Source organism: Vulpes vulpes, chromosome 8 (assembly GCF_048418805.1).
Source record: "Vulpes vulpes isolate BD-2025 chromosome 8, VulVul3, whole genome shotgun sequence".
In the NCBI taxonomy this organism is placed as follows: Eukaryota; Metazoa; Chordata; class Mammalia; order Carnivora; family Canidae; genus Vulpes; species Vulpes vulpes.
Genome location: NC_132787.1, coordinates 87,826,367 through 87,891,760, shown reverse-complemented (window position 1 = coordinate 87,891,760; position 65,394 = coordinate 87,826,367). Strand labels below are relative to the sequence as shown.

Genomic DNA, 65,394 nt, shown 5'->3' with positions numbered 1-65,394 from the left:
TCTGGCTGGGAGCAGAAAAATCAGCTTGATAAAGAAGTTTTGCTTTTTTAGAAGAGATTGGGCTTTGTGGGTATCAGATGGAGGAGGCTCAGCTAGGGAACAGAGAAAGTACTTGGAGCACCAGCCAAAAATATCTTGGATTAAGATACCAGACTAAGCTCAGAGGATTCTCTGGAGGCCTCCAGATTGAGAGATCTCAGTTAAAATCATGTGTCTCCTACTGGGGCAAAACTGGATTCTGCATCTGCCCTCACAAACTTGGACTTGCCGACCCGGGCAGTGTATTGTTTATATAAATTCCTAATATAGTGGTGCCTGGGTGGCTAGGTGGTTGAGCATCTGCCTTTGGCTCAGGGCGTGATCCTGGAGTCCTGGGATTGAGTCCCACATTGGGGTCCCCTCAGGGAGCCTGCTTCTCCCACTGCCTGCCTCTGCCTCTTTCTCTCTGTGTCTCTCATGAATAAATAAATATAATCTTTTTTAAAAATTCCTAATACAGCCTCAATGCTCCAAGTAAACACACTGAGCTATACTCAAGAAGTGAACCAGAATAAGCTGTTTCATTGAGCACCTGGGAATCTTCCAGTTAGCCAGCGGATCCCAGGGCTGTTAAGCATCAAATGTTTGTATCTCACTAGGATTCAAATGTGGGAGACCAAATCCCCAGTGTGCTGGTATTTGGAGGTGAGGCCTTTAGGAAGTGATTAGGTTTCGATGAGGTCATGAAGATGAAGCCCCTTAATGGGACTAGTGCCCTTATAAGAAGAGGAAGAGGCCGGTGCTCACTCATGTGTTCTCTCTCTCTCTCTCTCTCTCTCTGTCTCTCTGTCTCTCTGTCTCTCCCATGTAAGGACACAGCAAGGAGGCAGGGGTCTGCAAGCTAGGACAAGGCTCTCCACAAAACTTAACCATGCTGACATCCTGATCTCAATCTTCTCAGCCTCCAGAACCGTGAAAAATAAATGTCTGTAATTTAAGCCACCCAACCTACAGTCTTTTGTTATAGCAGTCCTAGCTGATGAAGACAGAAGTCAATTGAGGCTAAAATGACAGCTCTGCCATCTACCAGCTGTGTGACATTGAACAGGTGACTTAACTTTCTAAAGTTCCTTTTCCTCAGTGGACTCTTGGGCACATTGGATGAAGATTGCATAGAAAGTACTCCTAACCCGGTCCTAGCAATTGGCTAGGATCACATAAACCCAGTGTATTGTTGACCAGGCAAGCCAGAGCCACTTCCTAGCCTTGAAGCCAGAGTCTTGGGGCTTCTTCCCTTTCTTGGAGCAGATGGTAGATTGAACCTATTTTCCTTTCTATTTAATGTTGTCCACCTAGTACTTATGGCCCACCTCTCCCAACCAAGACTAACTGCAGAGTAGAGATAGTATAGGTATTGTGTTAAGTAAATGAGCTAATTCACGTAAAGAGCCTAGAGCAGAGCCCGACATAAGGTCCACTCCTGTTGTTATTACTGTTACCCTGCCTTCCTCTTCCTAGGCATAGGCCCTGTTCATCTCAACAATTGCCAGTCAAAGAAATAAAGTTCAAGAGGTCACCCATATATCACCCTAATAGCTAAGCAATGCTGAAAAGTTTCAAAGGCCTTTCTGGTTTATTTGTTCATCTATTCAACAAAGATTTGTAGCCCCAGTGCCCGACATTGGGCGAGGCAGGAAGGCCACCATGTGAACCAGTCAATATAGCCCCTGCCCTCCGGGAGGCTGGGCATTATCAGTGAATTACGATGTGGTCCAGGAGACCAGGGCCCTGGAGGGCTATGGGAATGGACTAGAAGAGCCTGTGGCCCAGGCAGGACCTCTGCAGGCAGTCATGTTTGGCCAGACACACAAGGGACAAGGATAGGAATGAGTTCATTCACCAACAAAAGGAACAAAAGGAAAGATGGAGAGAATTCCCTGCCATGGAAGAGAGATTGGGATGGTCAATACCAGAGACTAAGAGAAGTGAAAGGACAGAGAGAGAGAGAAACAGAATGGTGTGAGGTGAGGCTGTGAGGGGGGGTAAGAACTAGAATTTATGGGACCTTAAAAGTCTTTGTAAGGACATCGAACTTCCTTCCGGGGGTAATGGGGAGCCCCAGCAGAGCTAGGAGTAAATGATCAGTTTTAGATTTGGAAAGTTTACTCTTTCGTTCCTGAGGTTGAAACTGAGCAAACATCATCTACCCCTTTCTTTACTAAACTCTTCGAAGAAGGTATAGTTGGGATGGAGACATAGGTGTGAAACATGAACTGTTCAGGTAGGTAAATCTCATTCCTAAAAGACTTCCAGAGTAGAAGGCCTGACTTCCAAAGGACCTGTCAGTCAAGATGGCACATTTCTTCCCAGCAAGGCACCCACCCATGAGTGAGGAAGAGGATTGGAGAGTGGGGCTCTCCCCACAGGCCCGGGATGGTGAGGACTGTTGGGAGCTAGCTGCAAGCCAGCTGTAATGCCTACACAGGCCTCCTTTTTTTTATATAGTTAATTTTATTGCTAGTTTTTACAGTTGGTCAACAAATCCAGCTTATTCTTTTTTTTAATTTTTATTTATTTATGATAGTCACACAGAGAGAGAGAGAGAGGCAGAGACACAGGCAGAGGGAGAAGCAGGCTCCATGCACCGGGAGCCCGACATGGGATTCGATCCCGGGTCCTCAGGATCGCGCCCTGGGCCAAAGGCAGGCGCTAAACTGCTGCGCCACCCAGGGATCCCCCAAATCCAGCTTATTCTAACCCCTGTGTATTTTTTAAATCCCTCCCTTCTGTAGTAGTTGATCTGTCATGATTTAACAAAAATGGCCTCAATGTTTTTGGGTTTGGGTGGATGGATGGGTTTGGATGTGGAGAAACGAGGTATAAAACAAAGACCTCATTCCAGTTTCCACAGAGCTTATAACCTTGTGAGAAAGGAGGCAGGGGAATGAATTCAGTAGGAGACAAGGACAATGATGACCTCTGTACTTCATGGTTAGGAAAACTGAGGCTGGGAATGCAGGGAGCCATTTGCCAAAGATGAGATGGAGGCAGTGCCAGGGCCACGCTGGAACCCACCAGACCACACTGGCCACAGCTCACACAAAAGCCTCAGAGAAGAGCCTGGACCCCATCCCTGCTCTGTAGGAGGCTGATAATAAGTTGCACACCAAATTCTTAGCTATCATATACCAGCCTTTAAGAGCCCCCACCCCAGTCTCACAGACCTTTCTCTGGTCTGCAAACAAACCAAGTCTATTCCTACTACCCCCAGGATGTTTGCTTTTCTGATTCTCTCTTACATGAATGCCCCCTCAATAATTTAGCTTCCTCCTCCTCCAAGGGAGAAGACCCTTCCTGAAGTGACCCCACATCCACACACCTTGGTGTCATGCTTGTCATCTTCATCATACTTAGCCACCACCTGACATGATGCTGTTCAGTTAATTGCCTCTCCCACACCTCCAGGCCCAGACTCTAAATTCTATGAGACTAGAATTGTGTCTACCTTGTACACCGCCATGTCCCCAGTCAAGGGAAGAGGCCTGGCACATGACAGGTACTCAGTAGTTTTAGAATGAGCTAATGAAAAAAAATGCTGAATAAACAGTTTCATATCAAGTAGACATGGAAATCATTGTTTGTATGTAACTAAATTCAAGTAAGTAACTAAATCCAAGGAATTTAGTAAGTAATTAAATTCCAATTAGTGGAAAGAGGCCAGGTTGAGTGGGCATAAGACATAAATTTGGGCAGCCTGGGTGGCTCAGCAGTTTAATGCTGCCTTCAGCCCAGGGCATGATACTGGAGACCCGGGATCGAGTCTTGCATCAGGCTCCCTGCATGGAGCCTGCTTCTCCCTCTGCCTGTGTCTCTGCCTCTCTCTGTCTCTCTCTCTCTCATGAATAAATAAATAAAGTCTTTTTTTAAAAAAATACATGAATTTAAGCCCTAAATGGATTGTTTTCTAGTGATTATAAATGTACTGAAAATTCTGAGTTTCAGACAGGTTTGGTGCCTGCAAAAGAAAAAAAAAGCAGCGCCTCACACATTGCTGTTGAGAGGGTCAAACTAGACAATATATACTAACATGCTTTGTAAACAGGAAAGCAGATATAAATGTATTATTGTAACTATACAAAGGGAATTACTACAATATTTACTTATGTAAGCACTTTCCCTATCCTATCTAAAGTAGGCCTCAACTTAGAAAAAACCGATTTAGAGTCAACATTTCAGAAATTCATCTAGTACATAAATGGAATCATTTCTCCAAATCAGGGCAGAGTTTATAAATTGTGTCTATTCTCAGACTCTGTTGTGTTTTTTTCACACTTTGCCCACTGACATCTGGTTTCACTTTTGAACAGTCTTTTCTATCTGACTGTTTATTTTCTTTTTTCGAAGGCTCATTCCCATTTACAATGTCATATACATTCTTATAAAACTTTTAGAAGACATTGCAAAGTATAGAAGAAAACAAAATCACCTATAACCCTACAGGTAGTCACCTATAATCTAGAGATAACCAAAGTAAATATTTTGAAATATTTTCCTCCAAATGATTTTTTTATTTTATTATTTTTTAAAAGATTTTATTTATTTATTCATGAGAGACAGAGAAAGAGAGGCAGAGACATAGGCAGAGGGAGAAGCAGACTCTCTACAGGGAGCCTGAATACGGGACTCAATCCCAGGACCCAGGGATCACGACCTGAGCCACAGGCAGAGGCTCAACCACTGAGCCACCCAGGTGCTCCCCAAATGATTTTTTTTAAAGCTGGAGGTGTATATGAGAGTTTCATATTGTACAGAGCGTGGTGAACAGGGGCCACGGAATAATGGCTCTGTTAAGCTGCCTGAGACCCTGGTACAAAAGAGGTAGATGGCACAGTATGGTGGGAAAAGCAAAAGAAAATGAGGAATGATAATTCTCACCACTGAGAGCAGTTGGAAGCACTCAAAATAAAATACGTGAATTGATAGAAACAGTGTTGCATAATAAATTATCATCATATTAGTAATACTGTTCACAATATGTGTTTAGAGGTGGTAGCTCAGTCTTGAAGAAAGAGTTTAACTTTTTTTAGGATTTTGTCTATTTATTTGAGATAGAGAGAGCGAGGGGGGGAGGGCATGAGTGGGGGCTGGGGAGGAGGGGTACAGGGCGAGAGAGAGGCAGGATCTCCACTGAGCAGGGAGCCCAATGCAGGGCTCCAAACCCAGGAGTCTGGGATCACAACCTGAGCCAAAGGAGACACTTAACCAATTGAGTCACCCAGGTGCCCCAAGAGATTTTAATTTGAAGCAAAGTTGGCTGGAGCCAGACACAATAGGACAGGACACAGTAAGAACCCTACTCTCATTGCTAGGATTTAGCCTTGTGTAGTGGGAGAAAATTTCCCATATCTGGGGCATACCCTTTCCTTGAAAATAGTTATCAAAAACATAGAAGACCAATGGAAAGCAATGACCCCCAGTTCAGGCCACAACTTAAGGCTAGTGACTGGAGCTCTGTGTCACCAGCCCATCATAGAAAGTCAAGTGTGACAAAAGCTGTGATGTATCTATCACCCAGAGCACCCTTCAAGATGACAGACTTAATTTCCCAGCTACCAGAAGCACTGCCAGCAGCTTCCTCCAGGGATGACCTCAATGAAGAAGACTGCCCTGCCAAAGGTCACATCCTTTGACCAACGATGTGGGAGTCTAAAGGCCTGATCCTCTCTGCCCAACTTGGGATATCTTCCAAATGCCCTATAAAGTCAGCTGATGGTTCCATGGAGACTGGACATCTTCCTTCTACAAAATCCCGCTTCCTTCCCTTCCCTCCTTCTCCAGGTGTTGACCCCAAAGTGTCCCTACTGAGCATCCTGCATGCTGGCTCCATCTCAGAGTCTGCTCCAGGGAGAAGCCAGCCTGTGACAAGAGCCTCCCCTTTTGGTGCAGTCAGTGTTGCAGACCCTGGAGTTCTTCTTGAAAAAAACAAGCATTGAGATTTTATTTTTACATTGTATCTTTTAAAAATGTCACAAAAGGATTTATGCCTCCAGGAGGATGGAATAAGGTATACTTCTCCCTATTTGTCCTGCTAAACACAACTAAACACTGGACATAGTATACACTCAAGCAAAAGAAGACTCTGAAGATGGACAGAGGAAGGAACACATACCAGGGATCTTGGGACACAAGGAATAACACAGTGCTGAGCTCCTTGGGTTTTCTCTTTCTCTTGTAGACCTCAGACGCAGAGCTGAAGAATCAGGAACTCAGAAATGGTGACCAGAACACATGAAAACCCAGGCACAAAAGTCTGCTTTCTCTAGCCACAGAACCAAGAAAAGTGCAGTCTAGCCAAGGAGAAACCTTTAAACAATAAACACTCAACTTTGGCCAAATACCAGAGAAATACCTGTGGCCCCATGCCCCCACTCAACAAAGAAGGCCAAGCGGGAAGCCTAGACCTCCACCCTCATCTGCAAATGGGAGAGGTGGACAGAATTTCCAGGTCCCTTCAGCTGATAGTACCACAGAGAATTCATGAAGATTTCACATTGCTGGGTGTGATCTTTATCATCAAAAGATGGATTTTCTTTAATAACATTAAATACAGGGTGAGTCTTTCTCATGAATTGCTGTTATTAATCCCAGGCAGACAGGAGCAGGAACAAAATGGATACGGTGCCTCCCGTTCCTGCTGGAAGCAGAGGAGATGCAGAGACCACAGGCCCCACCCCCACCTTACTTTCATGGACTTCTCTTTGAAACTACAAAGGTTTCCAGGCTCTTTATTTAATTAAAAAGGTCCAATCAATACATACGTGTACAAGTTAAGCTGCTTACGGATGATAATGTTGTTCACTATGATATGTTTCTCTTTCCAGACCTTTCTCTCTTTTACACAAATTCATTTCTTTTGCACTAAAACACATTTTCTCTGCTGCATTTGAAAAATTATCAGAAAACAAAAACAAAAATGAAAAACAACCCTAGAAGCTTAGTGCAAAAAAGACATTTTTTTTTAGCAGATGGAGGGCTTACAAAGGAAAAGTGTAAGTTCCACTTCACCGGTGCCAGTCAACTCCCCAGAGGTAACTCATGCATATGGATATGCAACCATCACTTGACATCTTGACTTGTATTCCAAATAAGCAGCTTGAATTTAGTAAGTCCAGGATGGGCCTCTTGACTACTGGCCCAACTCCATGTCCCAGAGTTTCCCTACAGAGCCCCAGATTTCATCTCTCTGTCCAGGCTAAAATCGGGGAGTTGGCCTTGGTTTCTCTCTTTCCCTCACTCCCGTAGCCAGGGCACCAGGAAGTCCTATTGACTGTTTTCAAAATACACCCCGAATCCTGCCATATCTCACAGTGTCTATGACCTCGGATCTCACAGTGTCTATGACCTCGGATGTAGTGTAAGCCATCACTCTCACCTAAATGATTACATTTGCTTTCTGACTAATCTCCAGGCTTCCCACAGCAGCCAGATGCACAATTAAAATGAGGCTTGAACAATGGCTCTGACTTTCCATTGCACTTGAAATAAAATCCACCCCTTTGGCCCTGCATGGACTGCCCCCCTTCTTTTCCCTCCCCATGCTCCTGGCTCACTAGACTTTTTGGCTGTGCAGAGATCCTTTCACACAGGGACCTTCAATTTTAGGTCTCCTGTCTGGGACGTTCTTCTCTGGCATTTTTACATGGTGCTCCTTCTCTAATCTCCCTTCTTACAAAACCTCAAAAAGCCACCCCACCCATCCCCTAGATAGTGCTTAGTTTTTTTTTAAGGCAATGAAAATAATCTGCAAGCAATTATTTACTTGGTTCCATCCCTTTCTCAGCAGAGCTCATGGTCTGTGAGGGACACGGACTTGGTCTGACTTAGCACAGCATCCCTAGTTTCTAAAGCAGTCTCCGTACATGGTAAGAGCTTAGTAAATATTTATTGAATATGTTACAGGATTTTCTTTTCCTTTGGTGCCTGCGGTTCTTGGTCACACCACTTCAAAGAATGAATAGGTAGACCAGACGGAGTGGTGGGCAGCAAAGGAAAGTTTATTGAGCTATAGTAAAGTTTATTGAATGCTAGAGTACAAAGCTCCCAAAGAGGGAGGGGACCCAAGAGGGTTGGCACTTAGATCTAGGGGTTTTAATGGGCTTGTTGGCAGGCTGTTCTAATCTGATTAACACTCCATGGCCTCTGGCTTCCAATCAGGAGGTTTTTGTCACATGGGAAAGGATGGAGGGCTCCTTCTTGGGTGGTGTAAAATCCTTTTAAGGGTGGTTTCCTCTTAGGGCAGAGTGTCCCTGCCTGCCTTTCTTCCAACTATCCTTCATCAGTTAAAAACGAAAAACATACATATGTATCAGTGATTTTCAAAATAATGGTTTCATGCTGTATCTACTCTTTTCAATTTGTTCTCTTCACTTAAGAAATATTACACAAACACCATTCTAAGTCCATGCATAGAAGCCCACACACACATAAGATATACTATGCTTATACTATAATTTATCAAAGCATTTCTCTGATAGACAACTAGATCATTTCCAGGTACTTTGTTTAAGTGTATAAGCATCTTCTAGGATGCAAAGTTCTGCACAAATGGGAAAATGATTAGTAAGGTAGTGTGGCATAGTCATTACAAGCCCCAGCTCTGGAGCCACGCTGCCTGAGTGCTAATGCAGACTGCTGATGTGTCATTGTATCGTCACACAGCAGAAAGAGAACGAGCTAGCTCTCTGGCTTCTTCCTGTAAGGGCACCAATCCCATTCACAAAGGCTATAATGTAGGCTTCACTGTTTCCTGTGTATTATGGGCAGATGGCTTATCCTTCCATACCTACTATTGCCATCCTTAGAAGATGGGGATACTGATGATAACCATCCCATGGAGCTGTGAGGATTACATAAACTATGCATAAAATACTTAGAATACTGAGTAGCTCCTGGTAAACACTGTGTAGGTACTGTCTTTACTATTATTGTTGTGATTTATTTCATAGCACATAAAGTGTTACTTTATGACCAAGAGAGTCACCTACCTTTTGATACTTCTTTTGGTTTCCCAAAACTTCCTCATGTCTTCATAAATTATAAAAATTTCTCTCATCATTTTATCCCTTTTTTCTACATTTTCTTACCATTTATTAAATTTGTCATCCTTTTCAACTTGTTCACATGTCACACAGAATAATACATGTAGTCTATTCTATATTCTATGTATGTCACTCAAAAACTGGATTTAGAAGAAAAAAAGAACCTAATATCTTTCAATGATTTTTAGGAAATAAACACAATTACACAGTGCTGTTTATCTGGGGGGATAAAAGGCTGCCAGTGTATTGAATTGCCATGTACCATCATCAAAAGGCACTGGTTAATATTCATGATGTGTTCGTCTGGAAATTCAGACAGCACATCCATGAAAGACAAAGCTCAGCCCCACTTGATGTCTTTCTGCAGAATTCTCATTGAGCTAAAATGCACAAGTGAAACAGAGCTGTTACAGTGCGTACAGCTAACCCTCCTTGCCTGGTGTGTGCTAAATGACATGAGGCTTCCCAGGACACAATAGGACACAATGGCCATGGCACTGGGGAAAGAGAAAGCTAGTCACAATTGATAAACAAACACTGACTTATTATAATGATCGTTATCTTTGTATTTTTGAAATTCTGTATCTCTGTCTCTCTTTCTACTTTTTTCCATGAAGTGATCAGTGTGCCCATTCTCCAAAGTCCATTTTGCAACCAGAGAACCTATCTAAAGAGGTGAAAATGTGCTAGTCTTGAGCCACTTCTCAGATTACCTTTGTGAAAACAAAGGGCTTTCCATGAATTCGATACAATGACATCTCTGCAGATCAAAGCTTATTCAGCTGGTAGCAGTTAAAATTCAAAAGTATAGTAAGGATGGAAAGATATCCTAATAGTTAATTTTTGGCCTCAACTTGACTGGATCATGGGATTCCCAGATATCTGGTTAACATTATTTCTGGGTGTGTCTGTGGGAGTGTTTCTGGAAGAGATTAGCATTTGATAATCAGAAGAGTGAGTAAATCAGATTGCCCTCCCCATTGTGAGTGGGCATCATCCAATCCACTGAGGGGTTGAAAAGAACAAAAAGGCAGAGGAAGGATGGATTCAATCTCTCTCTGCCAGACTGAGCTGAGACATCAATCTTCCCCTGCCCCCTTGGTACTCCTTGATCACAGGACTTCAGATGCAGACGAATCTGCACCATCAGTCCTCTGGCTCTCAGGCCCTGGAACTAACTATACCACCAGCTTTCCTGGGTCTCCAGCTGCCAGACAGCAAGTGTGGAACTTATCAGCCTCCATAATCGTTTGGGCCCTTACTTTATAATATCTATCTATCATCTATCTATCTATCTATCTATCTATCTATCTATCTATCTATCTCCTATTGATTCTGCTTCTGTGGAGAACCCTAATACGGATATCTTTATAGAACTTCTAAATCCAGGGGTACCTGGGTGGCTCAGTCGGTTAAGCATCTGCCTTTGGCTCAGGTCATGATCCTGGGGTCCTGGAATGGAGCCTTGCTTCAGGCTCCCTGCTCAATGGGAAGCCTGTTTCTTCTCCCTCTGCCTCTGTCCCTCCTTCTCCACTTGTGTTTTCTCTCTCTCTCTAATAAATAAACTCTTAAAAAAAAAAAAAAACTCCTAAATACATCAGTCCTGTCACTTAAACGTTTAACAGACTCATTTAATTGACATTTAATAAAAATGTACGTATAGGATGCCTTTTCCAATAGTGAGGTTTCTATTCTCGAAAATGTAGGTTTTGAAAAACTTGAAATTAGATATCTTAAGACTTTAAAACCTTTGGAATTAAAAATAAACTTACCTGTAAAAAAAAAAAACTTTAATACAAAACTTTAATACAATACCTTGTATTAAAGGTATTGTTTTGGCCAAATTTCTTAGACTGGCACTGATGTGCTATCTTCTATCTATTCTCAACCCGGGTTTCTGATCTTGTCTCTGGACACTGCCCTCTACAGATGCTACTCTGTTAAACAGAGTCTCTCTGTTCAAAAAGAGTCTTCTTTTCACCCAAGCATCCTGTCTCTGAGCCTTTGCTTAAGGGCAAATTAGTCACCAATAAACTTTTACAACAGATGCTGGAGTGCATCTTGGCAATGTCTTTAGTAATAAAAATGTACAGCTGTCAGCCCAGAACAGAACCACTCTTCTTTTGGGGAACCCCATTATTATGGACTGAATGCTTGTGTACCCTCTCCAAAATTCATATGTTGAAGCCCTAATCCCCAATATAATGGTAGTTGGATGTGGGGTCTTTGAGAGGTAATTAGGTCATGAGAATGGAACCCTTATGAGTATGAGTAGCATCCTAAGAAGAGACCAGAGAGCTAGCTTGCTCTCTTTCTGCCATGTGAGGATATAGCAGCCTACAGCCCAGGAAAGAGCCATCACCAGAACCTGACTATGCTGGTACCTCGATCTTGGACTTCCAACCTCCAAAACTGTGAGAAATAAATTTCTGTTGTTTATAAGCCACCTGTCTATGGGACTTTGTTATAGTAGCCTATACTGACTAAGATAGCCATTGCCTCAACTCCGTATCTCTGGTACTAGGGAAGGATGGGGGCTGCCATTCACAAGACTTCACCCATTTGACCATGGTGACAGGTTCCCTGATCCACTTAGCCTATTAGAATCCATCTCTGGAACTTTCCTAACTGGAGTTTACTTTCCTTTCTGGTCAGGAAGCCGTAATGATGCAAGCATGGTGCTGCTTGAGGACGGCCAGGGCAGGAAAGTTCAGATAGTCGATTGACAAAGAGAAACAGAATCAGCCAGTCTTGACTGAATCTAAGTTCCCTAAGGCTATATCAAACCACTCTTCCTGTACTTTGGTGATGTGGGCCAGTACATTTCCTTCTTATGCTTCAGCTACTTGAAGTTGGATTTCTGCTCTTCACAACCTACCAGAGTTGAGTGATACTACTAGAAGATGCAAATTCTTAACATGATCACTTTTTGTATCAACCCTCAATAAAAGTTGAGTACAGGGGATCCCTGGGTGGCGCAGTGGTTTGGCGCTTGCCTTTGGCCCGGGGCGCGATCCTGGAGACCCGGGATCGAATCCCACATCAGGCTCCCGGTGCATGGAGCCTGCTTCTCCCTCTGCCTGTGTCTCTGCCTCTCTCTCTCTCTGTGACTATCATAAATAAATAAAAATTTAAAAAAAAAAATTTATAAAAAAAAAAATAAAAAAATAAAAGTTGAGTACAAACTAAATTTTAAAATTCTGGCAGCAATAAAATATATCCTTATCAGTTTTCTGATTGCTGAAGTTAAACACAGACATTGTGAAATAGGTTTATGAAAACTAGGACCTAGTATAAAATGGTTATCTCAGATTTTGATCTGTACCTATATAAATACATTTAATTATCTTATTATTTTACAAAAATTGGATAAGACTATTCTTGTAATCCTGCAGCTTCATCTTCCACTTAATAATGTATTTTGGACACTATAATGTAGCAGTTCATGTACCTCTGCTTGGTGTTTTCAGTGTTTATGTTCAAAGTGTGTCCTCCTAAATGTCTATCATTTGTAATGGCAGTCACTAAGAGGGCACGTTATCTCATTGATGGAATTCTAGCTTAGAGCCCAGAGAGACCTCTGCTATTGACTTTGTGGGCAGGTAGGTTTTGAAAGAAGTTGAATGGCTCGTATTTCACCTCCGTGATATAAATCATGTCATACTGTTGGCAGTATTTCAAGAGCTCTCTCAATTCAGGGTTGAACCACACAAGAGAGCCAGCAGGCATTTGCCTGGCCATCTGCCAGGTGACCTTAACATTCTATAATGTGGTCAATACAGGCGAAACAGTAAAGCCTGCTCATTCGGGACTTCTAGACTAGCTTCATAATCAAGAATCATGAAAATAATAAGAACTAACACAATAGCAAGTTTCATTGAGCATTTGATAGGTGCCGGGGCATTGGCTAAGCATTTGACATTAGTTATATTCTTTAATGTTTATAATAACCCTAAGACCATCACTACTTTAGTAATTAAATTGAAGTTCTCACCCATGGTCAGATAGCTAGCAAGTGGCTGTGCTGTGTGGGATTTGACCTCAGCCTAAATAACCCTAAAGCCCCTATTCTTCACCAGCATTTATTCTGCTCTCCAATTTGACTCAGCTGACTTGTGACATATATCTATCCTTACCCCAGGACTTGGGTTTTGAGTTGTAAAAGTTTTTAGTATTGGGAAATTTTGTGGAAATTTGACTAAAACCGTTGTTGTTGGTTTACAAGAAATTTAGGGACGATATCACAAGATCCTTTTGGTTGGTACAATCTGATGCAAGAAAGGGTTTGAGGTTTGTGGGCTGGAGTTCTGTTCCCTGACACCTCTGACATTTGCTGAGTCAGACTTCCTAAAATCATACATATTAGAAAGAATATAGTTATGTGCAGTAACAAAATCTACACTAATTGTAAACAGCACCAAGTCATTAATAAGAAAACTCAATATAAAATATGACTTTAGGAAAATTGGGTGATGTATTAATTTCCTATGGCTCCTGTAACAAATCACCATAGACCTTGTGGCCTATAACAACATAGCTTTATTAACTTACAGTCCTGGAGGTCATGAATCTAAGATAGGTCCCACAAGGCTGAAATCCAGGTGTCGGTGGAGTTGGGTTCCTTTTGGAAGCTCTAGGGAGGATCCATTTCCTTGCCTTTCCTAACCTCCAGAGGTGTGTGCATTCCTAGCCTGAGATCCTGCTCACTCCGACCTCTACTTCTGTCATCACATCTCCTTCTCTGATTCTAACTCTCCTACCTCCCTTTTTTCAGTTGGTTGTTGTTGCTGTTATTTTTGTTAGAAAACCTAATTCTTTAATTGTGGTAAAATACACAAAACAAAGTTTAGCATCTTAACCATTTTTGAGCATACAGTTTAGTGTTATTAAGTACATTCACACTCTATACCCATGGAACAACTCCTCCTCCTAGCCCCTAGCAGGCATAATTCTATTTTGTGTTTCTATACATTTGGACGATTCTATACACTGCATACAACTGGAGTCATACAATGCTTGTCCTTTTGTATCTGGTTTATTTCATTTAGCACAATATCTTGAAAGTTCATGTCACAGCACATGCCAGAATTTTTTCCTCTTTAAGGCTGAACAATAGTCTAGTATAATAATATTCTATGTTTTGCTTATTCATTGAAGGCTATTCAGGTTACTTCTAGCTTTTGGCTATTTTTTTTAGGTTCCCAGACCCAACTCCCCTCTCCCCAACAACACCAAGCAATTCTTGGACACTAGTGGGCTGAATAATCAAATATTTCTTATAAATTGTTATATTGTACTATTGTGAATAATGCTGCTAGGAACATGGGTGTACAAATATCTCTTTGAGACCCTGCTTTCAATTACTTGGGGCACATACCCAGAAGTGGAATTGTTGTATCACACAGTGATTTTATTTTTAATTTTTTGGGAACTGTCATACTGTTTTACATAGCAGCTGGACCATTTTACATCTCCATTAGCAGTACATTGGGCTCCAGTTTCTCCACATTCTTGCCAACACTTTTGTTTATTTTGATAGTAATCAGCCTGGTATGTATGAAGTGGCATCTCACTGTGGTTTTGTTTTACAATTCTCTGATGGTTGATGTTGAATATTTTCATGTGCTTATTGGCCATCCTACCTCTCATTTATAAAGACCCTTGTAACTACATCAGTTTACTTGGATGTCGCAAATTCTCTCCCCATTTAAGGATCCTTAAATTAATACCATCTGCAAAGTCCCTTTTGTCATATAAAATATAATGTTAACATGTTCCGGAGATTAGGACATGGACATCTTGAGTAATGATGGGGGTAACGGGGGGAGGTCATTATTCTGTCTACCACAGGGAACTACTATACTGCTAAAGCCAAGAGAATTAAAAGTTTGAAGAATGAATGTTTGGTTGATGATTTCAAGCACTGCACAGTGTCTGTGCAATCCAAAAAGATTAAGCTGAATTTTATGATCAGCTAAATTGAGCTATGAGACAGCCTTTGGTAAAGTGGCAGGGCTGCAGCTCAGGAGAAGTTACTAATATTTGTACGTAAACTATTAATTTGTGATTGTATTTTACATATATATGTTTCTCCCTAAAGGAGCTAGTCTGATTTACCCAGAGTTCTCACAGGTTCAGGTTAAAGTAAAAAACATGCAGTCTCCCCCATCCTGGAACCAAAAAACCCACAAAAAACAAAAACCCCCAACATGCAGTTCCAGACTAGTATGGCAGCTCTACTCTGCAGCATTCAGGGTACTTCCAGCTGTCTGTTCCACCATCCCTCCGGTGAGGTCCTGGTCCTTGTGGTCCAAGTGTCATCCACATTCCAGGCAGCAGGACGGAGGGCAAAAATGAAGGTGATGCCAATATACAGCAAGGGGAAAGATAGACAAGTTACTTAAGAGGTCACTTGGGTTTAAAACTAAGGTGTTTGATGTGACGGCAGATTACTTGTATGGAGAGTCCAAACAAGAGAGAGATGGTAAGTAATTACAGTGATTGAAGGCGCCATGGAGATCATGGTTTACTGGCAGACAGACACAAGAGGGGGAGTGACAACCCTAGGCCTAAGGAAATATGTGTTGTTTGTGCTGTTAAGACAAGATGTGGATTCTGTTAAAGACTGACTGAGTCTCAAGATCCAACATGTTCTCCAGGTATAGGTGCCCATCGGGCTTTGGGAAGGAAAAGAGACGGTTTTCCTTCTAACACTGGAGAAAGTGCCAAGAAAATAGGTGATAGAGGAAGAAATATGGAGACTGAGAAACTTTGAGGTAGGTCATCTCTGGCAGTTTTAATCTGACTCTAAATTATGAGGCATGATTATCTGCAGAGAGTAACACAGGTGGGTAGAGGCCCAAATGTTTCAGGGCTTATTGAGCAAAGAGATTCACAAGGCCATGGGAGGTGTGAAGAGGCAATGGAGACTTAGAGCTGTGCATGAAGCACTCACTTGAAAGGTGGCTTACCTCTAAGGGCACAGCTCCAGTGGAAGAGTCCTTTAAAGCAAGAGAAAGAAAATCAGAGCAAAGGAGAAGTCCGTGGAAGTACCAAGAGAAAGGCATTCTGAAAGTCTGATGCAGGGTTTGTAGTTATTATACTGAATTACCTATTGGGGGAATATCAGATAGTTTCAGCCAGAAACTATAGTCAGCAACCAGAATAAAGCACCATGGTATATTGGTATTTGTTGATACACTCATGGTTCTGATTTTACGCATGAAGAATGTCAGAGTTAGCACTTATCAAGTGATAAAGGAGCTTTTAACCCAGGGTGCCTAGGTGGCTCAGTCAGTTAAGTGTCTGCCATTGGCTCAGGTCCTGATCCCAGAGTCCTGGGATTGAGCCCCACAGCGGGCTTCCTGCTTGACGGGGAGACTGCTTCTCCCTCTCCTACTCCCCTTGCTTGTGTGCTCTCTGTCAAATAAATAAATAAAATCTTTAAAAAAACAAACCAAAGGAGCTTTTATCCTCAAATGCAAAGCTGATTTAATGTTGGAGGTGGGCTACTGTACTATATCATACAATGAAATAGAGTAAGAAAAAAATATTATCTTAATAGACACCAAGAAGATATTTGATAAAATTGCATCCCTAGTTTTTACTTAAAAAAAAAGGAACCTTACAAACTAGAAATAAAGGAATTTTTTGACAGAAATATCCACACGTGTACTCAAAGATACTTAAACATAAATAAAAGGCAAATGACTTGAAAGAAATAGGCAAAATTATGATCATTTGAAGACAGAATAATCTAGAAAATTCAGGAAAATAAGCTACAAAATCATTATTTTTCCTACAAAGTAACCAAGAAGAGTTGTAATAATATATAATAGAAGTTCCACTCACAGTAACCCCCTCTGTTAGTTTCCTAGGCCTGATCCAACAAAATCCCATAGACTAGGTGGCTTACACAACAGAAATTTATTTCTCACAGTTCTGGAGGCTGAAAGTCCAAGTTCAAGGAGTCAGCAGGTTTGGTTTCTACTGAGGCCTGGCTCCTTGGCTTGCAGGTGGCCTCTCTGTGTCCTCACATGGTCTTTTCCAGGGATACCCCTGGTATTCCTTTGTATGTAGTAATCTCAATCTCTCTTTTTAAAAAAAAGCAAACTTCCAATATTCTATAACATCATTTGGACTTGCCTGGAGTCTTGGAAACTTGACTACCCTACGTTCTAACAATGGACCCTGAGAGCTTGTTTGGGGGTTCTAGCAGAGGAGTGCAGCTACTTGTATGCCCTTGCCTCAAGAACAGTCCTTCCCTGTATCAGGGAAGGTCATCTTCTTCCATCAAGCATGTAGCTTCAGGGAGGGACACAGGTACATAGAGCAGTAAGGGAGGAAGGGGACACCTCCCTAGCCAGCCAGATCAGCCAAATCAACCCTGCCGATCAATGGAGTGACAAATGTCACAGCCAGATTGCCCTTGTATCCCTAATCTTCTCCTTTTATAAGGACACCTGTCAGATTGTTTTAGGGCCCACTGTAACAACCTCATTTTAATCACTTAAAGTCAGATCTCAAAATATAGTCACATTCTGAGATAGGGGGACTTAGGATTTCAATATATGAATGAGGAGAGTGCACAGTTAAGCCCACACCTCCAGAAAATATACAATACTTAAATATAACCCTAAGAAGATCTATGAACAACCCAAAGGAAGGCAGCCATACCATGAAAATATACAGAAATACATAAAGAATGGATAAATGGTGGGGGGGGGATGGATAAATGGGTACATACCATGTCTTAGTTAGAAAGTCTCTGTATTATAAAGTTCCAATTTATCCTCAATTTAATTAAACTAAAAGGTAACACAATTATAAGCAAAAGCCCAACAAGATCTTCTTTACATCTCTTATCCTTTTTCATTTTTCTTCCATATTTGTTATATTACCTTCAATGGTATATTCTTTATTTCTAAAGGGTGTGCCACCATCAGCTGGATCCATTGTCATCCACCCCAAACTCACCTTCCCCACTGCCCTCTGCCTAGCAACGGGAGGTCATCACCCTATCAGTCACCTAGGAGAAAATCTCTGGCTTATTTGGGAAAATTCTTTTTAGTCCACCTATAAACAATCAATCAGTCACGTGCAGCCATTTTTGTTAAAGTTAAACCCATTCCTCCCATTCCATTCCTAATTGCCCTCCTTACCTCACATTTGGATTTTAACTCTGCACATCACCATCACCTAGATTAATCTTTCTAAAATATGATTTTTTCATCATTCTCTTCCAATTTACAAATACCCAGTTTAATAACTCTACTGGGCAACCTTGGGCACGTTAATCACTGTGCTTCAGTTTGCTCATCTGTAAAATGGGGATAATAGTACCTACCTCATAGAGTTTTCATGAAAATTAAATGTCACAAAGTATTAATCTGTAGGGCACTTAGAACAGTTAGCACTTTCTACATTTTTGCTTGGTAAATATCTTCCCCATTGTTTTACCTGACACTTAAAAGTGCTCACTTTGGGACACCTGGGGGGCTCAGTGGTTGAGTGTCTGCCTTTGGCTTATCGTGGTCCTGGGGTTCTAGGATCAAGTCCTGCATCAGGCTCCCTGCTGGGAGCCTGCTTCTCCCTCTACCTATATTTCTGCCTTTCTCTCTATGTCTTTCATGAGTAAATAGTCTTTTAAAAAATAAAAGTTAAAAAAAAAAGAGGGAACACTTAGAACAAAGTCTGATGTAAAAAGGAAAGTTGTAGGGCAGCCTAGGTGGCTCAGCGGTTTAGCGCGGTCTTCAGCCCAGGGTGTGATCCTGGAGACCCAGGATTGAGTCCCACATCGGGCTCCCTGCATGGAGCCTGCTTCTCCCTCTGCCTGTGTCTCTGCCTCTCTTTCATGAATAAATAAATAAAACCTTGAATAAAAATAAAAGTGCTCACTGAGGAAAACTCATTCCTGAGGGGCTAGACACTGTATGCCCTTTCCAAATGGTTATTTTCAGAAATACTTGACAAATAGGTTATCAGTGAACACAGGTGTTCCTTACAGCAGTATATTTAATAGAAAAATATTGAAGTATGTCTTTAGAAAAAAATGTTTAATAAAAGATGGTGAAGTCATACTATGGAAAACTGTGGAGAGAGACAAAGATAAATTTGTAAATAAAAGTTGCATTTGCTATGGAAGGATGGCCGTAATATACTGAGTGAAAAAAAAAAAAGTCAGCTGATGAGTAAGAGGCGCAATATGCTCTTGTAAACATTTGTTTCCAGATGAATAGGATGCACATGAAGCTGTACGCAGAGGACAGAGTTTTCTGTTATGAAATGAGGCTGTATGACCTTCCTACAGTGAACAGGTTTCACTTTTACAATCAGGGCTAAGCAAAAAGAAATAATGAAAAGGAAACTAAAAACCGTTTAAAATCTCCTTATCTCTCTAGACCTTTTGCCTTTATTAGTTTTTTATGTGAACTGCATGAAAATACTGGTGATTTTGAGGTTGATGAGAGGTCAGATTGCCAGGATTTGCTTCAAAACCTCTATCCCACTAAAACGTGGCTTTAAACGCCTTGCAGATGAACCTCAAATGTTAGTCTTTATTTTTTGCCCTAGCGTCATCAAATAGTGATGATCCTGAAAATCAGGCAAAGACTTTATGTAATTACCTGGGAAATTCAAAGAAGAGGAGACGCAAAACCTTCTAAGTGAAGCACTGATGAGGGTTGGGGGACCAGCTACCCTCTTCAACAACAACAACAACAACAACAACAAAAATCTCAAGACCTTCAAAGGTAGAAAATCCTCATGTAGAATTTTCTCATCTTCTTGATAATCACTTCCACCACCAAGAGAAAATTCAGAGTTGTAAATTAAGTCGGGCACACCTGAAAAACGCCCTTTTCCATAGATGTTCTTCAGGATTTCCTATATGCCGGGACTCCAAAGCGTTTGGGGTTTGTAAATAAAAGGTGGCCCTGGGTAAGGCGTGACAGCAAGTGAGCAACCTCAAAGAAACTAATGACATGGTAGGGTTTTAACTACTTAGGCACCTGCTTTGCCTAGAAAAACGGTCTGTTTTCATTTGTCATCCGCGGGCCTCAAAAAGCTAGGCCTTAGCCACCACCTGGCGACGCTGATGACGCGCGACGTCTCACAGCTGCCGCAATCAGCAAGGCTGAGCCTGCTCCTTTAAGAAGCTGACTCACGTGGATGCTGTGTTGTGTGCGCTCAGCTGGGGAGGAGGTGGATCCTAAGTCTCTCCGCATTGGCCGCCTCGGGAGAAGGGGCAGAGTTGGCCTCGCTGATTGGCTGCGCGAGTACGAGGCGTCGGGTCAGGGGCGGGGCGAGCGCGGGAGCCCGCCCGGGGTCCGCGGCCGCTGGGAGGGGTGGGCGGCGACGCGGAGGGGAGAGGGCGTGGGGGGAGGGTGCGGCAGGGAAGGGGCGGGGCCCGGCGGAAGGGGCCGGGTGCCGCGGCCGGGGGCGGGGCCTGGAAATGAAGGGCGTCCTGGGCCAACCGGGAGAGCCGACGGCCCGGGGGGGCGGGGCCGCGCCGAGTGATTGACGCGGAGGCCCAACCGGGGAGAGGCGGGGCCAAGGCCGGGGCCTGACTAAACCCGGAGACTCGGGCGGCTGAGGGGCTTCATCCCGGCCGAGGAGCTACAGCCGCTGGCGGCCGCGGGTCTCACAGCCGCTCCGGGTGAGTGCGGCGGGCGCGGGAGGGCCGAGCTCGGAGCCTGGGGGCGCCGGGGAGCCCTCCGGGGCCGGCGGCTTCGAGGCGCTCCGGGATCGGCCCGGGGCGCCGAGGGCGGGGGGGCCCGGGCAGGAAGTGCCTCTTCGTCGCCGCGCTGCCCCCGGGGTCCCCGCGCGGCCGCCCCGGGGGGCGGGGGGGGGCCGGGGCGCCGGGGCTGCGGCCGCCCGGCTGGTCGGTTTCCTCTTTGTGAGGCCCAGGCGCGGCGGCCGCCGTCGGCCCGCCCCCGCCGCGCAGCCGGGGCGACCCCTCGCGACCCCTCAGCCCGGCGGCCGCGCCCCCGCCGCGCACCCCGGGAGGCGCTTCCGCGGGCAGTTGGGCCGGCGGCGCCCCCCGCCCCGCGCCCGGCCCCGGCCCCGGCCCCGGCCGCCCCGCCCCCACGGGCCGCGTCCCCGCCGCCGTGTCGGGGGCGCGCCGGGGTTGGGCGCCGCCGCGAGGCCTGCCCGCCGCGGCCTCACCGCGCCCTCGCCGCGCCCCCGGCCGGGCGTCGAGGCCGAGCTCCGGGGCCGCGATCCCGCCGCGGCGCGCCCCGTCCTCCCAGGGTCACCGCCGCGGGCCGCCGGCTTTGTGTCTGCCGCGCCGGTGACCGCCGGCCGCCCGGGCCCCAGGGGCGGGCGCGGGGCCCCGCCGGGCCGGCGGAGGGTGGGGCGCGCCTGCGGGGCCGCCCCCGGGCGCGCCGGGACCCCGCGCCGCCGCCCGCTCAGCTGTTTCCGGCCGTGCCTGTGCTGCGGGAGGAGGCCGCGCGGCGCTCGGCTCGGCCCGGCCCCTCCCGATTGGCCCGCGGCGTCACGTGCCCGCAATCAGCTGGGGCCAGCTGGGGCGGCTCGGGCGGCCTCGCCGGCGGGGTGGGCGTGCGCCCGCCCGCCCGCCCGCCCGCCCGCACCCCCTTGACGCTGCCCGCCGTCCGGGTAGCCGCGCCGCGCACTGCGGGTTGGGAGCCGCTCGGGAGCCGCGAAGCGGAACTGCCCCCCGAAGATCTGTTGAGTCCTGACGCCTAGTAACCTCCCCTCCGAGGGAGAGCCCAGGAAGGTGGACGACAAGCTCATGTATTTTTAAACTTTTTTTTTTTTTCTCTTCTGTTTACAGAGCCCTGTCGGTAATCTGAGGATTTTTATTCCAGGTCTCCTTGACAGATGGAAAACCTGAAGCGACCTCAGGCTAGCTAACCTTCTGTTTTTGGAAAACTAGACTTGTTGGTGAAGTCACTGAGGGGGGGGGGGGCGTGTAATAGGATATTAGCTCACTTGGTCGTGGCCGTGTGTACAGTGTTGCCGCGGCGTTCCGACGCAGACGAACCGAAGTACACACCAAGTGTTCCCCAGGGTAAATATTTCTGCCAGATGTGAAGTGTCCCCGTGGATTCTTTTCCTAAAACTTTATTGCGTTATTTGTGCTGTGTTAGATAAGGGGCTTACTGAGAACTTTTCTGGAGAAGCCTGTGGCTTAGTGAAAAGTCCTAGGCAAATGAAGTCGAGTAACTGCGAACTTAATTGTTAGTAAAGTAGGAAATGAGCATCGCAGGAGTTGAAAAATAGGGCAGTGAAGAAGAAATAGGTAACTGTGAAGTGGATCGGGATTGCTTAGACCTACAAAATGGGAGAGCTTTTGGGCAGACAAGCCTAGGAGGAAAATCCGGCCTGGAGCATTTACAAAATAGAAGGTGGAATTTGGCACACAATGTATGCTTCCGCTTATATCTATCATCTTTCTGGGTATGTGCTGGAACACCAGGTAGAACGTGCCTCCTTGGAAAGGACTGATGCCTAACTTTATCATGCCCTCACCCAGCTCAGCGCCCAACAATACAGGCCTACTGGTTGATTTTAAGTTGATCCCTAGCAACTATCTTACCTATAGGAGAGGGAGATAATAAAATGTGCTCAAGTAGATTATTTAATTCTGTACAGGGGAACTTAGGAAATCAGATTTTGAGAAAACAGTTTTTCTAAAAAGGTTAGTAACATGTGACTTCTAAAAATAATATCTGGTTGGGTCATCAAGGACTTTTCTCTGGACTTTGCCTTTTGCTCTACTTAAGTGGTAGGAGAGAGAAAAAGGGTTAGAAACCATTAAAAGGGAAGGGAAATAAAGCCAAAATTAAGTCTAAAAAGAAGATATTAAATTAGACACTACCCTCCAACATAGGCCTAACATAGCCCTAAATTATGTGCATGAGATGTGAAAGCTAGTTCTAAATATATTCATGGATGTGAAGATAGTCCTAAGTACATTTGTGCCCAAAATACCATTTTAGGTTTTGGAGAGCCTAAATGGCTATATAAATCATTATCCATTTTTCTGGTAATCCGGTGTGCTAATACCTGGGTAATGCAGAAACTGAACCTTAGCTATGACATGAACTTGCTACTTGACACCTGAATTAGGAAACCAGACGGTTAATATTTACTCCAGTCCACCCAGTAAGGTTTTTTTGACTCATGGTATTTCATCATAACAAATGACAGATCTCGAATTTGTCTTGCCAATGGGTGTTTGGGGGAGATTACCAACTCGGATTGTTTAGCTGACTCACTGAGTTACATGATTACTCTTATTTTCTAGTGATGACTAAACAATAAGTATTATAGAAATGTAGTAAACCTGGAAAGCATTCAGCAACAACAAAGGCAATTATTTGAAGAACCAAAACAAAAATATAGAAGCTACTGCCCATTGAAGACCTGATTCCACAACCAGAACATCATTTGATACAGCAAAGGAAACTAGTCGGGTATTGCAAGAGAATTAACAAGAGGAAAACAGAGCTTTGTCTTGTCACTGAAACCTTGGCTTGGTAAATATTTTGTACAAAAATTGGTAAATTGGTTTTATGGATTGAACTCAATTTATTTTCTCCCTTGTAGGTTTTCAAGAGTTTAGTCACAAGTCAGTATGAAAATAGTTGATGAGAGAATAATAGCATTAAATGTTAATTATAGTAATCAACCCAGCACGATTAAAAGTCTTTAGGTTTTATGACTTCCTTTGTCTTGGAGAGAGGAGAGACTGAAAAACAGATAAACAAACATGCTTCAGCATGTTTTCATTTTACCAGAACCATTACAAAACACAGTCTTCTCTGGAAGGGCAGATTTCTTGAACCCTTTCTGACCTAGGCCTCTGCACGTTCAGTTCCCTGCTGTAGAGCGTCTTTGTGGGTTACATCTGCCAACCACCTCCTGGCATCAGAAAAGCCCTGCTCGCTTGTCCAGCAATAGGTAGTGAACCAGTATTATCTGTTCTGTGTTCTGCGGAAGTGCCCTGAGGAAACAATTGCTTTACAGAGGAAAAGTCTGTGAACAGGCGTTTTTCTCATCAGTGGATCCTTAGAGATGCAAATCAATACCTGCTATTCTCCCTGGTATTTTTAGGGCTGGACTGTGTGTTGGTTTATTTGGCCAATTCTACTTGCCAGGGTTGGATCCCAACTGGATTGTTAATTACAGGAAGGGCTAGAACTATGACACTGAGAATCTGAGATGCTTCAGAAGGTTTCTAGCTTTTGCTTGTTATTTCTGTCACCTCATTGCTTAGCTTTGCGGTAATTAACAGGAGGTGAAGCGGGTTAATTGTTTGTTTCATATTTTTTGTTTTCTTTAATAGGACGGGGAAGTTAAGATGGGGAACGTGGAAGAAGGAAATCTACTTTTATTGCATTTGTTTAATATTTGTGGTGTGCCAGGCACTATTCTCATAATGGATTATCTGCATTGAATTCTCACAACTCAGAGATGGATATTGTTGAAGAAGCAGAGGATACCTTATCCAGAGTTTACACAGCTTTAAAGGGCCAGAGCTGAGATTTGAACCCAGGCTGTCTGACTCCAGAATTCAAATATTTGGGCCACATTGTTTAAATCCTGGGGATAGGGAGAGAAGGAGGCAGCAGCTTGGTATATATTATTGATTTTTGTAATCTTTTTAGAGCTGATCTGATTATAGAAAGTTAAAGATTTTAGCTAGAAAAACCTGTGAAGAAAAGGGGAGCAGGATTAAATTGATCCTGTGCAAAATACTCCTGTTAATCCTTAAACCTGAGTGCCAACTAAGTTTACTTTTTTACTGAGAAAGACTGTCTACTTCCCCCCCCCCCCCCAAAGATTTTCTTTATTCATGAGAGAGACAGAGAGATAGGAAGAGGGAGAAGCAGGTTCCCTGCAGGAAGCCCGATGCAGGACTTGATCCCAGGACCTTGGGATCAGGCCCTGAGCCAGAGGCAGAAGCTCAACCACTGAGCCACCTAGGTGTCCCAACAGTCTACTTTCTAAGTGAAAAGCCCTTTTCACTATCAGAGATTTTTTTTTTTTTAAGATTTTAATTTATTTATTCACAAGAGATGGCGGGGGGGGGGGGGGGGAGACAGAGGCAGAGAGGCAGAGGGAGAAGCAGGCTGCAGGGAGCCAGATGCAGGCTTGATCCTGGATCCCAGGATCACGCCCTGAGCCTAAGGCAGATGCTCAACTGCTGAGCCACCCAGGCGTCCTTCAGAGAGTTTTTAACAGGGGTCAGCATACTTTGTGTCAGGGGCCAGATAGTGAATTTTGTGAATTTAACAAGCCCTAAGATTTCAGCCACAACTATTCAAACTCTGCCATGGCAGTGAGAGAGCTGTCCAGTATAAACAAATGGGTGTGGTTATGTCCCAATAAAACTTTATCAATGGACACTGAAATTTGAATTTCATGTAGTTCTTATGTGTTACTAATAATCTTTTATTTATTTATTTTTTTTTACTAATAATCTTTTGATGTCTTTTTTCCTACCATTTAAAGGCATAAAAACCATTCTTAGCTTGTGGGTCATACAAAAATCAGTGGTGAGCTGAAATTTTGTCCACAGGCCTTAGTTGGCTGACCCCTCCTTTTAAGGAAAATATATAGCAATGAACCAAAGAACAAGGTACCTTATTTGTCATTGATTTTGTGTGTGTGTGTGTGTGTGTGTATACATGTATGTCTATGTGATATGTATATGTGTTTGCATATATATTAGCTGTGAACAAGTAGAATTTGAAATTAAAAACAATAGTGTCTAGCATCCCCCAAAAATGAAATACTTAGGTATAAGTCTAACAATGTTACAAGATCTATATGAAGAAAATAAACTCTGAATGAAATCAAGAATGAAATGTAGTCTTCATGTTCATGGGTAGATATTGTCAAGATACCAGTTCTTCCCAGCTTTAGATTCAATGCAGCACCAATCAAAATCCTAATAAGTTACTTTATGAATATCAACAAGCTGATTCTAAAGTTTCTATAGAGAGGTGAAAGAATAGCCAATACAATATTGAAGGAGAAAAATAAAGTCAGAAGACTGACCACCTGACTTTAAGACTTAATATAAAGGTTCAGTAATCAAGGCAATATGATATTGACCAAAGAATAGACAAATAGATCAATGGAACAGAATAGAGAACTCAGAAATAGATCCACATAATTATCATCAGCTGATATTTGACAGAGGTGCAAAGGCAATACAGTAGAACTGAAATAGTATTTTCAATAAGCGGTGCTAAAACAACTGGACCTCCACATCAAGAAAAATCTAGACACAGACCTTATACCTCATTCACAAAAATTAACTCAAAATCACAGACCTACCTGTAAAATGCAAAATTATAAAACTAGAAAATAACATAAGAAAAAATCTAGATGACATTGTATATGGCAGTGACTTTCTAAATACAACACCAAAGGCATGACCCGTGAAAGAGAGAATTGGTAAGATGGACTTCATTGAAATTAAAAACCTCTGTGCAAAAGACAGAGAACATATTTGCAAAGCCATCTGATAAAGTTCTTATCCAATATATCCAAAGAACTCTTAAAAAACGCAACATAATGGCAAAATAGCATATGAAAAGATGGCAAATAGCATATGATAAGATGCTCCATATCAGATGTTCCATATCAGATGCCATTACGGAAATGTAAACTAAAACAATGAGATACCACTGCACACCCACCTATTGAAATGGCCAAAATCCTGAATACTGACAGCACCAAATGCTCAAGATGATGTATAGAGTAACAGGAACTTTCATTCCTTATTGGTGAGAATGTGAATTGCTACAGCCACTTTGGAAGATGTAGTAGTTTCTTAAAAAACCAAACCTAGCTTATGATCCAGTAATGTACTCCTTGGTATTTACCCAAAGGAACTGAAAACTTCTACCCATTCAAAAACCTGCCTTTTATGAATTTATGAAAGAAAAATCTTGTTTTTATACTGTAAACCTAAACTTAAAAAAAAAAAAAAAACCTTAAATCTCAATTAAAATGTAGTCCACATTGTCTGATTTTTGAAATAGTTGACCTAGAACACAGGTTTGAACTGCATGGGTCAGCTTATACATGAATTTTTTCGATAAATATAGTACTGTGGATGTGTTTATTCATAAAGTTTTCTGTTCTAGCTTTATTATAAGAATACTGTAATGCATTCAACATACAAAAGGTGTTATTTGACACATTTATTTTGTCAGTATGTCAGTATGTCACTCGGGTCAACCATAGGCTATTAAGTTTTGGGGGGAGTCAATGGTTATATGCAGATTTTTGACTGCAAGGTTGGGGGCGTGGTTGGCATCCCTAACCTCACCCCCCACATTGTTCAAGCATCATCTGAAATACATTCCTGGAGATACTGTATTTCATGGATTATTCAAAGCAAAACTTTTTCCCTCTTACATATTCTGTAAATCCTGTAAATTTTTAAAAGATTGTACTAAAAGGTAGATGTTCAAAAATGTGATTGCTTCACCAGAGTCTCCTATTAAAATAGAAATTTAAAGTTCTAGGTAGCTAAGTGTACTATTGAAGGGGAGGGAAACTGAAACAATTACTAAAATGTGATCTTTAGATCATCTGTGAATTTCACTTATATTTTTAACTTTAGGCCTTCAGTTTCCATTAATTTCAGATAAACTGGTAATAGGCTCCTAGTAAACAATCACGTTTGGTATTTATTTGAAGCTTTTAAGGATTTTAATAATCTGGAACCAAGAAAAGTTAGTACGAAAGAGGCCTTATTTATAAAACCTGGGAAATGATACTTACTAGAATTAAGATTATTAAATGACTGGGTTTTGCTTGAAATGTTAAAAAGGAAGAAAGCATCTTAAAGCTTTAGCTATAATGAGTTTAGCCCTAGTTTTGGTTAGAAACTTGAACGTCAGCACTGACAGATCCCAAAGCATTCATTTTATTACTGAGAGACACAGTAAGGTACCTCTAGGAACAAGAGAGAGCATTAGTCATCTGTAAAGGCAGCTCAGTTTTAAGGTGTTTTTAAAATATGTGACTGAAGAGATCTGGATGTCTACTAAGTCTAACATATCTGGGAAATATTTTGGATCTAAAAACAAAAATAGAAAATAGATCGCTGGTTGCCTGTGACTGTAGAGGGCTTTGTGGGAATTTGGGGGAGGTGATAGAAATATTCTAAAGCTGGATTCTGGTGATATAAAGTGGCACAACCTTATAAATCTAAAAATTATTCAACTGTATACTTACAGTAGCTAAACTTTATGGTATATAAATTATTCCTTTAAAAAGTCTGGGGACTTTTTTATTAATAGAATGAGCTATACTCTGTCAGAAAAAAAGTTTCAAAGTTTGTAGAGGAGTGGTCTTAGAGAGCTCTTAGAGATGGTGGGGTGCCTGGGTGGCTCAATCGGTTTGGGCTCAGGTGTGTTCTCAGTTGTGAGATCAAGCCCTGAGTCGGTTCCATGCTAGGCATGGAGACTGCTTGGATTCTCTCTCTGCCCTTTAAAAAAAAGAAAGAAAAAGCACATGCCTTTGACCTTATTTTTAGCGCTATTCAGTTTAACACAAATGTAGGGACACCTTGTGAATGTGCGTTGCATTTAATACACATTCTCTGCCCACAAGAGGTTTATCTGGAAAGGATGAGAATTTGAATTAAGACATTGACAGGGAAGGAGGAAAGACCTCTGAAAATGGATTTAGGAAGTATTGTTTTGCAATTTCTGTGAGAGGTTGCCAAGTTTTACTAGTTTAGGAGAGTGTGTAATTCGAACTGGCGATCAACCAGGAAAGGAAATGTAGGAAGGAACAGCATAGAGGCAGAAAGGGTACATGATAAATCTGAGGGAGAAAGACCATGAATCTAGTAACCCTGTAGTCACTATAGAATGAGTAGAGGGAAAAGAACTGGAGCAAGGTTTTATTCAGGCCCCGTCACATAGACTTTATTTCTTCCTCTACAAAAGTAGGGTGACCCTTGAAAAACTGTCAAGATTAAATGTGGTATATGAAGTACCAAATGCAGTGTCCCGTACAGTGTAGACACTAAATAATTACTAGGTCTAAGGCAGAGTTCAGTATATCCTCCAGATCCAAAGAAACCTGATTCAGAAGCTACGTCTTAGCTTTTTAATGACCTTCCTCCTTAAATAATAAAGTGGCATTCTGATTGATATCAGCCTCTTGAGAATTTGGATAATGTGAGTCAGTAGTAGGTTGAGTTTCTAGCCCTGCAAAACTAAGGCTTAACACCTAGAACCCAGTGACCTTGCAGAGATTTTTCCACTTCCTAAAGACCAGACCTCTGACAGGGATGTTTTGCTTGCTTTTTCTAGATTCCATGGTATTCTAGCCTATCTTTTTTGGCAAATAACTAATTTTACAGTTTTATATACATATATAGTACTCTATAAATGGAAACCACAACTAGGAATAGTGATTCTGCACAGATATTTTTGGTCTTGGGAATGAGTCATATAATTGAATCCAGTAAAAATACTTGGGTAAATGTAAAAAATAGACTGAATTTGAAGCGAGAAAGAGAAAGCATATTAAATCTGTTTACCCCATTTAGGAATAAAGAGCTTACTTGTATCCAGTAGCAAATGGTCACAGCTATATTGTAATTTTGAGTCAAAGATAGAATGATGCAGGCAGAGGGTACAGGGAGAGTTCATTTTGAAGTCCAGTAGTATGTTTTCCACAGCAGCATTGTCTGCCGTGGCCAGTTCAAAGACCTCTAGTTATTCCTGCATTATGGTTGAAGTTATGATACAAACTTTTTGAAGGAAAATTGGTTTTAAAGTAATGAGTCCCAGAAGCCCAAGCAGGAGGCTGAATCACTGCACTTTCCTGGTTTTCAGAGAAATACAGAATCTGAGGACTGCATCTTGAGAGGTGAGACTGTAAAACCTTGCTGTTGATTACTTTCCGTAGTTGACGAGCAGTAAGAAACATGACCCAGATCACCTGTTTACAGGTGTTGTATGCTGTGGTTATATGAAGAGTCATAAACTCAAGTGTCTTACAAGGTGGAAGATAATTATGTGATGCAGAGTGTGGTGACTGAGCAGACCCAGTGTGACCTTGGCGGAGTCCTAGCTACCACTCACCTCCAGTCATTGTTGCCATATGAGAACACGTGACCCGTGGGCCAAATCTCTCCATTGTTTAAAAAAAAAGAAAGGCTCTTCAACGAATTCTCTCATGTTTAATGGTGGCCCACATGTTTTTTATTAATAAAAAACCATGGGCCAAATTAATATGTTTTGTAACAGAAGAGTGGTTTTGTTGATTGCTGTCTCCCTGTGCCACCAAATGAGTTCAGCCTGCAGGCCTAAAATTTGCAATCTCTGACCTTTAACAAATACTGTGCTCTTAAGCATCTGAAAAACCAGAATGCTATCATTTTAAAGTCTAGGAAACAGAACTCTTAACCTTTTGTCATTTTGCAGAAATGTAATCAAAAAGCTTAATATCATTTCTTAAGTCTTGTTTTCTCCTAGGTTTTATTCATTGACATGTTTGTTAATGTGCAATGGTTTTCCTTTCAATAGCCACAAATTTTAATTGTATTTACCATTTGTTTTTCATTCTCATTGAACTTCCATATTGGAATGTTTAATGAAAGTCATAATGATCTTTGTGATAATGACTTTTCTGGTATTAGAACTGCCTAACAACTTATTAGAACTGCCTAACAAACAAAAAAAAAGAACTGCCTAACAACTAAGACAGTTCACAGATGTATGAAGGAATGATGAAATTTCCTTTTTAATTTGTAATGAAATTTTCCCAAATTTAAAATGACAGTGGATTCTTATTACAGACATAGATTGTAGGGTTTTTTTTTTTTTTTCATAGTGGCAGCTATATCAGCTCTGCATGCCGTTTTAAGGATATGTGATATAAATATTTGAAACTCAGGGCTAATACTATACCAGGAATAAATTTTTTTTTTAATGAGAACTATAGTATATTCTTGACTATCTACATCTCTAAAAAGCAGTGTTTAAGAGGATTAATTGCTGTGAATTCTAGGAGTTGCACATATTAACTCTTTTGAAATACTGAAGTGATTATCCTTGTTTCAGAATTTGGTTTCAAAGCTTCTTTTTTCAGTGTTTCAGCACTTCCATGATTTATTAAATCAGTATGATTTCTGAAATATAAGTTATGTAATAATGGCTTATCTTTCCCTTTTCTGTGCTTGTTTTCCTAGTCTTATACCAGGGTAATGGGAGAATTTGGGCTTTCGGGTGGGTAAACTGCATTCCAGTCATGATTGTCTGTACTTGAAAGCGGTGTGACCTTTGATCAGTTTAATAACTTTGGATAATTTATGAAATGGGGGTGATAACCTCACCGAGTTGTTGTGACAGTTTTGAAGTGAGAAAGGCACCGAGTTCAGTGCTACCAATGCCCCTAAGTAGTTGGGAGTGTACCTGATGACCAGAGCTGTGTGCTCCTAACCACAACTACCCTCTTCTTATTTTCTGATTGCCCCTTTTTCTACTCTTGTGATCATACCACGCATGCCCCACAAGTCTTTCCTCAAATTAATATGCTCAGAATGTATACTTAACACTTTGGTGAAGCCTTTTTTCTCCCATCTCTGCCTGTGCTTCTCATTATTTGGTTTCTGATTCTGTATTTTCTTCCTGCGTTTTTCACACCAACCAAAAGAGAAGTGATATTGTTCTGGCCTTGCCTAAACATGTTTGCTTCCTTGGCTCACTGCTTCTAAACAGCTCTTAGCTTGATATGCCTGTTTATTTGTTCAGTGCATGAACCTTGGATCCTTTAGTATAGAGTGAGCTACTTCCTAAATGGAGTCCCAAAGCTGAAATCGCATATATTTTGTTTATATATAGTTGTCTATTATCCCCACCAAGTAAATACCAACAATTTTTTTCTTAATCATAATGCTTTCTTGTCCTTTTCTGTTTGCTTCTAGGTTTTTAGAACTTCAGCTAAAAAAATGGGCAGAATTTTCCTTGATCATATCGGTGGTACCCGTCTGTTTTCTTGTGCAAACTGTGACACAATCCTGACCAACCGCTCAGAACTCATCTCTACTCGGTTCACAGGCGCCACTGGCAGAGCATTTCTTTTTAACAAGGTTGGTGGGAAAACCAGTTGCATTTCCCTAGTGGGTTCAGTGGATATGTTTGACAGCAGTACCAGAATATCCCTCAGAGCTTGAAGATACCAGAAAGAGTCAGAAGGGGAGCTACAATCTGCATGTAGAAATGGGATCTCAGGAAGACATTACTAGAATGTGATTTTTCTCTTTTTTCTTTTCTTTCTTTCTCTTTTTTTTTTTTTTACTGTGGAAGTTTAAAGACTGTGTTACAATAAGTAGGGTAGTCTCTATTGCTTCAGAACATTTAGAATAATTTAGTAGTGATTTCACAGACTATGGAAGAAGGGGCAGAAATACCCCTCTTCCCATATCACTGATTTATCCTTTTAGGGAGATAGCTGCATTAAGCTTTCATAGCTTGACAGTGCAAGTGAATAAAGATCATCTAACCAACTTCCCTTGCTCTAATTTATGTTCACCAATCATCCTGATTATGTTGTGGTTTATTGCATGCCAACAGGAAAAGTGTTTCCTGATTTACAAATTAATGACTAGTCTGCCTGCCTCTCTAATTTCTGGCTTGCTTTTAAAATTGGTTGATGTGATTCTGCCTCCTGGAGTCTAATGTGTACTAGTAGAGTTGAATTTCCCAATCTTTTAGGCTGAGAGACAACTAGTCTAGGATACTGCTCTTAAAAGTTCAGCTAAACTTCCCCAGTGAACAACCCCTTTTTTCCATTTAGAAATCAGCTTGTTTCTCAAAGAATTGATAGTGTATACCTATTGATCTTTCTTTACGTATAGAGCAGGAATTGGTACACTATGGCAGGCCAGCTACCCTTTGTTGTAAATGAAGTTTAATAAAGCACAGCATGCTTACTCATTTATGTATTGCCTATGGCTGCTTTTGTGCTACAATATTAGAGCTAAATATAAATAGTTAAAGATTATATAGCCCTCGAAGCCAGAAATACTATCTGGCCCTTTACAGAAATGTAAAGCTTAGAGGATCGTTGGACATTCAGAATTCAGAATCATTGGAAATTTTTCACAGATTATTTGACCTCAGTTGAAAACTGTATATCACAATTTAGTAGGCCTAGTGTGACCTAGCTGGTTTATATATAAAATATATTTCCAGAAACAAATTTGGCAAACTTTTTTTTTGTGGAATACCTATTGTATACCAGGTTCTCTTTCATTGGTAGCCTTATTTGAACTCCTCATTGAATGGTGAATAACAGTTGGACCCAAATCAACATTTTATGGTGCCAGGTTGAGGACTCTTCACTGCAACAGAAATGTAACTAGTGTGTGTAAAGAGTGTGGCTTGGACCAGTACATGCATGGTACAGTAGTGCAAGATTGTATTAGATGACAGTGCAGTACAATTTCCAGATGTTTGCCTCTCTGGGCAGCTTCCTAAAATAGCTCTGGGGAAGGGTATGGTAGGTTTGACTAAAGTGACCACTGCTCTTTGCCTTTCTGACATTGCAACAACCAAAACAATATGTACTTTTTTGGCACAGAACTTACAGGGCTTGGCAATTTTGTGTTCTTATGTTTCTTAGGTAGTTAACCTGCAATACAGTGAAGTTCAAGACCGGGTCATGCTCACTGGCCGCCACATGGTTCGAGATGTGAGCTGCAAGAACTGCAATAGCAAACTCGGATGGATCTATGAGTTTGCCACTGAAGACAGCCAGCGCTATAAGGAAGGCCGTGTGATCCTGGAACGCGCTCTAGTACGAGAGAGTGAGGGCTTCGAGGAGCATGTACCATCTGATAACTCTTGAAGAAAAAGAGATAACTCCATCTTTTCCCAGGTCTCCTTCACTGAAAACAAAAATCTACTTACATACACTGTCACCTTAGCATCAGGGTCGGATTCATGAACTGCGGAACAAGAGGTTGTGAGAATCTAAGATGGAACCTTTCTTTCTTTCTTTTCTTTTTTTTTTTTTTATTTCCAATTTTCCATCCAGCAGCAGTGTGTAGAGAGAGTATTATGCAGATGCCGTTAATTTTTTTTTTTCCCTGTGTTTACATCTTGAGGCAGAATAGTCTGTCTGCAGCTACCTGATGGGCTATGTGAGGGGAAAAAAAATCTGGGCTATCGGAGTGAAAAAGTGTGTTTTGTGTAAATTTTGAAAGGAAAATGTGTCAAGAGCATGGTTTTTAAACTTACTTGGGCTTCGTTTAAAACATTTTTTTTTTAAACCCAGTTATTTCACTTGACTTGCTAGCTTCAGGGAAGAGGTCCAGATTTGCGACCAGCGCTAAAGGTTCAGTGTTAGATGGCTTGTGCTGGCCGCTGTGCCATGTTCTTGTCAGAGATGAACCGTGGCACCAGAGCCCATCCTTCCTTGTCAGTCTTGACCCACAGACGTCACCATTCCTAGTTATTTGTCACCATATAATCGGTGTTGATTGGAAACTTTACCTGAAATGGGGCAGAACTGCTTGGTTGTCTTTTCCATGTAACTTAAGCATAGTAATATAAATAAAGTAATAGTTGGATGTTTTTGGTCCTGTGTTGCTTTTAAAAACACCTTTTAAAAGAAAAGTGGAGTATTTGATAAGTAATTTTCATGATAGTGTTTCTTTTCCTCTCTTGAGCTAAATTGACTGTGTATAAGAGATTACTTTGTTTAAATTAAAGCATACTGTTTAAATCCATAGTACCGTGTTTAGAAAAGAGTTGAACAGAATGCCAGTGTGCGTTCATGCAGAAAGCCTCTCATCTGCATCTGTTTTAAACGAAGGGGAAATTGAAGGAGGCTATCTAAAAATAATGCTTTGCAAAGCGTTTTCAGCCTCTCAGTTTTGTGTTGATTTTGACAAGTCTGTAGAACCTAATAGTTTCATCAAAGGGCTAGATCTGTCATTAGCATTGTTTTCTCAGATCTTCCCTCCGAAGTTCGGCTATTGAAATTAAAACTGTACTTGGTCCCTTCAGGGATCAAATTTGACTCAGGGTGTTATTTTAGCCCCAAACTTACAACATTATGAAGTATTAAAATATAAATGTTTCTTTATCCAATCTATTTCTAGATATTCTAGTATTTGTTTCTGATGGAATAAATGACATTAAAATTGGCTCATTATTTAAATGTGTGAATGGATGTTTGAGTGCTCAATCTCTAGGTCTTTGTCTAGAAAGGATGTTTGCCTCAACTAGCAAAATCTTTTTGTCATTGGTATTAGAAGTGACTTCTGAGTACAGTTAAGATTAAGTTTCTCCTCTTTGCCTTCGGCTCTTGGTTAGAGGCACAGGTCTCTGATTAAGTAGGTGTATAATATTGCATTTGAGATAAGTGGACACGAATGAGCTTTCCTTTACCATGGAATAAATCTTCAAGCTTTAAGAAACAGCTTTCATTCCCATTCATTTTCCATACTGGCCTTTGATGATATGCAGATCCCTGGTAGCATGCCTTACCTGCAGCACTATGTGCATTTGCTGTCACAATAAAGTATATTTTGTCTTGCATTGGTGCAATACTACTTATTTTCCACTGACCCTGGTCTAGTAATCATCTTGTCTTAGTTTTAACGTAAACACAGGTCATATCTTTGAGTAGCTATGGCTTTCTTGACTTAGCACTGATGAGGTGACATTCTGGCTTAGTTAACTTGACCAGATCTACACCAGGAGATAACTGAATTCACCAGTAGTAACTTCTTTGTGATGATTTTGCCTCAGACACTGACAAATGACAGTTTAGTATATATGAACAAAAGAATGTCCTATCACTAGGTTAACTTAGGTAACTGGCAGGTACCACAACAAACAACGAGGTCCTCTATCCCTGCCTTTTAAAAACTGGTATTTGCAAAACTGGAAAAAAAAAAAAGCAACATGGACGGATTGGATTGTTTACAGAAAAGCGAACACACTGTTCACTGGAGATGGGAACCCATTAACGGCAATGATTTTGCTTTGGGATGAGGAGGTTGACCAAACACAAGGGAGAGCATACTACATAATAAGCAGGTTACTGGGGTGGGTGGGTGGTGTACAAGTTAAGCTTTAATCTTTGAAGACTTCAGAACCCTTCCTCTTAATTTTAGGTGCAGTGGCCATATTTGTTTTGATTTTAAACAACAGGAGTGCTTTTATTTAAAGAACCCCTAAAGTGAGTATCATTGGGATTAAGGACTTGTTAGTAATTACTGCAATGATTTAAGTTACCCTAGTGAGTGGCTACTTTTGGATTGGAGGAGAAAAATAGTACCATATCTGTTCTGTAAATTTATTCATAAAAGTCCTGTGGGATGTTTCAATTACAGGGTGGCCCCAGCCAGGGGCCGAGATCAATCCATAGGTAGTTTGGATACGACAGTATTGGGCAACTACCAATCATAAAATATTCAGAGACATGTTTGTGATGGTTCATTTCCACACCAGTTATAAAAATATCTCACAGTTTAAATAGACATCTACTATTGCATCCCTGTTCTTAACACCAGCTTCCCACCAAGAGCCATAGAAAAGCTTCGAGGGAAGGTGTGAATTAGGAGGAGTAGAGTAAGATTAAACTGCAAAACTCCTGTTAGGCTGGCACTTTGCACTGATATGAAAATTCCAGAAATAAAGCATAACTAAAAGGAAAAATCAGGATGCATACCCATCTAAAATTGAGTCTGAATTGTATGGTTTATTTTAGAATAATGGAACTTACCAAATTGAAACTTACATATAATGGCATAAAATCATGTCCAGTGACATGACAGTCACTGTTCAAAGGGTTATTCAAGCTCAAAGTACGGTAGTCTCCCCTTTCCCACAGTCTCCCTTTCTGAGGTTTCAGACACCTGCGGTCAACCATGATCAGGAAGCAGGTAATCCTGCTGATGTACTGTCAGAAGGTCAGTAGTAGCCTGACCTAAATCACGATGCCTATGTCATCCACCTTGCTTCTCGTCTCAACTTATCTCAAGCAGCACAAGAAGAGGGAAGGGTGAGTAGTACAGTACAATATGCTTTGAGAGAAACCACATTCATGTAACTTTTATTATATTGTTAAAATTGCTCTGTTGCTGATGTCTTACTGTGCCTAATTTATAAACTTTATATATTTAGGAAAAAACATGTATAGGGTTTGGTATTATCTGCAATTCCAAGCACTGCCTGGGTCCTTGGATGTATTTCCCTGCGGGTAAGGGGGCGCTACCATGATGTATGGTTATGGTATGTTAACACCTGATACAAACAGGTGTTTCTCAAGAAGAGGCCAAAAGACTTAGAAGCATGAACAAGAAAAAGAGATCATTAATAGGATTTCCACCTGCTTAGAAATAGTGACCCTTAAAAATGAGTAAGTACAGTTAAACTTTTTTTTTTTTTTTTTTTTTTAAGATTTTATTTATTTGACAGAGCACAAGGAGGGGGAATAGCAGGCAGAGGGACAGGGAGAAGCAGGCTCCCTGCTAAGCAGGGAGCCCCATAGGGGGCTCAATCCTAGGACCCTGGGATCATGACCTGAGCCGAAGGCAGATGCTTAACCAACTGAGCCCCCCAAGCACCCAAACTTTTTTTCAGATAAACTTTAAAGGAGAGGAAGTCTCTGGGAAAGTTTCTAGAGAGATCACTAGACTTTAAAGACCTGTCTTCAATGCCAAGTGTGATTTACTGTGTGACTTTGGGAAGTGTGTGACTGAATCTCTTAACCTTCGTTTTCTCAAGTATGAATTATAAAAACAAGTCCTATCTTAAATTATTCTTGTTAAAACAGTGAATTACATGGCTTAAAAACTTAAGTATATTATGTAAATGTATGGAGTAACTACGCTTTTTTCCAGTAAACCTTCACAATCCTTAACAATTTAATTTTACTCTAATGAATGACCAGAATGCTTTCAAAGTTTTTAAAATCCTCCCGGGGCTTGATATGCCTTTATAACAAATTAGGGTAGGAAATCTGTTTATCAAATGTTACCATCTTGACCTTTTGCCCAAAGGAACCTTTCATAATCTGCTACAAAAGACGTTTTACTTTGCTTTCAAAAATTATCAAAGCTCCTATTTTTCTCCTACCATGGAACAAAAGGAAGAAAAGGTAAAAGGTTCATTGAATACAATCTCAATGATAAAGTAAATTTTAAAAAGCCTCCATTTCCCCCAGCCAGACACGGTAACTTGAGGAGAATCCTGTAAGAATTTTCACTAACAGGTATTGACTAGTTCTTTTCCAAAACTAATTTTCTTTCTCCTGTGTTTGTTTTAGCTTATTTCACACTAGTGCTATAATGGGATTAGTCCAATTTTTAAAGAGTCCTAAGTTTATGAGAAAAATGGTTTTATATACCAAATCATCTCATTTTAATCCTCTTCTAGCTTTACCCTAAGGATGAACAAGTTATCTCTTGTCCCTGGATTTAAAGCAAAGTGCAAAACCCAATTCCATCTGATTAAAAAAACATACCCAGAGCAAAGCCCAGCTTTGAAAAAGGAGGTATTTATGTTCCTGAGGATTGGCCAGAGATTTTCATGGACTGATGCTGTTGAGAAACCTCATCTGGTGTGCCCCTGGGTCGGGGGGTGGGGGGTTTGACTTTAGCTGTTTCCAGTATTTCACTTCCACCAACTGCTGAGGTTCCATGGAGTGAGCTGTCAGCACCTGGCTAGGTTGTGTGCCCCCCACTGCCCCTCAGCACTACCTTCTCAGCTAACAGACTCTACCTGTAGCCATCCTAGAAAACAACCGGCGGGAGTGTTCTCTCCCTTAGCTAAGCCATCTCCCTTCCTCCAGGTTCTAAACCAATTGGAAGGTGCTCAGAGGCATTTCTAAAACCTGCCAAAATGCCAAAAGGATTCTGAAGCTTTTCAGTACTTTTCCTGAGTAAATTGTAAGTCCTGTTTTAAAGTAGGTTCCTTAGAAAACAAGTCTCGGGACTCCTGGGTGGCTCAGTGGTTGATCTGCCTTTGGCTCAGGGTGTGATCCCGGGGTCCCGGGTTCGAGCTTCTCCCTCTGCCTCTCTCTGCATCTCTCATGAATAAACAAAATCTAGAAAGAAAGAGAAAAAAGAAGAGAAAGAAAAGTCTTAAGGATTGAGAGGAGGGCAGTATTTTCAAGGACTTGACCAATAAGGAGTAAAACATCTGAGCAGCCCTGCCAAAGTTTACACTGAAGAAAAAAAGTCTTTAATATAGCATCAGGTGAAACTCATGCTACCAGAAAAGCACCAGTAGATGGCACGAGCATGCAAGAAGTTGTTAACTGTCATTCGGACCTGTCTTTTGGAAAGAACCCCTGGGGTGTCTCTTACAGTGGGCTCACCTGAATGAGAGAGGATTTTACTCCAACAGGAGAGTTGTGGGGGCCAAATGAAATCAGATGTGAGAATATGCTTGGAAATGACAAAGATTATATAGTATTGTTTCCAGTGTTTGTGATAAGTGATTTTTCTTCTGCTGTGTTTTAGAATCTAAAAGCTTTATCTTCTACAGCTTTAAGCAATAGTTTTTCAGCAACTTTTTAAATACTAGCTTTTATTTTGAAAATGATAACCCAAGTCCTAGAAAGCTGAACACCACAGTGTGACTTGGCAGCTAGTTAACCTCCTGAAGTCTCGTTTCCTCAACTTTATAGGGAAAATAATTTATGGAGAATGTGTGTGAAAATTCTTTATAAGCCATACGGTATTCTAAAAATAAAATACATTCCTATAAATTGAGTTAGATTCAGTGAGTTACTTTGCATAGCCTCCAGTTGCTAGAAAGTATCTGTGCGTTCATTTCTCCACTCAGCAATGTTTGAGTGCCTATCCCCTGTAAGACATTATGCTAACAGTCAGCAACACCTGGCCTCCACTCCCCAGCAGCCAGACGAAGGATCTATGCAAAGCCTGATAAAAATGCTGCTTTATCAATACTAAATATATCCCTGCTGTGAAATGAAAGGTGTCTGACACAGAGGCGCAAAAGCTCATGAAGTGCCTTCATTCTTCCAGCAATTGATTCATATATATATGTATATATATATATAAGTTTGAACAGAGGGAACCTTCCAGATTAAATGAAAATAACAGAAATCATCTCTGTAAGTGCAGTGGATTCTGAAATTGGATTAAACTTCCCTTCTAAAACAAGCTTCATCTGTCTCCCAGAAGCAAATATAAATCAGCATTTCCAGCGTATGTGGCAATACGAAAGGACGTAGCTCACACCTGACAGCACCCCAAGTAGAGGACATTCATAAAGTCGCGAGCCAAGGCCCAGGGCCTTCTTTGCACAAGAAACATCCCAGGTAAAGTGTTCTTTAAGTTGGAGAAGCACGGCCTGGTGGGGCAGGGGTTTTAAATTCACAGGCCCTCAGATTTAGGCATTTTCTGATGCATGATCTCAAAACTCTAGTGCCTTTCGAAGCCAGGTGGTTCATTAAGGTGAGGCCACGGAAGGAAGGTGAGGGCTGCAGATTGGAGAGGCAAAGCATCTACCCCTTCAAGACTGTCACTTTCGACTCAGATCAAGAGAGCTGGACAAACACAGCTTATTTGGGGCCTTGAGGCTCCAGCTCACATCCCTAATCTAGCCCAACCGCACATTTTAAATATTTGGAAACTAAGGTAGGGTGAAGTGAAATGACTAAGCCGAGTTCTCATTATACGTAGCAGAGAAACTATGTTCAGGGTGAAGTGTTTCAACAGAGAGCCCAATGGGAGTAGGCTAAAGGCTGGACACACCAACATTTTCGAAAGCAGCCTTGGGAGGCAGACTGGTTAAGAGCTTGGGCTCTGCAGACTGAAGGGCCTGTGCCTGAATCCCAGCTCTCACACTTACCCTGTGTGCCCTTAGGCAAGTTACTTAGGCTTTCTGTGCCTTAACTTCATCTTTAAAATGGTGGTGATAATCATCTCTGATGGTTTAGCTTCTCTGGTGTTTTAGCTTCATGGGACTGTTGTAAGGATAAAATGAGTTCGTGTGTGGAAAGTGCTTAGACCAAGGACTAAGCCTGTAAGTACTATTCCTCCCATTTACGGACAAGGAAACACATCTTTACTTACGCGGTCAAGAGTCTGCCAGCACACATGTACACAGGCACACACAGCTGGTATGGCACTCCCCCCTCAGACATGCTGCTTTGAACGCCTGGCCTCCAGAGCCTCACATCTGCAATGACCAACTTGGGAAGATTTGCAAAAGGAGGGGCTAAAACAGGCCAGTGCTGGTTGGCAGGGTGGGTTTTTCCACTTTTCAGGAGTAGTGTAGGCTTCCAGAAGAGCAAACCCAGAGGTGAAGCTGCTTCCATACACTGGTGTTTCTCAAACTTTAGCTTGCATTAGAATCAGCTGGAGGTTGTGCTCAAACACAACCTTGCGGGCCCTATGGGCAAAGTTTCTGGTTCAGCAGGTTTTGGGTAAGGCCTGAGAATTTGCATTTCTAACAAATTCCCAGCTAAAGCTGTAGCTTCTGTTCTGGGAACTCCACTATAAGAACCACATACTTTTTTTCTAGTTCTCCAAATAACCGTATGAGTTTGTCATTTCCTCCATTTTCTAGTGGAGCAAACCAAGACCTGAGAATGGGGCTGACTTACTCAACATCGCACCTACTATACGGAGTGGAACTGGGTCTTAAATCAAGTTGGTCTGACTTTGGAGCCTGTTCCTTTTCTACGTTACCTTGTGGTGTGGGGCATGAGTCATTATTCTCTGCCAGGCAGCTCGCTATGGGCCAGGGGCACAAAGACAGGCTGTCTTCTGTCTGCTGTCCACTGTCCACTGTCCTCTGTGGGCTGCAGTGTGCAGGTGGAGATGTAAAGGAGACTCCCTGAAGAGGGGAAGGCCTTCTTACTGGTTCCTACTGTCTCGCCTTCCACTTCACTCTTTCATCCACCTATGAAAGTGACCTGCTCTCTCTAGCTCACTGTGCTGTGATCAGTTTTCTCTCTGATTAAGGTACACACCCCCTTCTTGGGCTGGAACACCCCTTCTTGTCCTTGAAGACTCAGCAGCTTCTGCCACCCATCCCTCAATATCACCGGTGTGGGTTACGTGTACTTCCTATGCCGTCTTGAGAGCACCATGGCTAACCTCTTTCATAACACTTGCATATGTTTTGGGAATTACATATTCATTGATGTATTTCTCCTCCTACACTAAATATCTAGCCTAAACCAACTTTTACCTCTAAGTCACCAAGGGCTATTACAGTATCTGGTACAGAGTGGGGTGGTGGTCCCCAAAGTGGTCTGCACTTTACAAGTACCTGGGATCTTTGAAAAATTCAAGCCAAGGCCATACTCCAGATCAATAAAGTCACAGCCCCCGAAGGTGGGACACGGGGCATCAGCATATTTTTCAAATCTCCCCAGGTGATCCAATGTGCAGACAAGTTTGGGAAGCACTGAAGTAGAGTTTTAGAGTGCAGGGTGGTTGGATAATTGGAAGAGTGGTTGGATAATCAGGGTGAAGTTTGAAAAGGAAAGTACCATGCAGAGAAAGGGAGAAGAATTTCGAATAAAAAATAAATAAATAACAGCATAAACAAAAGCCCAAAGGTAACAAAGTATGTAGGAACTCACGGAAGATCAAGCTAGAAAGGTAGCAGGCAGGCTGACTAGGAATGACCCAACTTGCCATGCTTAGGAATTTAAAGTCTGCTGTAAGTAGATGAAAAGCATTAGAAGAGTATAAGCAGAAGGGTAAAATAAACATCTATTTTTTTGAGGGGAAGGGGGGCCCTGGGTGGCTCAGTCGGTTAACCATCTACCTTCAGCTTAGGTCATGATCCCAGGGTCCAGGGATCAAGCTCCACATTGGGGATCCCTGCTCAGTGGGGAGTCCGCTCCTACCACACACACTCCCTCTCCCCCTGCTTGTGCACATTCTCCCTCTCAAATCTTTTAAAAAAATAAACATCTGTTTTTGGAAAACCAGTTAGCAACTCTGAGATCTTATTGGAGTGGGGAGAGGCTGGGAGGCAGGAAAAAAGTGCTTTTCTGTTTCCCTCTCCTGCCAGGGACTGGCCTCTCTGGGAGGCTGCTGAACTTTTCGGAGAGGCAGCCCAAGGGAAGCTTGATTGCAGGAGCACTCGAGCCTGTTGGGGTGGGGGTGGGGGGGTGGGGGGAATCCCTCATCTCTAGCTTCTGCTAAAACTAGGACTCACATCACTTCACTAGGTAGATAGTTCGACTTTCTGCCTCCAAGTCTCATAACCTTTATACTTCCAGTGATCAGCAACTCTGGGTGGGTTCTGACTCCATGTCCTGGTATGAAAGTCATCTTTGACAAATTCAAACACAAAGGTAAACAGACATTACTTGATCAATGGCCACTAACAAAGTTGAACCTGCCAATTAAACAAGTAGTTCTGGGGATCAAACCACAGAGGGAAGCACAATGGTGAAGCCCCAATGATACCTCCCAGTTTTATCTCTAGTTAATCTGTCAATCAGCTCTCTGGTACTCCAAGCATTATATCTGGTTCAGGGCTCCCTGGCTCTCCCAGAGGCAGCTTACCCTGCTGCCGCCCCATTTTTCTGTTAACAAGGTTTTCCTCAGGCCAGTTACATGCTTTCTCCTCCCCATTCCTTCAACTAGTGACGGAAGTGGGGAAGGAGATGAGAAGCTTGTGAACTGGAGTCCAAGGACCCCACGCACTTGATCTTCTGCTTCCCCAGCTAAGTCATGCTGGAGCTCCCGGCCACTCAACAGAGAAGGTTCCCAACATCTGCCTAGGATGACTAATCAGACCCCATGTACTTGGTCTAGTTTTCCTTTGCCATTTCTTTTCCCCTTTCTTCATCTCCTAATTTTTTCTCTCTCTTCTTCTTTTCTCTATTTTTTTTACCCTCTTTTTCTAGCCCCTATAACCACCCTTGTACACTATAACCACATCTCTCCCATTTGTCTATCTGTTATCTAACCCTGGGCCAGGGTTGCCACACTCAGATTTTGTGGACCAGGAAGAAAGTGGGGAGAGCTTGCCAAGCCCAGAAGCATCTAGAGAGCTATAGTCGCCCAGAGGGGAGCATCCTTTCTGAAAAGCAGAGGCACCCGATGGCCTACTGATCCTATTCTTTGTGTTCTTCCCTCATTTCTGTGTCCCTCTCCCCAGTGCAGAGCAGTGGCTGGACAGAGCATGGGCTCTGGAGTTAGGCCTCTATTGCAACCCTGGCTCTGCCATTTGCTGATTCAGTAACCTTGACCATGTTATTTGACCTCTCTGTGCCCACCTCCTTGGCAGTTGGCTCTAAATGCCTAGGGAGGCATCCCAGCATAGTGAATACAGACCAAAGTCTTAAATGCTCAATCAGCTACTTACTGGCTATGTGACTGTCCCAAAGCCCTAATTTCCTCCTCTCTCAAATGGGTAACAGAAGACCAAATTTGTCAGGTTGTGGTGAAGATCAATGAGCTAATTCAGGGCATGTACTTAGCATAAAATAATTGTCAACTGTATGGTATGGTTGTTTTATATTATTTATATACTACCTAGCACATGGTAGGTACTGATTCTAGCCAGCGTCCAAGATGGTCCTCAGAGAGCCTCGCTTTCTAGAAGTCATGCCCTTGTATCATTTCCTCCTACACCAAATCACAGCTTGTGTGAATTAGCATGAATACAGTGCAAGTGACTCGTGACTTGCAAGGCCAAGTCAGAAAAGCCATTGCAGCTGCCACTTTAGCTTCTTGAATCATTTGCTCTGGGGAAAGTTAGCTGCCATATCATGAGGTTGCACAAACAATAGAAAGACCCCCGTGGAAAGGTGCTGCAGCCTCCTGCCAACAGCTAGCACCGATGTGCCAACCACAAAAGTCTACCACCTTGGAAGTGGAGCTCCCAGGGCCTGGTCAATCTGTGAGATGGCTGCAGGCCTGGCTAACATCTGATGGGAGCCTTGTGGGAGACCTGGAGCCCAGCCAAACCAAATTCCTAACCCCTAGAAACAGGGGGAGATAATAAATTGTTTGTTGTAGGCCACACTTTTGTTACACAGCAACAGTCAACTAACATAGTGCATAAAAAAAGGCGGGGGGGGGCTCTTCTGAGTCCAAAACAGACTGGCATTTCCATTGCAAATCCATACATCCTAGCATGTGAACAGCAGGGAGCGCCATTGGACCATCTTCTGGTCTGGCCAGGCCAGCATTTTTCTCCCTCAAGCAGCAGGCACATGCAGATTAGGTAAAAGGAATGGCCTAGACTGGCCAGGAAACAAGTCAGCCACCTCAGGCCCCCTGTTCCTCGTGGGCAGAGCTGATGATCGTCCCAAGAGAATAGCCAGTCTCAGGAATGAGCTCAGAGCAGGCCCCTTACCCCTGTAGCCAGGAAGCCCAGAAAATGGCTCAGAGTCCTGCTTCACTGCTTTAGAGCAAGTTTCCAGGCAGGCATGGATACAGCTCCTCAGTGGCCCTCCTGTTCTTGGGCTTAAGGCAGAGACCCTGGTCAGGGTGCTGTGGTTGTGGGGTACTGTTTAGGGAAGGGTTTCTATGTGTCTTCCAAATGACCTATTTGCCACTGAGGAGAAAGGGAACCTGACCCAAGTGATGGCTTGGTCCTTCTGCTGTCCTGGTAACCCCAGCCCACCCTGTCAGCAGTACCCTTGTGATTCTCATGGTCAGCAGGTTGGGGGGTGGGGGTGGGGGCGGTCTTGTTGCAGGAGGGCCATTGACCTCACCCATCTTGTACCTGAGGCTTTGGAGCCCCTCAGCACATACAAGGAGTGAGGACCTGTCAACTGGGTCTGCCCCAATTTTAGGAGAGCTGAGCATACCTCAGGACCAGATACCAGCCCTAAAGATGGCCACACAGCAAGCTGGAAACAGCTGGAGTCGGAGTGCAGGGCCATATTGGGAGGTGAGCAAGATGGCTGAACACACCTCCTTCTTCTCCTTCTATCTTCTCCAAATAGAATGGCCCTCATCTCCTCTGAGCCAGAGACTTAAGGTATCAAAAGCCTCTGGAGTCCTGCTATACCTGTTCCTAACCCAGGAAAAGCAGGGTTTTGTGGGGGAGGGAGAAGAGGGACAGAACACATCTGGGGGCAGCCCAGGTGGCTCAGCGGTTTATCACCTGCCTTCAGCCCAGGGCCTGATCCTGGAGACTCGGGATCGAGTTCCACGTCAGGCTCCCTGCATGGAGCCTGCTTCTCCCTCTGCCTGTGTCTCTGCCTCTCTCTCTCTCCCTCTGTGTGTGTCTCTCATGAATAAATTTTCAAAATCTTAAAAAAAAATCACACACATCTGGACACTTCATCCCATTCCTTGTTGGTGAATGAGGTCAGAGTAGGGGCTGATGGGGAGAGGTCCTCTGATGGGGTGAGAAGGTAAAGATCACTGCACTGCGAGTTTGTTGGCCTCTGGGCCCAGGAATGATCCTTGGTACCCTCTTCTTTTGCCAGAAAAACTGGAGAGGATGCGAGACCACACTACTCTAGAGGATTGGAGAAATGTAGGGAAGGCACATTGTTCTTTCTGATGTGGTGTGCTTATGCACCACATCCACCAGTGCCTCGATCTTGGACTTCCCATCCTCCAGAACTGTGAGCAATAAATGTTAGTTGTTGAATGCACTCCCCCTCCCCCAGTCTATGACATTGTTGTGATAGCAGCCGGAACCACCTCAGGCTATAGCCTTCTGGGGAAGCCCCCAGTTGACAAGTCTGATAGTCTAAATCTGCAGTTATGATCATAAAATACCCCACAGCCAGTCTCCATCCAGTGTATTGCACGGGGACCCTCCTCTTTCCCAAATCCAGGTCCTAGCAGTGAGGTAAACTCCAGTCCCTGACAGTGCTCGAATGACCACCATCTGTGGTGGGATGACTGCACCTGCTCTTGTCTGCCCGGCAGGTCACTTTCCCTTTCCAGACTCACCATGTTGTTATTGTATATGTTATTATCTGATAGAGTTAATTGTGTTCATTCCTTTGTCTTTGCAATTTTCCTGTCACATGGCAGGCGCTCAACAACTATTTCTATAAACAAATGCTTCGAGGGGCCTTTGGCCTCAACGGCGTGCGAAAACTAAATAGATAAAAGAAATGGTGTCATAGGAATATATTCATTCAACTAATAATGATTCAGCACCTACCACGTGTAGGGTGCTGGGCACCATGCTGTGGAGGAGTCTAAAGGAAACTGGGAACAGTCCCAGGAGTGACCACAAGCACGTGTACTTGAGAAAATAAGCCACGTTGCTGTCACCCACCTTCAGGACACACAGAATGAAGTAGAGACCTGGGTCTACGAGCTGGAGGAGGTGTGTCACGACTGTGAAGTTTGAGACATTTCCCAGTTGGTCAGGTAGAAATGTTTGGCAGTGAACAGAATGAAAAGTGCACCGAAACCATTGAGGAGGGCGGGCAGTCCCGTGTGGCCTAGGGGAGAGAGTGGGGAGCTGTGAGCATCAGTGGGGGCCTTGAGGAGAAGCCGGGTGCTGATATATTAAAAACAAAACAACTCCAAAAAGGAGCTCTCTGGAAGACCCAGGTGAGTTGGAAAAATACCTCCACCTCAGGGACACTTACCTTTCCAGTCTCCAGCCTAGTAGGGGTGTTCTCACCTGTAGGAGGTTAAGAACTAAGAAAATCAGCAGAGGCTCCATCAGTCCACGATGAGGAGGATGCCCAAAGGAGAAGACCATATGCCACCCCCGCCATGCGAAGTCTCTGCCAGAAATGTCTTCACCTCCTCACAAAGAAATGAGCGACTCCCAACAGGTTGGAATAGCTTTACCCCACTTCTCCACGGTCAGAAAATTGATTTTCTGTTCTCTCTTGACTCCCTGTGGACAGTGGAACTCAGTTATGAAGCTTTACTTCCTGTTCTCCCGGTAACCCTATTTGGAGAAATTAGAATTAGGACTTTAATTCAATGTAGGGCAAAACCCAATGAGATTAGCTTTATGGTTTCAAGACCTCTGCTTGGAAACAGAATCCCGCGTTCTCTATTCCTCTTCCAAAAATTGACAGACATCTAAAGTGTGGGGGCAGGTAGGCACTCTGGCCTGGGGGGTGGTGTCATTCTCCTGGGTTCTGTGCCCAGCTCTGCCTGGACTGTTGTGACTTTGAACTCTTTCAGTGCTAGATAGCTATGAAACCTATTCTGTGAAGCTTGGCCTGCACCTATCTTCAAAACAAAATTTTTAGATTTCTATTCCAAGCTGTGTAAAGATCAGGTGGCAGACAGCCAGAACCCAAATAGCGAACATTCTTCAGGCCCCTCCCAAGTGGGACACAGTTTACATGTGGCATTTCACGTGATCCTTACCTGTGGCTGGCTTCGTGGGCAGAAGATCCAGGTGGTTCAGAGGGGCCCTCTCTCAGAAGGGCCCGCACACTTGGTTTACTGCTCCATGGTTGCTGTCTTGACATTTTTAACAACTTTCGAGCAAAGGACACTGCATTTTCATTTTCCACTATACTCTGCCAACCATACCCAGTTCTGCTCTCACTACAACTCCATTACGTGGTAGACATTGTCAATCACACTTATGAAATGGGAAATAGATATTCAGAGTGGGTTCAGTAACTTGCCCCAGGTCATAGGGGCAGGAAATGGTAGATGTGGGATTTGATGCCAGGACCCTGCTACCAACCCTACAGACACGTTCCATTGACATTGCGATGGCTTATTTCTACTTTTAGTCAATCCACCTCTCCGAATTAGAATATTAATTGTGGATACTGCGTGTTCAAGTGCATCAACAGGTGAATTTTGTCCCTTTAGCCTCATGATCATTGCTTTAGACCTCCGGATAGTTCTGCGCTGTAATCTTTATTTTCTGACAAAATGGTTTCCAGCAAAATGCAACAAATTTTCTCTTTGAAACCTAGGCAATCTTTTTCATCCTTAGACACTTTCAAAATGGCATTACAGATGTTGACGTGAAGAACATTTGCCCTGTGACAAAATTACATTTCTCCCTAAGATGTAGTGATTTAATAATTAAAACAATATCCATGAAATATAAATACAAGGTATTCATAAATAAATTAAATTAGACTGTGGCTGCTAAGAGCCAATTATCACATAAGATATCTTCGATGGCTGAAATAATAAGGGGGCAGAATGTGAATTCTGACATTCTCTATAGGCCATGATTATAAATTGCTAAAATGGTTTAATAGGTTATGGAATTTTATTGAGATTTCAGATGGCCCTTAAAATATTCATTGTATGTTAGAAATTAGTTGCCTTGATTGATTTTAGTTATAATTCTGTTATAAGTTTACAAGATGGGAACAGGAGGGGGGCTCTAGCACTGAGAAGAAAAGTCTACTCTCCTTATGAAATAATAATGTGACTAAGAGAGCGGCACCACGATTAAGAGGCTCAGACAAACCTAGATCTGAATCCCAGTTTCACTACCTTCCGGCTCTGCGACCTTGAGCAACTTACTTCTCAAATGTCCTCATTGTCAGGGAAGGGCTGGGATGAGGCCTGAGTTCCATGATGCATAAAGCCCATAGCACAAAGCCTGGCACCTAGCAAGCACCAAATAAATGTTCCTTCTTAGGAACATTCCCTTCAAAGGGGGAACTTGAAGGATTTGGGAAGACAGCCTTTCCTCCCTTAGTGAGTATGCTTTAACTTCTATCTCAAGGGCCATAACATTTCCCTGAGCACCAACCTGAAACATGATTGGGACATTCTCACCCGTGTGCTGGTAGAGGTTTCACAGCCAGCTCTTGGTGGCAGGGGGAGCAGGGGAGCCTGGACCCTTTTGCTGATTTCCAGGGTGTAAATACTCTCACTGTGACTGGAGGTGGGGAGAGAGGCACACACCTCTGAAGAGCTGATGTGACACAAGCCCCCACATGCCACTGGGAACCCGTGGATTCTTCCTCATTCCAGCAAAGCACAGTTGGAAGAAAGGGGCCCCCGCCCTAAGGGGAAACCACTCTCACAAGGCTTGTACACCACCCTGGAAGGGGCCCTCCACCCTTTCCCACGTGATACATAGAAGACAACCCCCCCCAAAAAAACAAACTTGAGGACAGGTGCAGGGAGGTTAGCCAGATTAAAACAGCCCGCGAACAAGCCCATAAAAACCGCTGGATCGAAGGACCAAAATCGGCAACCCTCTCTGGTCCCTTCCTTCTTCGGGAGCCTTGTAGCATCGCTCAATAAACTTGGCTTTGGGGACGCCTGGGAAGCTCAGCGGCTGAGCGTCTGCCTTCGGGTCAGGGTGTGATCCTGGCGTCCTGGGATCGAGTCCCACGTCAGGCTCCCTGCATGGGGCCTGCTTCTCCCTCTGCCTGGGTCTCTGCCTCTCTCAGTGTTTCTCATGAATAAATAAGTAAAATCTTTAAAAAAATAAAAATAAACTTGGCTTTGCTGCCCACCAGTCTGCGTTGGGTCTACCTCTGTTCTTGGAAGCGGCTTGACCGAGAACCGCGCGCGCGAAGAGCCTGCAGCAGTTCTTGCTGAGAGGTCCTCTGGTTCTCAGACTCTGGGCAAGCCCTAGGTCCCCTGGGCCTCAGCCCCTTCATCTGAAGTATGCAGATAGTGATACCTGTTTAGCCAGCCTCGTGGGGTTGATGTGACCGATGAGTAGAGGACAGGAGAAACTACTGGAACTGTGAAACACAATGGAAGTTCAATCGGCAGTAGTGCGGATGCACCGTGTAGTTACAGAGGTGGCTTTGTCTGATCCCAAGTCCCAAGGCTTGCAATCCCGTTGTCTCTGATCTGCTGTTCAGCTGGGCCCTGGAGCTCCTGGTTTATTTACCCTAATCTTTTTTTCTTCTTTCTGACCATTTAGCTCTTAATGATTATCTGCAAATTAACATAACAAAGCAAGTCAGTTAGGCTCTTTCAGGCCCCGGGGAAACAAAGGCTGGCTGCTATTACTTGAGGCCCATCAGCAGCGAGCTGGGCCGAGCTCTGAAAACCCTCAGCGCTATGCTCCCCCAGCCACCCCTGGAGCACGGAACAAGGGCTCCCTGTCCTGCGGGGGTGGGGGGGGGTACCGATGCTGTCCTGGTGACCTGGGCTTCCTGCTTTCCCTTCCCAACTGGGTCCCCTATGGTTCCCCATTCTAGTCTCACAGATGCTCACAAAACTCTGCTCCCTACTGCTTCTGCTCCCACTATGGTGAAACCAGCCAGTGTCAGGACAGGAGCTTGAGTCAGACGGCAGGGTTCAGATCTAGTGCCGCCAGGTGCTTACTTGGGCTGTCACGTAACATTCCTGTTGCTTCCTTCTCTGCTTCGGTAGAATGGGGACAGTAGTGCTTGCCTCCGACGGCTGCTGCCAGATAAAAGGACTGAGAGCACGTAAAGTATCCAGAAGAGTGGATACTGGCACAGAGCAGCCACTGCTGACGGCTGCCCCGCTCCTGTGCCATCTCTCGGTGGCCTCTCCATCCAGCCTGGGCTCTTTGTCACCGTCCAGCACACGGCTTCCCTCCAGGACGGACAGTGTTCATGGGCCTCTGCCTTCCCTCTTGTCTGCCTAAAGGCAGCTGTCTTTGGCTATCAGGTGGGGTGAGCAGCCTGCTACGGCCAGGAGGGGTGCGGCCCTGCAGGCCCTGAGACCCTTGGTTCCCCTCCTTTGTAGCTAGCAGTCCTTCCTGACCTTGAAGGAGAGGCAACATCAGCCACAAGCATCTCCGGCAGGACCTATTCCACGGGTGGGTAAAGCCGGGTTCTGAGCATCATAATCAGAGGAAAATACAAGGAAGCTTGGTAACTTTTTAATGAGCGGATGTTTCAGAACTTTGTCCTGTACTTTCCTTGATTTAAAAATTCATTCCTCAAAGGCTGTGCGGGTTGTCAGCCTTTCCCCCACCCCAGCACCCTGGAGTGGCCCAGTCCCATCAGTAACCATCTCTGAGGACGCCAGGGAGTCTCAGGCTGGGGTGTAATTATCTCCAAGGGCACGGTGAGCTCGATAAGAAACAGCTTCTTCATTTTCCTCAGAGGGAAAGCATTTAAGAGTGTGTTTCCAAGGTTCAGCTGCTCGTCTAATAACAATAATAATTACCTTAATGTTCTTTAATAGAGGGTTAGTTAAACAAATTATGGTACATCCTTGGTACATGATGCAGCCATTAAATTAAATGAAGTAGAACAATACACTGTACCTGTTTCCTCGGCTATCCGAAAGCAGTGTTCCTAAGAAACCTGAAATGACATTCGATGAAGAAGCAATCACCATTAATTCATATGGAAAATTTTTTGAGAATTCACATACCCCCCCCCAAAAAAACCCCCAAAATAACCTCTTTTAGGCTCTTCTGTTACCTTAGGATACATCCTGCCCACCACGGACAGAGTCCATGAAAGCTCAGGCCGCGGCAGGCGGAGGCTCTGCACGGCAGGTGCAGTTCCCAGGGACGGCGCTTGGTGGCGCCACTCACACCAGGGGGCGCGCTGCCTCTATCGGAGCTGCTGCCTGCAAACCCTGGAGGCCACTTTTGCTTTGCGCCTTTTTTTCCCTTAAAAGTGAAAATCCTCTTTGGATTTCTTTTGGTTAACGAAACGGGTCCTAGTGTGGGTCTTTCGTAAAAGTGAAGTGGCGGGGGGCGACCTTTCAACAAGGGGGGGCGGATATCTGTATCTTTTCATCGTTCTGTGGCTCTACACCTGTATACCCTTGCAGGTGGCTTTGAGAGTGGTGCATCCTGGATGGGGGGTGGGGGGGGTGGCTTGCTACTCCGGATTTTGGACCTGCAGGGCAGTGCCCAGTGGCGTCTCTTGAATTCGAGTCATGCCCCTGGATGTTGAGCCGACAGTGCCTTTTCATCCTGGCCACCTGTACTGGAGGGAGAAAGGTCTGGCTTGAGCAAGTTTCCTGGAACACCACGGCAAAGCCAAAGGGATGTTGCAGAGAAGAGGCCGAGGCTGGAATTACAATTTCTGGGAGCAAGCACGGTTCGGAACTAGATGTTCCAAGTGGAGAGCGATTGTGTGAGTCACTAAATTGAGGAAGTCTCTGAGACTCCCTAGCGGAATCAGAGGAGGCTGGTTCAGGGCCAGCAAGCTGTTCGCCCACCGGCCCTGCCTTGGGGACTGAACATCTGGGAAACACCGGAACAGACTGCTTTCCACTGGAAAGATGTGCAGCGAGCTCTGTGCTGGGGAGCGCAGGAAAGGTTTGAAAGGGGTTAGAGCTGTGCGGAAACAGCACAAGGCTGAATCGGGAGATGCGCCTGTGTGAGCCTTTTCAGGGCCCCACCCAAACGGGACTTGGCAGGAGGGCATTTCTGGGCAGGATGCCCTCGGTGCTCTCAAATGAGCATATGGCAGGGCCGATAGCAACTGGATGGGTATGTTGAAATTATAACCTTACAGCAGGAACTTGGGGAATGTTGATGTCTCCCGAAATTATTGCAGTGTGCTTTCTGCCTGGGACCCAAAGAACAAGGCATGGGGGGCCATGCATGCTCTCACTGAGTTCCTGCTGCCATGATATGCAGCTAAAAATCAATAAGCCACAGGCTATTGGCCCTTATTTGTTACCCTGGGGTATTATCCGATGTGAGTGCCAATGTGCTGAGGAAGAAAGAGAAGCTGCTCTAGCAGCCAGAAAGAAGCAGGATTGACAAATGGAGCTTGGATCTAAGAAGTCCAGGTAGGCCTCAGTCACAGCCAGGGTAGGTGTGGCTCCACCCTTTGAAGACAGATCTCTGACTTTCCAGGTGTCCTGGGGGGAGACAAGCAGGGACCCAGGTCCAGGACTCTCCAGCAATGGGAAGGAGTCTGATTTGCTTCCCATGCGGCAGGCTAGTCAGTCAGTGAGGACATTATATTCTAGTCATTTCCCCTCTGACATTTCACTGTGTGAATTCCATAACCCTAAAAATGAGGGGGTTGGGAATGGCTTTGTATTAGGTGTCTATTGCTGAGTAACAAATTGGCCCAATAACTAGTATCTTAAGACAATAATAATTTATTATTTCTCATCATCACTGTGGCTCAGAAACTCAGACCGAGCACTGTGGGGATGACTTGCGTCTGCCACACTGAAGCGGGAAAACTTGGTTCTTGTCTCATGGAGTTGAAGAATGAATCTCGAGGATGTAAGAGTGAGCAAAGCAACAGAGGTTTATTAAGCAAGGATACAGAGACAGCTGTCAGGAGTGAGAGGAGTCCCGACAGGGTTGCTACTGGGGGCTTGTAGGGTTGGTCTTTTTTTGAAAGCCAACCAGGGAAACCGAAATCCTTTTAACATCATGGTATTACCATTGAGTAAGGACCTTGATAACATCTGTAATGGCTTACTTCCTTTTTAGGGTCCTGTAGGTAATTCTTTGTTGGTCATTAGTAGCTGTTACAGCAAGACTCCACCTCTGGCAGCGGCGTGATACAGGATGTTCTGGTTTATTTCTGGTTTCCTTCCATCTCTGCATTTTTGGGATTTTGTGAACCTGATTCCATGGCTCCCTACCTATCCCTCCCCACCTAGCCCTGCCTGTCCCTTACTCACCACTATGTCTAGGGCCTTAGCTGGATTCATCAGGAGGCTCATCTCCTCATGTGGCTAACTCTTGATGCTGAGTGTAGGCTGAAAGTCTCGCTGGGCTGTTGGTCAGAAAACTGACACATGGGCTCCATGTGGCCTGGGCTTCCCCAGAATATGGTGGCTAGGTACCAAGGACTAGGGTCCTAAGAGAAAGAAAGCCAAGCAGACATTGTATCGTTTATATGTACTCCCCTCAAAAGTCACATAGTATTGCTTCACTATACTGCATTTGTTAGAAGTCACTAACCCATATTTAAAGGAAAGATTAGGCTCCATTTTTCTGCGGGCCTATTTTAAAACTACCGTAGGCCTCGGGATTCCTGGGTGGTATAGTTGGTTAAGCATCCAACTCCTGGTTTCAGTTGGGGTCGTGATCTCTGGATTGTGAGACCAAGCATGCTCTCTCTCTCTCTCTCTCTCTCTCTCTCTCTCTCTCTCAAATGAATGAATAAACCATAAAAAAAAAATTACCATAGGCCTCATAGTTACATGGATAATGGCAAATAGAAACATTTAAAGGCTGTTTCTCCCCACATTCTCTCTTCTCCACTGTAACTAAGTTGTTGAAGCTCAAAGGTGGTGGTGGTAGGGGTTGGAGGTATCATTAAGTTTGGCTCTCATGGTACCATTCCATCCCTAGCCTAGTAATGAAGGATAGCTAGAAAAAAGGCAGGCAGGGACAAGCCTCCCCCACCCCCGGAGGAAGCCACCCTTAAAAGGCTTTTACACCACCCTAGAGGGAGCCCTCCACCCTTTCCCCATGTGAACAACTCCCTGATAGGTAGATGAGCCCATGGACAAAAGCCTGAGTAGATGACAGGTGCATGGAGGGCTATTCAGATTAAAATAGCCCCACCAACAATCTCATAAAAACCCCTAGACTTAGAAATTCCTAGGGCAACCCTTTCGGGTCCCCTCCCTCTTTGGGAGTTTTGTACTATCGCTCAATAAACATTGCTTTGCTGCCTACCGCTCTTCGACTGGTCTACCTCTTCATTCTTTGAAGTGATGTGACCAAGAACTGCGGACACTGAAGAACTGCGGACAAAGAAGCCTTGCAACACTAGTAAGAAGGAGATTCAGAAGGACTCACTCAGGCTCTAGCCAGTAGTAGCCACAGAATTCCCAGAAAGAAATTAGATATGGTCCTAAGAAGATCATGATGTGAGGAAGGGAAGTTTTAGCCTATAAATGGGGACACTTCATAGGAAGCATCATTAGATTATGGGCATCTCTTTGAAGAGATCCCCCCGCTCCAAAAAAAAAAAAAAAAAAAAAGAAGAAGAAAAGAAAAAAGAAAAGAAAAGGTCCCCAAAGTCAGCCTTTCCCCTCTCCCACCTCTAAAAAAGACTCTGTTTCTTTCTCTTTCGGAAGCTCTGAAGGGTCCTGCCTTACCTGGTATGTTTCTATGAGCTCTTCTTATGTGAGAGAAGGTTCAAGAGAAGAGGAAGGAAACCAGGACTCATGCTGAGGGAATTCTGAAAAACAAAATGCAATATAGCTCAGGTATGTGAGCCAAGTGGATGGGAGAGAAAAGATTTTCTAAGACAAACATTTCATCTGGATAAACAATGCAATTATGAGCTTCAGTTTATTTTTAACTTTTGGTCGTTGAGGATTTTTTTTTTTTTTTTTTTTTTGGTCAGGCACTGCTCAGAGTCTGGACCATGTGGAGACAGTCTTATGAGTGTTACATATTTTATATATGTTACATATTTTTAAGTAAAACTAAGGCTGTTGGTACAGCATTCTTACATGCGTGCATATTTTTGCATAGAAAATTTCTAGAAGAAATACAAGCAACCATTGGCAGTTTTCTCTGGGCTGAGAAAGACTATTTTTCATTTTATAACCTTTGGTTCTACTAAATTTTTCTTCAGCCTGGGTATGTACCACCTTCCCAACCTACTTACTATAAATTAAGTGCTTTATGTTTTAAATAGTTATTTATTAAATAGCCATTAAATATCGGTGTTAGGAATTTTTTAAAGTAGGCTCCACATCCAGCGTGGAGCCCAATGCTGGGCTTGAACTCACAATCCTGAGATAGAAACCTGAGTTGAGATCAAGAGTCAGATGCTTAACTAACTGAACCACCAGGTGCCCCTTTCCAACAACTTTTCTTTTTTTAAAAAAATATATTTTCTTTATTTATTCATGAGAGACACAGAGAGAAGGCAGAGACAGAGGCAGAGGGAGAAGTAGACTCCTCATAGGAGCCTGATGTGAGACTTGATCCCGGGACTCCAGGATCACACCCTGAGCCAAAGGCAGACAGACGCTCAACCACTGAGCCACCCAGGCATCCCTCCAACAACTTTTCAAGATTGGTTTCCTTATATCCTATTTTGTAGATAAGCAAACTCTATATAGAGAGATTTTAGAGAGAAAGATATTTTAAGGAATTGGCTTATGTGGTTGTGGAAACTAGCAAATCTGAAATCCATATGGCAGGCCAGCAGGTTGGAAATTGGGGTAAGAGCTGATGTTGCAATCTTGAGTCTGAATTCAGCATGGCAGCAGGCTAGAAACTCAGTCAAGGTTTCTATGCTGCAGTCCCAAGGAGAATTTCTTCTGGAAATCTCAGACATTGCTTTTAAGGCTGTCAACTGATTGGATGATGCCCATTCACATTATAGAATACAATCTGCTTTAGTCAAAGTCTACTGATTGTAAATGTCAATCACATCTAAAAATATATCTACAACATCTAGAATGGTTTTGACCAAACAACTGGACATCATAGTCTCCCCAAGTTGATACAGAATTAATCATCACAGTGAGTTGGACATAATTTCACAGCTAATAAATGGATAAGCCAGGAAGCTATATATATCTCTGGGGTCAAAGGACAGAAGTGGGTGGGCAAACTGTAGACAGAGAATACACAGATGGCTGGCTGTCTTGGATAGGGTTGGGCCAATGACAGGGTAAAGTAGCACTCTATAGAAATAATCTCTGGGCCAGATGGAGCTCTTCTAAGCTTCTAGACTGAGTTCTGAACTAACTATGGATACTGGAAAAGTAATACCTTTTTGGGTCCATTTTGTTTATTATTTCTCTTCTGAAAGGAGGAATTGGAGTAGATAGTCTTTAGGTTCTTTCAAGCCATACATGCTAGTATTCAAGGCTACTAAAGAGGAAATGCAAATTTATACTATAACAGTGTATCACTACATACCCACCAGAATGGATAAACTTAACAAGACTGAAAATACCAAATGTTGGAGAGGATGTGGAACAACTGGAACTCTCATAAAATAGCAGTGGGAGTACACATTGGTACAACTACTTGGACATCCATCTGAAGTACTATAAGAGCTAAATATATTCCTACTCTGTCACTTAGCAATTACATTCTTGGGTACAGCAGACCCAAAAGAAACAAGCATATTAGTCCCAAAATGACATGCATAAGAATGTGCGTAGAAAAAAAAAAAAGCAAAAGTAGGGGGAAGGTAACTAAGGTTAAATGAAATCATAAGGATAGAACCTAATTCAATAGGACTAGTGTTCTTATAAGAAGAGGAAGAGACACCACACACACACACACACACACACACACACACACACACAGGAAAGACCATGTGAGGACTTAGCGAAAAAGCAACCAACTATCTGCAAACCAGGAAGAGAACCTTCATCAGAAACCAATCCTGATGACACCTTGATCTTGGACTCCTAGCCTCCAGAACTGTGAGAAAATAAATATCTGTTATTTAAACTAAAAAAGAAAAGAAGAAGAAGAAGAAGAAGAAGAAGAAGAAGAAAAGAATAGAAGCTTTACTCGTATTTATTTATAATACTTAAATATAATACTTAAAACCTTGGAAACAACTCACTGTTTATCAGTAGAATGGATAAATATTGGGGAACATATTTATACAATGAAATATTACACCACAATAAAAAAGAACCAACTACTGTTACATGCAACAACATGGGAGAGTCTCAGGTATTATTGAATGTGGGGAAAAAAACAGACTCCAAGTACAAGTTTCCATTTATGTTAAGTTTAAAAACAGATAAAACTTATCAGAATGGTAGTTGCCTTTGGAGAGTATTGGCTGAGGATGGTCACAAAAGAGTCTGCTAGAGTGCTAGAAATGTTCTTAAGTTGGGTAGTGATTACACAGGTATATTCTTATGCAAAAGTTCAGCAAGACTTGTGCATTTTCCTATATGTATGTTATAGCTTGGTAAGAAAGGGCCAAATTTAAAATATATATATATTTTTTTTGAGCAAAAGTTATTATTTTAATGCATGGAGGTAATTCTCATGAGAGTCAGGACACTGCTGCCTCTGGGGTAAGGGGTTATAACCAGAGATGGGCAGGAGGAGGCTCCTGGAATGCACATAATATTCTGTTTCCTGACCTGGAAGTAGTCACACAGTTGATCACTTATAGTAATTTATTAAGCTCATTATAACATTTATGTTTTATACACTTTTACGTATATGACTATGTTTTGCAATTTAAAAAGTTTTCAACAAACAAGCAACTGGGTTGTTACTCTCTTGATGCAGCTGAAGACTGGAGCTCTGAGAAGGATCCCCAGGCAGAGTGACTTCCAATCAGAAGGCCAGCTTCCAGGTCAGGTTCTGGCCCTCCCTTATTTCAGGGCACCTGATCAACAGGAGGTGTGTTTGATTGTAGACAACTCATTCCATTTCCCTCAAAAAATAGCATTTTCTTCTCTTGTCTGATGTGATTACATTTCAGACAAGATTAGTGGGGTTGATGCCATTAAGTAAAAAGTCATCTCTTTTGGAAACAGCCCAGAATGTCTGGATTCCATTTTTAAAAGCCTCAGATCCCATTAAGATGAAATAGAACTATGTGGATTCAGATTCAATGGGAGAAGACAGAACTCTGAGTACCAGCTGGGCTCATGTGGACACCTGGGGGGAGAGAGGGGAGGAAGGTGGTAAATGAGGACAATATAATTTGGCAGTAAGATCAGAGAATTCTCAGCAACTCTCTTTCTCAAGAGCAAGGGATCAGCAAATCAAATACTGTCCATCTGCCATGGAATGGCTAAATAAATGACAGGTGCAGTATACCTACACCATGAAACAGTGTGCATCCAATGAAAATTACAGTTAGGGTCACCACCAATGAACTTGGGTAGATTTCTACCAGCAAGATATTTTAGCTTTTCAAGTATCTAAAATATGATCCTATCATATAAGACAATGACAAACAACCTCCCTATTTATGTGCATGAGTACTTATGTACATTGCCTGTATATGAGTCTACATATATGGAAAGAAACACACCAAGTTGTTAATATAGTTACCCCTAGAAGGATATGGAGTGCTAGTGAGGACTGAAGAGGGTGGGGGAGAAAGGAAACCATAACAAAAAACACCCAACAAGTATGATGTGATTGTTTGTGTGTGTGTGTGTTTATGTAAAAATGAATAAGGAGGCAGGGGATTAAACCATGTATTGCATCTCTGGTCCCAGCATTGCAAAGAACAGAGGAAGAATCTCCTCACCAGAGGATATACTCCTTTCGGGGAAATAGGCACAAACCCATAGAGCACTTGGTGAGCATGTCAACATAATTCAATGTTCTCATCTTCTGTCTCCTGTATTCCTACCACTCTATCACACTGTTTATTTAATAAGCATTTCCTGAGCCCACATTAGTTTCTAGGCACAATCACGGCTCAAAGGAACACTTCTAGTTGTGGAAAATATGATTTAATTAGAGATGAGTACATAGAAGTACTAAGAAAATATTTATTGAATTGGGTTAAAATCGCTATAATCTGGACAAAGAGAGGTGCTACTTAAAATTTTGTCATTAGTGTCTTTGCAGCCCATCACATCAGACTCTAATGAGACCTTGATACTTATCTAGTCTAACTGTCATCCTCTATATCTATGGAAGCTGAGGCTCAGGGTAGGGCAGAGTTGTGATCCCAACCCACAGCCCAAGAACCAGTCTTGTTTCCACCATATTGTGAAGTCTTCAAGCAGAACTGAGAGCAAATAATGCCTGGGAGCAAAGCCTTTGCCATTTTAGTCATGTTTCATATGAGGCAGCTGATAAAATGGGGGAAAATGTGGTATTATGGGTTGAATTGTGTCCCCCCCAAAAGATATGTCCAAATCTTAGCCTCCAGAACCTATGAATGTGACCTTATTTAGAAGTAGTCTTTGCAGATACAATCCAGTCAAGAAGAGGTCATACAGGATAATCTCTAAATCTAATGTGATCTCTAAATCCAATATGACTGGTGTCCTTATAAGAAGAGAGAAATTTGGACACAGAGATACAGACGCACACAGGGGAGAAGGCCAAATGAAGATGGAGTCAGAGATTGGAGTGATGTATCTGTAAACCAAGGAGCACCAAGGATTATTGGCAATCACCAGAAGCTAGAAGAGGCAAGGAAGGATTCTTCTCTAGAGCCTCAGAGGGAGATGGCCCTGCTGACACCTTGATTTTGGACTCATACCTTCCAGAACTACAGAAGAATATATGTCTACTGTTTTAAGCCACCCAGTTTGTGATACTTTGTTATTGCAGCCACGGGACAGTAACACACATGGGTTTGAATTTGTTAGATCTGGGGTAAAATCTGGTTTTTGCTATTTACAAGTTGGATGATCTTGGGCAAATCAAACTGGATCCTTGGATTTTTTTATCTGTAAACAGGACAACAGCAACATCTCACCTGATGTAAGACTAAACGAGGTAATTCAGGTATGGCACCCGGCTTTCTAATCCCTTAGCTGCAGTATGAGAAAGGGAATGGGCCAGGCTGGGCAACAGGCTTGGAGCCCCTCTGCTCCACCTTACGGTGCTTTGTGCGGCAAGGCTGGCCAGTCCTTCATCTTTTCAGCTGCAATTAACCTACAGTAGTAGCTGGCACATTGTAGAATAATGATGCTGTTGGCTGAAGTTTGTCCCTCTCTGATATTATAACAACTTCACTCTTTGTCTAAAGAGTGACTGCTCCAGAGAGATTGGGCTCAAGTTGATGACAGAGCAGATTGCTTTGAGATAGAAGACCCCGGTTCTATTCCTGGCTTAGGAACATGTTCTGTGACTTTGGAATTTGCAACCCAGTGGAAAAACAATACCACCTTCTGCCTAGCAAGCCATCAATAAATGGATGAGTTTTTTTTTTTTTTTACAAGCCCTTTGAATAATGGGGCAAAAGAGTTAATAAAACACAAACCAATTCAGCTATAGGTACAGGTGGAAATTTGGATTCAGCTTCTAGAGTAGAAGACAGAATTTCCTCCTTTCTGTATGCATCCATGAAATATTTTTGGAGTAATTGCTAGGATCCGAGGACACAAAGATGAATAAGGCACAGTCCCCTATGCTCAAGTCCTCACGATCTGGTATGGAAAATGGAATGTTGTAAGTTATGGGCTCATGAGAACTTTCAGAAGCTGTGAGCCTGCTGAGAAAGAGCTGGGGTTTCTGGAGCTGAAGATAGAAGGAAGTTCAGAGAAAGCGTTTTAGAGGAGGAAATCCTATGTCATTTTCCATTGCTGGTTGTCAAAAGTGATTCCAGTCTCAAGGTGTCACAAGTTATGAAGTCACCTCCAATTCACCCACAATCTATGAAAAACCCTTGACCTCCCTCTGCTTTATACTTTCTTAAAAACGAGGTGCCTAGAAAACATGGCCACAGAAAAACCTGTTCATGGACGCATGAGATAATAGAAAAATATATATTGGTCTTTGCTTCCCACCCACTGCATTTCTGACATAGGGCTCCTGAAGACCTTGAAATTCTCTGGATACTAAGGGCATTAGGAACATCTTTTTTTCAATCTGACATTTGGTCTTTGATCTTGGTTCCTGACACAGAGCTTCTGAAAACCTGGCAAATTCCTGGATGCTAGGAATGTGTTTGTTCTAATGAGGCTCCTGGATGGGTCCTGGGGAGGGCTGATCACAGAAAGACCAAGTCATGACTAGAAGCTTGGAATTTGCAGCCCTGTCCCCCATTCTCTTGAGAAGGGAGAAGAACTGAAAATGGAGTTACTGATTGATCATGCCTACATAAAATCCCAATATATTTTAGTGTTTGAGGAACTTCCAGGTTAGTGAACACATCCACACCAGGAAGGTGACGTACCCCAGATCCACAACAATAGAAGCTCCTGTGCTTGGACCCTCCCAGACCTCACCCTACCTGGCTGTTCATCTTCATCTTTTAACTTTTTTTTTTTTTTTTTTTTTACAGAGTATAATGCTTTATATTCACCAATAAACCAGAAGTCCATTTCTAGATGTTTCTTTCTTTTGCATGCTACATTTGTTTTCTTAGGAAGCAAAACCCTGGAAGGGACAGCTTCACTAGTCTTCAGACTCAGATTCATCTTCATCTTGACTAATTTGGAAATAACGAAGTTCATAAGTCTCCTTGTCAGATGCAACCACACGAAGCCAGTCACAAAGATTGTTTTTCTTAAGGTATTTCTTGGTAAGCTATTTCAGATACCTTTTAGAGAACTGTTTCTCAGAAACAACTGTGATTTTATTCCTGAAGCATTCAACGTGAACAACATTCCCCAGATTTCCAGTTTTTCCATTGACTTTAAATTTCTCCAGAAGAAACTGTTCAAAATTACCAGAATCAAAAATTCCATCTTCTACTGGATGGGTGAGGTCCAAGTTAAACTTCAAGGTTGACTTCTTAGGCTTCTTGTCTTTCAGGGTCATCTTGAAGGCTGGCTGGGTGATCAGAGAGCCTTTAACATATCTTTTGATAAACTGGTAAATGTCAAGTGTTTCCTTGGGTTCTGTAGCCACTCTAGCAAATTAATCAAACCTGAGGAGGGAATCATGCAAACCTCTGATTTGTAGCCCAACCAGACAAAAGTTGTGAGTAACGTAGGAGCCTACAGTTTGTGATTGGCATCTGACATGGGGTGGAAGCAGTCTTGTGGGACTGAGCCCTTAGGCAGTGTAGCCAGTGGGATCTGACACTGTCATCAAGTTGATAGTGTTAGAAGTGAGTTAAATTGTAGGACCCCCACCTGGTGTCATGGATAATTGCTTCATGTAGGGAAAAATTTCCACACATTGGGTGATCTGAAGTATCAGAAGTGAAGTGTTATCTGTGAAGGTAAAGAGACACACATGAAAATGACACAGTGTGGGGATGGGAGCGGGGGAAGCAAAGAGAAAAGCTGAGTTTTTCCTATTACAGCATGTGTGTAGCAGCTTTGTCCATAATTGCCAAAATGATGTCCTTCAGTAGGTGAATGGATCAGTAAACTGTGGTACACCCAGACAATAGAATATTTTTCAGAGCTAAAAAGAAATGAGCTATCGAGCCATGAAAAGACATGAAGGAAATTTAAATGCATATTACTAAGTGAAAGAAGCCAACGTGAAAAGTCTACATGCTGTATGATTCCAACTGCATGATATTCTAGAAAAGGTAAAACTATATAGACAGTAAAAAAAAAAAAAAAGCAGTTTTCAGGGACTGGAAGGAGAGGGGAAGATGAACAGGCAAAGCACAGAAGATTTTTCAGGGTAATGAAAATATTCTGGGGCAGCCCGGGTGGCTCAGTGGTTTAGTGCCACCTTCGGCCTGGGGCATGATCCTGGGGACCCGGGATCGAGTCCCTCATCGGGCTCCCTGCATGGAGCCTGCTTCTCCCTCTGCCTATGTCTCTGCCTCTTTCTCTCTTTCTCTCTTTCTCTCATGAATAAATAAGTAAAACTTTAAAAATATATATTCTGTGTGATACCATAATGCTGGAAATACGTCATTACATGTTTGTCCAAACCCACAGAATATCCAACACCAAGAGTGAATCCTAATGTAAACTAGACTCTGGATGACTATGATGCTTCAAATAGCCTTTTTTGATTTTAACCAACCTACTAGTCTAGAAGGGGTGTTACTATGGGGGAAGTTATTTGTGAGTGGAGGTAGGTAGATATAGGAACTCTCTATACTTTCTGCTCAATTTTGCTGCAAACCTAAAACTGCAAAACAAGAATCTATTTTTAAAAAGGATGCCAGGGCTCATCTCTTGATAAACTGAAGAATGCCTCTCCTAGCTCTCCCTTCTCTGGTCACCAAACTGTCTCCTATGAACAGTGGCCATTGGATGGGACTACCCCGAGTTCCAGGCATAGGGGAAGAGATGTCCATATGCAAAGGAAGAAGAAATAAATGCTGGCTGCAATCTGGAGCTTGTTAGCTTGACGACATGAAGGTGCTCTTCTCTTCATGAGTCTTGTTTGAGGAGGGGTCAGTAGGGGGCACCTTTGGTGGCATGAGCTCCTACCACTGTATGCTTCCCCTGAAATAGGAGTGCAGATGGGTTCCTCAATGTCACCCTGAAATGAAAGTGCCTGGATGGTGGCAGGGCACCATCCAGGTAAGAGGGCAATTCCAGGGCTGTAGGCTGGCCAGCAAAGAGGGACTCTGAGATGAGGAAGGGGCAGGTCACAGTGGCCCTGGTACAGAACACAGTCTTGAAGGCGGTGAAACCAGAGGAAAAGGAGGGAGGGAGCTGTTGCCAGAGGGGGTTGTCCCCTCCCTTCCCCCCATCTTCCGCGCCTCCTTATTGATGGAGCTGTTGTGCTAAGCACTTCATGCGGGCTTCTTACTCTTCCACTGAGAATCTGAGGATGAACCGTGGGATCATCGAGCCGTGGGATCCCCAACCTCCGTGCCCACATGTGAAATGGGGACATTAGCACCTGCTCCAGACCACCTTCCTTCCTTTCTAATTTAATTTTTATTTTCCATAGAAATTAGAGTACTAACTTATTCCAGAGGATGGCAGAGATAAGAAATTCACCCTGAAAAAAATACTTTGATGTAATTC

At 43.1% G+C, this 65,394-nt stretch overlaps 1 protein-coding gene, 1 long non-coding RNA gene and 1 pseudogene across 15 annotated transcripts; 1 reads left to right on the top strand and 2 right to left on the bottom strand.

Annotated features, from left to right (window-relative positions):
- Positions 1-14,104: 14,104 nt before the first annotated feature.
- On the bottom strand, positions 14,105-20,554 carry LOC140600013 (uncharacterized). The gene is made up of 3 exons (XR_012003187.1): positions 19,703-20,554; positions 16,049-16,078; positions 14,105-15,379 (listed from the first exon to the last, which is right to left on the bottom strand). It is a non-coding gene; the product is annotated as an uncharacterized lncRNA (long non-coding RNA).
- Positions 20,555-20,593: 39 nt separating this feature from the next.
- Positions 20,594-35,632, top strand: YPEL5 (yippee like 5). 14 transcript variants are annotated; one of them, XM_072767392.1, is made up of 6 exons: positions 21,643-21,830; positions 23,347-23,578; positions 24,388-24,677; positions 25,557-25,683; positions 32,011-32,175; positions 33,711-35,632. In XM_072767392.1, exons 5-6 carry the CDS (start codon positions 32,035-32,037, stop codon positions 33,933-33,935), a joined length of 366 nt encoding a protein of 121 aa, XP_072623493.1. In that variant the 5' UTR covers positions 21,643-21,830; positions 23,347-23,578; positions 24,388-24,677; positions 25,557-25,683; positions 32,011-32,034; the 3' UTR covers positions 33,936-35,632. The 14 variants fall into 14 exon arrangements, with proteins under 14 accessions (XP_072623486.1, XP_072623488.1, XP_072623487.1 ...); XM_072767387.1 differs by lacking the exons at positions 21,643-21,830; positions 24,388-24,677; positions 25,557-25,683 and adding exons at positions 20,632-20,733; positions 21,871-21,941; XM_072767386.1 differs by lacking the exons at positions 21,643-21,830; positions 24,388-24,677; positions 25,557-25,683 and adding exons at positions 20,632-20,733; positions 21,871-22,107.
- A 27,264-nt stretch (positions 35,633-62,896) lies between these two features.
- On the bottom strand, positions 62,897-63,262 carry LOC112933013 (ribosomal protein eL22-like pseudogene; annotated as a pseudogene).
- Between the last annotated feature and the right edge of the window lie 2,132 nt (positions 63,263-65,394).

Coding starts and splice junctions, on each gene's coding strand:
- YPEL5 (XM_072767385.1), top strand. CDS start 32,035: ATGGGCAGAATTTTCCTTGATCATATCGGTGGTACCCGTCTGTTTTCT. Junction 32,176..33,710: donor GAGCATTTCTTTTTAACAAG/GTTGGTGGGAAA, acceptor TATGTTTCTTAG/GTAGTTAACCTGCAATACAG.